The sequence below is a fragment of the Notolepis coatsorum genome (assembly GCF_963971535.1).
Source record: "Notolepis coatsorum genome assembly, chromosome: 6".
NCBI classification, from domain to species: Eukaryota; Metazoa; Chordata; class Actinopteri; order Aulopiformes; family Paralepididae; genus Notolepis; species Notolepis coatsorum.
The window spans coordinates 90,620,531-90,686,960 of record NC_140170.1 but is presented as its reverse complement, the minus strand read 5'-3'; the positions used below and the strand labels follow the sequence as shown (position 1 = coordinate 90,686,960).

Below are 66,430 nucleotides of genomic sequence, written 5' to 3'. Positions count from 1 at the left end.
TCGGGGACGCAGTCACAGCTGCATTCTCGACTGTGATTGAAAGGTCGGTTAGGGGGGAGGATTTGGCCGGCAGGTGGAGCAATTCTGTTTTGCTTAGGTTCAGTTTGAGGTGGTTGGTCGTCATGCAGGCGGAGATGTCGGACAGACAGGCCGAGATCCGCTCAGAGACGTGGATATCTGAGGGAGGGAAGGAGAGGAAGAGTTGAGTATCGTCGGCATAACAATGATACGAGAAGCCATGAGACGTGATAATGTTACCCAGTGAGGAGGGAGAAGAGAAGGGGTCCTAAAACCGAGCCCTGGGGGACACCCGTCCGCAGGGGGCGGGTGGCCGACAGGGTCCCTCTCCATGACACTTGGTAGGAGCGGTCATTGAGGTATGATGACAGCCATGTTAGCGCAGAGCCAGCCACTCCCATTCCTACGAGGGCCGCAAGGAGGATCTGGTGGTTGACTGTGTCGAAGGCTGCAGATAGATCTAGGAGAATCAGGACAGAGGAGAGGCCTTTCGCTTTTGCTAAGTGAAGTGCCTCTGTGACCGCAATGAGGGCTGTCTCTGTGGAGTGACCAGTCCTGAGGCCTGACTGATTAGGGTCTAGGAGGTCATTCTGTAAGAGATAAGCAGTAAGTTGGTTGGATACAGCACGTTCAAGTGTTTTAGAAAGGAAGGAGAGAAGAGAGACAGGACGGTAGTTGCCTATGACGGTAGGGTTCAGGGTTGGTTTTTTTATGAGCGGCGTGACTCTGGCTTGTTTTAGGGAGGTGGGGACCACTCCCTACATTGGCTGTATTTGAGGGTGGGAAAGCTGGCGGGGTGGGTCCGGGTCGTTGTAAACAGCGACTCCTACAGTTCGGTCGGGGCGCCTGCTCAGCGCGGATAGGATCTAAGGGGGGTAGTGTGATCCTTCCACACGTTACACCCTCTCAGTGAGAGTCCGCGCTGCCAGGTGAAAAGAAGCGGTTGATTGGCTAGACGTGTGTCGGAGGAAGCATGTGATAGCCTCCACTCTCCCAGACCGACTGTGGGGGGTAAGTGCGCAGCGACCAGGAAGGGGATTGGGAATTGGCATAACGACTAACATTGGGATGGTAGAAAATCGGAGGAAAAAGGAGAAGAAAAAAAAAGAAAAAAAAAACGACAGTTTGCCATACAATGAAAATCTTACTTTTCGAGTCCACCCTTCACAAAAAAATCACACAGTACTTAACGTAAACATATTTAAATACAAGCGAGCGCTAGAAAATAAGATATGGTAAAAATAGATACAATATATATACAATACAACAAGGCACAGTGAGTTACATTGAGTTACATTGCACGTTCCATGGAGGTGACAGTGGGTCATAGCAGCAGTTAAAAGTGTCTTTAGTGATTCATAGTTCATAGTATAAGGTGTGTGTGGGCGGGGGGGGGGGGGCTAGGCATTCAAGAGTCTGATGGCCTGTGGGTAGAAACTGTTTGTCAGTCTCGTGGTTCTGGCTTTCAGACTCCTATATCGCCTGCCTGATGGCAGGAGGTTGAAGAGTCTGTGTTGGGGGGGGTGCACTGTCCTTAATGATGTTGTGTGCTCTCCTTGTGGCCCTGGTAGAGTGAAGCAGACGTGTTACTGCCGAAGAGAGTGGTAGATATTGTACACGTTGCGTTTTAGTTAAAGTATAGGCGCCAGGACAGGGGGTGGCTTGATCCACAGCTTAGCTTCAGTTAGGCCTAGGGCCACAGTTTAGCCCGCGTGTCGCAACAGCGGACTCCCCAAACGGACGTCGCCCGGACTACAACCACCTCCAGCCGTCGCTTGCCTAACGTCAACCCAGCCCGCCCCTGCCTGTCGCAGGTGACAAACACGGGACCGTCCGACGGCCATCTCGCAACGCGGACATTCGTTGCGGGAGCAGGCCCGCCTGGGTTAAGTACACACAAGCCAGTTACAGTGAGCACTCCGAGTGCTGGAGCCTGGGACTGGGGTAAACATTCTCTTCGTGTGGCGCGAGCCCTTAAAGAGGCGAAGAGGATCAGTACTTTGAACTGGCCCGTGTACCATTGTTTAGGGGCGCCGCAACGTTTGTTATTTTGGGGAACTGCCGGCTTAGGTAGGACTTTTGTTTTCAATGTGGGCCCACTGTCTTTTGGTTAACTGTGTAGTGAAATGTGTTGTGTGATAGCCCAGCATTTCAACCCTTAAAGGGGAGCTAACAGGGTAGCTAAAGAGGCTAACAGGGGAGCTAACAGGGTAGCTAAAGAGGCTAACAGGGGAGCTAACAGGGGAGCTAACAGGGTAGCTAAAGAGGCTAACAGCGGAGCTAACAGGGGAGCTAACAGCAGCAGCTAAAGAGGCTAACAGGGGAGCTAAAGAGGCTAACAGAGGAGCGGGATGAGCTGTATTGAAATGTGTTGTGTGATAGCCCAGCATTTCAACCCTTAAAGGGACGGGTAAATGTGTTGTGTGATAGCCCAGCATTTCAACCCTTAAAGCAGTGTTTCTCAAAGTGGGGGGCGCAGAGGCATGACAGGGGGGGCCTTGAGATGTTTATAAAAAAAAATATATATATATATTTGGATTAGAGAAAATTATCACTAAAGTGCAGCTGCACTGTTCTCCATGAAAATACCATTTCTCAAAATCTGAAAATCATTATTTAATAAAACACAGAAAAGGATCACCAAGTTACTCTGGATAAAAAATACCTTTACAGACAACATTGAGACAAAGCTTCCTGACACATCTCCATCCAAACTCTTGGAAGAACTCTTTGAAATCTCATCTGATACCACCTGGAAAATATTTTGGTCCGCCAAAGGGGGGCCTGACAGAAAAAGTTTGAGAAGCACTGCCTTAAAGGGACGGGTAAATGTGTTGTGTGATAGCCCAGCATTTCCACCCATAAAGGGACGGGGTCCATGACTGTGTATTGACCGGTGTGGAAAGAGAGTTAGGCATTGTGTTGGGTAAGCGGGAAGCGCTTTATTCATTGGGTTGCGTAAGCGGGAAGGGCTTTAATCATGGTGCCTCGTGTAAGCGGGAAGAGCTTTGGGTCATTGTGCCTCATGTAAGCGGGAAGAGCTTTGGGTCATTGTGCCTCGTGTAAGCGGGAAGAGCTTTGGTCATTGTGCCTTGTGTTAACCATATACCATGTTTCAGTAAAGAGAACTGAAAGGGATCACTGTGTGCGTGTCTGTTAATGTGTTATTGTTTAACCCCTTCTTACCCACGGCCTATACATCATTAGGACAGGTCTCTGCTCATCTGCAAGGAAAGGTACTGCTTTGGGGAGAAAGTATCCATCACTACTGCCACCGGGTGTGGGAGGGTGCGGGAGGTATTAGGAGAAGTGTGGGTGTGTGGGGAATTACTGCGAGTCGTTCTGGAGGGCAAGAAGGACCAGCGCACCACCCCTAGGTTAGTAAATCCTAGGCCCCATCCACTCCCTCTGCTAAAGCTCCACTCCAATACCCCTGCACTACAGTCGGGGATGCAGCCGGACTCAGATCTGCTGCGTTCCCACTACCTGGTGACAGTGTACATCTACTCTCATAAAGTAGGGATAATCCACCCTGCTACACTTGCATGGATTAGTTGTGGATATCACACTCAAATACCCATGGTATCACAGCTGTCCCCCATTTCTCAAACAGACTGATGGTAGTTAGCTGTGGGGTTGTTTGTTTATATTCTGTCATATTTAGTGTGACAGTGAACAGATTAGTAGGGGATGGCAAGGGAATGCAAGAACCATGACATCGACCACGTGTGCATGAATGTCTGACACATTTAATAATAATAATAATCTGTACATAGTGCATGAATTAGAGTGCATGTTGTGTGCCAGAAGATACCTTCCTTTATCATTAAGTATATATATTATAAGAAAGTATTTCTTTAGTGCGGCTGGGTGGCGCAGCGGACATTGTGCTCGTCACCAATGTAAGAGACACCGGGTTCGACTCTGGCTGTCGGCGTTGCCTCCGGCTTGGGCCGACCGTCATACTAACTCAATTGGCAGAGTTAGAGGGTGGAAGTCGATGGGTGGTAATCTGGACGTTGTGGACAGCGAATCCTACAGGTCGGTTGGGGACACCTGCACAGCAGAGACAGGAAATGGCGGGGGTAGTGTGAGCCTCCCACACGTTACACCTCGCCAATGAGAGTCCACGCTGGCAGGTGAAAAGATGTGACAGGCTGCCTCCTTGTGTACCGGAGGGGACACGTGATGCAAGGCTTCTATCCTCCCTACAACCGGCCAGTGGGGGGCATATGTGAGCAACGTTCAAGACAGGGGAGGGAAGAATTGGCACAATGGAATTGGGATGGGAGAAACATAGAAAAAGAGGAGAAAAAAGTTAAAAAAAAGTTAAGAAAATAAATAAAAATAAAGCAAGCTCTCCGCCTGCTTGCTCCCGCCGTTAAGAGCGGTGGTGAGCGAGCAGGGCGGGTGGTTGGTAGAAGGAGGAAGCGTACGCGGGCCGCGGGGGGGATATAAACCCCTTCGGTTCTGCGGAAGGGCTGGTGCCAGAGAGGGCCTTGCGCTCTCCTACCATCACATCCCAGAGTGTTACATGGAGGGGGCGGGGGTTTCATCTTTGATGCCTCGCTGGCAAAAGTCGGGGTTCAATTCCCAGACGCCAAATGGCGAGAGGCCTGAGACGCGAGATGTAAACACGGAGAGAGAGGCGGCAGATGGAGCGCACCTCAAGGAGAATGCACCGCACCCGGCAGCAGGTGCACCTCTCTCTTCCTCTGTTTTTCTCTTTTACAACCTAAACCCCCATATTCCCCAGCAAAAAACTAAGTTTCCTTCAATAAAGAGAGCCTCTTAGGAGGGGCAGATGTTTATTGAAGCAGCGTGTAAACATTCACTGAATGTGTTTTGTGTATGCCTCGAACGTAGAGTATGAGTGTAACAGGGCAATTCTTGCTTGTGAATGGAGCTGCAGGTGCTCGTGTGGCCAAGTTTTAGACAAACGTGGACCTAGGGCTTGCGGTTGGTAGCTAGCTTCGTGTTGTGGTTTTTGTAAGCGATGACGCGTGCATATGGCCATATGCTCGCGTATGTGTTCACTTGGAAAAACAACACGCGGCTGGAAACACTCCTTTTCACCTTGTATGTCTCTTCATTTTACGTGAGGTTGGTTGGGGGGGGGGGTATAAACCACTCCTTGGATGTGTTATATCAATTTGGTGAAGTTCTGCCTGTGCGTGTGGCGAGGATCGCTTCCGTCGCTTCCGTCACTAGGGATTCCCTTACGCACCAGCGTCAGCGTCGAGCAGGCATTAGAGGTGACGGGCGAGGGACTAGATCTTGGCTGTGTTCCCCCTCCCTCTACCCCTCTTCCCCGTTCTCCTGGTTTTCACCTAACCCTCAAAGTACTACGTTTTAAAATAAAAAGTCCCTCTATGAGTGGCAAGTTTTATTGGAACAAACGTGTGATCTTTTCACTATGTATTTTGTGTATGCCTCGTACGAAATAACAATGGGGGGCCCACTACCTTTTTCTGGTACAGTTAAAATGTGGCGGGCGGCATTTCTTGTTTGTAAAGAGAGTCACAGGGATTCATATGGACGCGTTTTTTGAACAAACGTAGACCCTGAATTCACGATTAGTGGCTTACTATTGTGTGTTTGGCTTTTCAAAGCAATGTACATCAGCACATGGCTAAGGGCACTGCTCCTCTTTCACCTCATATATGTTTTTACTTTACGTGGTAAGGTAAAATATGGCGGGTCTCTTGCTTATGAGACGGAGCCGTAGGGACCTAGGTGGACGCGTCTTTTAAACAGACGTAGTCCCAGTTCCCACGGTTTGTTGGTTAGCTGTTGTGTTTGGCTTCTTCAAAGTGTAGCAGTCTGGAAAATATGGTATATTATTCAGAACTGCTGACTGTGTTTATATCCCTTTTTGTACACAAAGACATTCTAACTAGTGTCATTGATTCACACGAACAATGACACAAAACTCCCCGTCCAAAGAGCATGTGAATACGGATCATAAATGACAGTATTGATTCATATTTTACAGTGCGTCTCCCCTTGTGACTGGCAGGCGGGACCAGCAGGGGGCAGTAGCAGGCAGAGAGTGGCGGAGAGAGCTGAGAGATGATAAAGGGAGGAGCCGAGCGGAAGTCGTTCTCTTCGGCAGTGAACTTGACAACGAGAAGTCACGTCTAACGGGGGGGCTCTGGATAGCCCCGTTGCTGACTTTATGCCGGAGTGCCCCGTGGAACAGTGACGGGTGATAGGAAGTACTGGCTAGTGGATACGATATCCTAGCAGTACCAGTGTTATGATATTATGAACATTAAGTGCAGAGTCAGGCACCAAGAGTCGAGTTATACCTAGTTACAGTGAGCGGTATAGGTAGCGTGCGGCTAAGGATCACAGTAGCATTGCTCGTGTTATACCTAGTTACAGTGACGGTATAGTCTGCGTGCCAGAGACGTACGGGACATCCAAGCAGTCTGCCCGGGCGTCAACAGTTGTCTGCACCGGAGAGCAGCAGCACACCTGCTCCAGGCTGCCTGCAGGACACGGGGAGTTCTTTACCACCAGCAGAGTTCGCCCAGCACCAGCTCAGCCAGCACTGCCTCTCTGCTATAGCTCCGCCTGCTAGCACCTGCGGCGCGAGTGTTCGACGCCATCTTGCCACCAGGACGGTGGTGGAGCGGCGCAGCCGCCATTTTGGTAGAGTAAACATTAGGGCTTCGGCGCCCAGGATCTATTGCACCTTACACAGTGTGGAGCGGCCTGCGGGTGAAGTTAACGTTGCTAACTGCAGACCCCAAACATTACATTACATGCCGGCATTAGCATAGGGCTTTTGTTTTGGTAATTGTGGGCCCACACTTTGGTTTTATTTCCTTTTCTTTGAGCGTGATACAATGTGTGTGTATTAATATTTTCCCATTCAATTAACCCTTCCCTGGGGGGGGAAGTTACAGACCTGGTGCATTATAATTAAAGCCTTTTGAGGTATTATTCTGGCCGTATAATTAAAGCCTGTTGAGGTATTATACAGGGTGAAGACCCAGACGTGGGTGATGAGTCAAACACAGTGAAGTATATTATCCCGGATAGTAACCCAGAGGTGGGTGCATAATATACGTGTTTATGAGGTATAGAGTTGAACAGCAGGGGCTATAGTAGGACTTCAGCCCAATTGGCCAGTAGTATTAAATAATTGTAACTGAACAGTACAATTAACATAAAGACTTGAATGGGGTTCTGTGTGCGTGTCCATTCCTGTGCCCTGCATTAACTCTTTTGGTGTGGGTAACGTATATATATGGTTAACCCCTTCCTACCCAACTCTCCCCTTTTCATTGTCAGGTTTCTAGGGTCGTTGAGGGAGGGTACTGCTTGCGGGGGGAACTCAGAGTATTTGATTACAATTCAGTCACGAGGTGTGGGAGGGTCTAAGGAGCGACTGGGAGGAGTGGGAGCGTGTTGGGGAGTACTGCTGACCGCCCTGCGACAGGGAAGGAAGACCAGAGTACCAGACCAGGTTGGTAAATCCCGGGCCCCATCCACTCACACTACCAGCCTCCAGTCGACGCCCCAGGCCCAAAGACGAGGGTGCAGCCAGACAGAGTTCTGCTGTGTCCAGCTACCTCCTGACTGCCAGCAACCGTTCCCACGAAGCAGGGATAATCCACCCTGCTACAAAAGCAATGAAGAGAGCATGTGCTTGCATATGCCTTTCGTTTGTAAATCAACGCACCGCTCCTTGTTTTCGCCTCATATGTTTTTCGCTTTACATGAGCTTGGTTGGGGGTGGGGATAAACCCTCCCCCTTGGGTATGTTATATCCTTGGTAAAATGCTGACGACGGGTGATGGGGACGTGGCTTAAAAACGAGCGCTCCCATCACTCGGGTATCCCTTGTACACATTAGTGTCATGACGCACGTACGTGGGATTCCGCTCTGTCAGCTCTCTTGACGTCAGGGCAAGTATTTGCATATTCTGCTGTCACGGGGAAGGGGGGAGGCGGGCGGGGGTTCCCCATACCCACCAGCTTAGAGAGTGGGGCTGGGGTTCCCGGCCATAGTAAACGTCACAGGTTTTCGTGTTTTCTTATTGGCCCGAGGGATATGTCTGTGAGTTGGGGTCTGCGTGGCAGATCCCAACTCGCGTTGTCAAAAAAGAAGAGGTCCCCCCATGGGTGCAATTGCCCCAACTCCAGCCTTGTTGGCGAAACCCCGACCCCACGAGATACCTTACTGGCGGATTGATTGATTGATTGAAAACTTTATTAACAGATTGCAGAATGGGTACAGTACAGTACAGCTCAATACATACAATTGTTAAGGGGATGCAGACCAGAGAAAGACTTTCGTCTTGTTTACATCAGGGTTCCCCATTTTCAATTCATCGTAACATATATGACATACATGACATACAGATAGACAGTACTGCTACATCTATACATTTATGACATACCAGATTTGCAATTACAGTACTGTTTGTGATACAAAAAGAGTCCAGAAAAAAAGAGTATATACATTTGACGTAGAAACTGTACATTGGATTGGGTAGGTGGGGGTGGGGGGGGACTGTACATTGGAGGTGGTTGGGTGGGTGGGGGGGGGGAGGTTGGGTAGGAGTGGGGGGGGGGGGGGTTGGGTAGGAGGGGTGGGTGGGGGACACTGTACAACTGTACAAACAAAACTGTACATTGGATTATTGACAAGACCATACTTGGTAATTTACTGTACATTGGAGGGGGTTGTGTTCGGACATTTACAGGGGCCAGTTTCGAGTTGCAGTCTCCCTTAGGTGTTTTTTGAGAGTGTTTTTGAAAGTGGGTAGTGATTCACATTCCTTTACAGCTTTGGGTAGGGCGTTTCACATTGATGTGGCATAATTGCGAAACGTGTTTAGTCCCTTGTTTGAGCCGAATCTGGGTTTAACATGATTTGTGGAGCTCCCTCTGGTGTTGTGATCGTGGTATTCACTGACCTTTGGGAAGTATTTTGACATGTACATGGGTACCTTGGTCGTGTAGTGTATCTTGTAGACCAGGCCCATTGCAAGTTGCTGTACTCTGTCGTCTACTCTAAGCCATCCTAGGTTGTCAAAGTGGGCAGGGGTGAGGTGGGTTCTAGGAGTAAGGTCAAGCAGTAGTCTGACCAGTTTGTTTTGAGATGTTTGTAATTTTGTTTTTAGCGCCTTTGAGGTGCTTTGGTACCATGAGGTGCAAGCATAGTCGTAGTACCCTTGAATGAGTGCTCCTGCTAGAGTCTTCAGGGTATTCTTGTTTACCAGTGAGGAGATCCGGTACAAGAATCGAGTTCGTTGGTTGACTTTTTTTATTACATTGGATGCCATTTTGTCACTGGAAAGATTTGCCTCTAGGATGGAACCCAGGTAGGTAATATCTTCTTTCCTTGTGACAATATTGTCACCCACTGTAACTGAGAAGCCGTCGGTCTTGCTGAGTTTGTTATTTGAACCGAAGAGAATGGACTCTGTTCTGCCCATGTGTAATGATAGTTTGTTATCAGCGAGCCTGTTACGACCCTGGCTCATGGGCACGCAACCTATGTGCAAACCAACACCAAACCCTGTGCTCTAACTCAAAGTGCTACTATCTCAAGGAACTATTAATGTAAATGTAAACTAAAGTACCAATATAAACCCAACGGACAAGGACTGGAAGAACCTGACAGCTCTTCCCCTAAGCACAGACCGTGCTTAGTGCATGTGTGTTACTAGGTCTGCCTTTAAAGCTCCCAGCAGGTAACCAATCAGCACTAATTGGCTAATTGGCAGCCCTCACCTGCATGCACAGTGACACAGAGGTGATCAGCTCCTGGTACATAACACCTCCCCCACCAAACTGGTTGCCCCAGAGGCAACCACCACACAACAACCCATAAACAAAACAAAAAAAAAACCACTGTGACCCATTAGTTGTCAGAGCCACTACCACAACAGCGATAGTGGGTCGGCCCCTGTCGAACACGACCACCGATACCGATCCGTCAAAACTAGACTGCAAACCAAAATCAACCCGAGAACTGCGCTCAACAGAACAGAACACAGCACCACAAAAACCACAGATCACTGATACCACCACCGCACCCATATCCATCCCACCTGGCACTGGCAGTTCAGGATACTGCAAACCGTGAACATCCAGAGTAGGATGTACCGCCTCAGGTACAGCCCCAGTGTACCGGGAACATGGCAGTACGACAGTCACAATAACGTCTGGAACACCATCTAAAATGGCGTCACCCAAAATAACCTTGTCCTGATCAAAATCAAAATGGCTGCCACTCAACAGACCAGGTCGCGAAGGCGGCTCCTGCTCCACAGGACACAGGTACTTAGGTTGACCATCACACCTAGTGCATGGCAGAGAATCAGTGTGGACATGTGGATCAATGTCAGAATCATCAACTGACATACTGGGACCATCCCTGCCCACAAGTGAAACATTAGGGACAATAGAGCTACTGTGGGAAGGCTGGCAGCCTAAGTCAGGCTTAGTAGCCTCTCCAACTAGAACGGTGTCACATGAAACAACAGCACCTCTCATAGCATCCTTCCCACACTCATCCTCCAATTCGTTCGTGGCCTCAGCCACCGTACAGGCTGGGAAGACCTTGAGACACTGCGCTGCCATATCATCTCCTGTCACATGCTTCTTCTCCGGCACACATGTCAACTCTGGTTTCACCACCGGGCCTAACACAAAGCCACAATCAAGAGAATCATTATGCAGAGGTACATCCACAGTGTGCTTTCCAAAATTCTCAACAGGTACACATTTTAATTCAACAAAGAATGTGTCACTAAGTGTAATGTCCCAAGTCGAAGTATCAACAACATCACTTTTGTCCTTTGACATTTCTCGTGCCACAGCACACACAGGAAACACTCCTGGATGTTTCTGTGCCAGCTCATTAGAGACCTCAGAAACCACAGGAATGGGAGTTACAACCGGAGTAGCCAACACTTTGTCACCAGCCAAATCATTCCCTAGAATGAAGGACACCCCCTTTATGGGAATGTGAGAACATACCCCCAAAAACAACATTGCCTGATACTAAGGGAGAATTGAGCGTGACCTCATGCAAAGGTGCATCCACAAATCCACCCCCAAAGCCCCGAACAACGACACCGGAATGCAAAGAAGAGTTTTCTGAAAAAGGCAAAACCCCCTCCAGAATGAGGGACTGAAAAGCACCGGTATCTCTCCAAATTGTTATAGCCTGTTTGGACTCTTGGACTCTAGTGCATTAGTCAGGGAAACAAATCCATTCATCATAAACCTTGAGGAACCCTCAAGCTCTTTGTCCACACGTTTGATACTTCCCCCATCCCCATCTAACGTTGGCATAGGCGTTCTGCATATGGTTTCTACCAGAGCCACGGTTCTGACATTTTTCTGCTCAAGCACCGGGCACCCAGCAACGATATGACCAGGTTCTTTACAGTAGAAACAGATAATCCCTTCTGGGAATGCACCAGCAGAACCACCCCGCCTAGGAGGTGAAGTTAACTGACCAGCAGACACAGGTTTTGGGAAACGGCCCCCCTGAACAGGACGCCTATCCCCGGACTCAACACGGTAGTCCTCCAAAAACACGGACTTGTGTGTCAACACAAACTCATCAGCGAAGACAGCGGCGTCGCCTATCTTCGATACCTTATGCTCATTTAGATGTGTGGAAACGGTATCAGGAACACATCTTTTAAATTCCTCTAGGAGAATCAACTGCCTAAGCTGCTCTCTTGACTCTGCCTTCTGAGAAGTGCACCACCTGTCAAACAGGTTCTCCTTCTCCCTTCCAAATTCAACATAAGACTGCCCCTCCGACCTGCGATAACCTCTAAAACGCTGACGATAGGCCTCGGGGACCAACTCATAAGCCCTCAAAATGGAAGCTTTAACCAGCTCATAATCAGCGCTTTGTTCAAGGGACAGAGCAGTGTAGGCTTCTTGTGCCCTACCAACTAAAACACATTGCAGCAGCAGTGTCCAGGCGGTATCAGGCCACTTCAATGTGGTTGCCACCCGTTCAAAGAGGGGAAAATATCTTTCCACGTCTTTCTCAAAAAATGGTGGCACTAATATTCCTGCCTACATCAAACCCGGAACGTGACTCTGGATGCAGAGCCCCCGCCTGTAAGGCAGCATGCTTATATTCAAGCTCCTTCTGTGCACGCTCGTGCTCCAGCAACATTTGTTTCTCCTTAAACTCACGCTCCTCACGCTTAAACTCACGCTCCTCACGCCTCTCCTTAAGCTCACGCTCCTCTCTCCTCTCCTCACGCTCTCGCTCTAGCTGCCTTTCCTTAAACTCCAACTCCCTAATCCTCCACTCACCCTCTACACCAGGTAATAGCGGAGACGCGCCAGACGAAGGAGGCTCCTCCACCCTCGCCCCAAGCACCTGCTCTCTAATGAGTAACACCCTCAAAGCACTCAAGGCAGTTGGCTTCAACCGTTTCTCACTGGGAGAAAGCTCCACCTTGTAGTGTACAGCAAGCTCCAGAAGCTGTTCTTTGGAAAACCTCTCCAACATGTCATGCGAAGGGAGATCAACAAAATCCCTAATGGAAGCCATCTTTCCTGCACCAGCGCCACAACCCGTTCACTTTAGAGTCACAAAAGCTGCCAAAAGCACCCTAGCACACACACAACCTACCTAAAGAGCCACTAAAGAAACACTAAAGAACCACTGAAGAACGACTAAAGAACCACAACGAACCACTGAAGAACCATAAAGAATGCCAAAGCCACTAATAATAACCATAAAGGGACGCGGTGGCAATGTGTGCTATGGAGCGCACATTTCTAGGACGCAAAAAAAAACATAAAAATAAAACACACCCACCCCAAATAGACGTGTCATACACGCAGGGTGTTAGGTGCTACCAGGTATGCTCACCAAACACTCAAACAAACAAAATAAATCCAACAAAAAAATCCAAACAGGTGCGCCTTCTAACCTGATATGACTACATATGCTTCTACGTCTAAACTGCAGTCAAAACCGGCCCACCACATGTCTACCCTAAGAAACACTAAAACAAGCCCTACCACACTACCTGTGTTTTCTGGCCGCCCTAATCTACCTACCCTTAAACTAATGCCCTGTAGACTTAACTTTCTTCAACCACACCTGCTACCAGTCAAAGATCATATACCAATCATTTCATTGACCGCCTCAGGAGTACGTGGTGCACAGGACGCTAACCAACAACCAGAAAATAATGTCCCTATCTACATGTGGTGCCCACTAAACTATATATTTTAACAGCATAAGTAGTCACATCAAATTACAAACAAATACGGCATACTCACCTGTTTGATGAAATGGCTCAGCCCCCACGTTACACCATACAGTATGTAACGAACACCACCCAAACCATAATACCATGACACCCTGTGTAACACAAAAAAAAACCACCAAACAAAGTTCTAGGGGTAAAAGATCCCGGACGAGCGCCCAACTGTTACGACCCTGGCTCATGGGCACGCAACCTATGTGCAAACCAACACCAAACCCCGTGCTCTAACTCAAAGTGCTACTATCTCAAGGAACTATTAATGTAAATGTAAACTAAAGTACCAATATAAACCCAACGGACAAGGACTGGAAGAACCTGACAGCTCTTCCCCTAAGCACAGACCGTGCATGTGTGTTACTAGGTCTGCCTTTAAAGCTCCCAGCAGGTAACCAATCAGCACTAATTGGCTAATTGGCAGCCCTCACCTGCATGCACAGTGACACAGAGGTGATCAGCTCCTGGTACATAACAGAGCCATATGCAGATTTTGCCTAGTTCTGAGCTGAGGGTTTTTTCAACCTGTAACTTGTTCTTGTCAGAGACCAGCAGGGCTGAGTCATCCGCAAACAGGAACAAGTTGCAGTCACAAGCTGACGACATGTCATTTGCATAAATTAGGAACAGTAGCGGACCTAGTATGCTTCCTTGTGGAACACCACAGCTTACTGTGAGGGGGGGGGATAGGGTACCGTTTACCTCCACCATCTGCTCTCTCCCCTCCAGGTAGGATTGCATCCAGCTCACTGATAGACTATCAAAACCAATTGCTTTTAGCTTGTCAATCAGAATGGTGTGATTGACAGTGTCGAAGGCCTTTTGTAGGTCCAGCATGACCATGCCGCAGTATTTGCCCGCGTCTCACCTCTTGTTTGATGTGGTCGTTTAAATAGAGAAGGCATGTGTCAGTGGAGTGGGATGTTCTGAAGCCAGATTGGAATTCGAAGATTCTATTTTTTTCCGCAAGGTATTTTTCGACCTGTTCGTATACAATTTTTTCCATGACTTTCGAGATGGAGGTAAGGATAGAAACAGGGCGGTAGTTGCCTGGGTCTAATTTACTGCCTTTTTTGTGCAGAGGGGTCACTCTCGCAATTTTGAAGTCCTTGGGGACGTGTCCCTGTTTTATGGAGAGGTTTATTATGTGTGTGATGACTGGGGTGATGGCGGCTGCTGAGTCTCTGAGGAATTTGGAGGGGATGTTGTCATGGCCAGTGGCCTTGTTGGGTTGGAGGGCGCTCAGTTTTTTGAGTACCTCATCTGTTGTTACCATTTCCAGTTTGAAGTCGTCTTTGTGGACCCCTAGGTTCTTGTAGTATGCTACTATGTGTTCTACCCCATAATGCCCTGAGTGGGAGGGTAGTTTGTTTACCAGTGTTGTGGCTATGTTTGTGAAGAAACTATTTAAGTAATTGGCTACATCCAGCTTTTCTGTGATGAGCGTGTTGTCCGTCTTTATGTTTATGTTTGAGAATCTGGTTTTAAGTTTTTTACTGCAGCCTAGTTGGTTATTGAGTAATTTCCAAAGTTCACGTGGTTTGTTTTTGTTTTCCTCGGTTTTGTCATTGATGAATTTTTTTTTTGCTGTTTTGATCATGGAGTTTACATCATTTCTTAGTCTGTTTCTTTCCAGTTTGAGTTCAGTCACGTGGGCTTGGAGTTCATTGCTCGTGCTTATGGTAAGCTTTGACTGACTTTTACGAAACTCAGAGCATTTTTTGTCTCTGGTTTTCATAGCGGTCAGTATTTCAGCGTGCATCCACGGCTCCGCGCGATCTTTTACCCTGGTGGTTCTTAGGGGGGCCATGTTGTTTAGTATCGTTGAAAATTTGGTTTTGAAGCCAAGCCATGTTTCTTCAACCAGTGTACCATTGAGCTCATCTGACCAGTCCAGACCCTCCAGTTCAAGGTTAAAGGCCTCGCTAGAGTAGGTTTTGAGGTCTCTAGATGTGACTGTTTTGTGACAGCCAGCCTTTTGTTTTCGCTTTTTGCGCATACAGAATATCATATAATGATCACTTAACCCGCATGCTATAACCCCTTTATTGGCGATCTTGGACTGGTCAGAGTCATGAGAAACCCCGACCCCACGGGACCCCTCATTGGCAGAGTCAGGGTTCGCAATGCACACTCGGAGGGACCGGGTTTCCTATCCACAATTCTTAGCGGGTCAGCGCCAGTTGGCTGCGAGGCCGCTTTGCGATTTTTACCACATGTGGCTACAGAAGTGCCACATGTCGGTATGGATGGAGAGAACGTTGAGAACGGGGCTCGTGCTGCAATTTGCACGCCCCCAAAAGAGATGAGAGGTCTCTACGGGATAAACCTGGCGTCTTCCCCTCTCGTGAGAGCAGAATTTGTGACGGATGGTTTTTTCCCAGGCTCTGTATATAAACCCTGTGTCTGTGTCCTTGCGAGGACCGGTCTTCCCCCGGTTTACCCAAATAGGGGGGAGAGACGATGGGTTGGGGGCCCTTTCTTATTAGAATTTGCCCAACACCGTTCTCAGGTTTTACGAGCCTAACGCTGTTCGATATCAGCGCTTCGTCCTAAGGGACCGATGTCAGTGCCTGGCCCTGGGCATGTTCTCAAGTGTTTATTTGAAACAGCCTTTTTAGGGACCAGCGCACCCTGGTCTGTCCGAACAGCATAACGGCATTTATGCATTCGGCCGGGAAGGAGTTTACCTCTGCCGAGTGTCAGGCGTGCGCTGCTCGTGAAAATGTATCTGCCAGCTCGAGGGCTCGCATGCATTTCCGCGGCGAAATGGCGGGGCAGATCAAGCGTCAACAGGGGGGCTTCACGCCCGATGGGTGGGCCACCGTGAGCTGTGCTTTTACGTATACAGACCATCTCGGTGGCGCCTCCTGTGGTGTTTTGATCTAAACGTGTACCTTTCCCCCTCTCCTTTGAAGAGGTGCAGCAGCGTTGAAGGACCGGATCGGTTCAACCCAGTGTCCGCCGGGTCGCAGGCGAGCATTGCTCGTACAATATATTCTGTTAACCCGAAGGGCCCTGTGCATTTCCGGGGGGAAATGCCAGGGCGGATCGGATGCCACAGGGGCTCCTCCCCTCCCTCCCTGTGGCGGGGGGGGGGGCATCAGGGTGCTGTTTATTAGCAGTCAGCCCCTCTAGGCACTCCTGTGTTTATGTTTATGTTTATTTAGGATCCCCATTAGCTTTTGCACTTGACAAAAGCTATTCTTCCTGGGGTCCGGCACACACAACGATACAACAATATTCAATACATTACATCATTATCAACATCAACATCAATTACATCATCAATTACATCATTATCAATATCAGTTAGAATGATATTGTACAAGATATTTATTAGTAAAAACAAAGTATTAAAATAAAATTATTAAAATCAAATAAATAGTGCTTCCTGAGCAGCACTCACTGCCATCAACATAAATACAACTAACAGTCAATTGGTTTTCACCGCTATGCCATAAGGGCATGCTCGTTAGTAGATGGCACTTTAACTTCCTCTTGAAGGTGGCCTTGGATTCTATTTCAGCTAAGTAGCTTGGCAATGAGTTCTGTCGTAAATAATGCTAATTATAGCTCATAAAATGTGTTGAGAAATGTCCCTAGAGACAACTATGGGCAAAATGAATGCAATACACTTTTAGTCTATAAAAGTTAATGATTAATAATTGAGACAGTAAGCATACTGGGAACATGATGTGATTAAAGACTCTGTTCTCAGAATAGAGTGTGTGGGTGAGGGGGCTTGGAATGTGACCACTGAGTAAATTTACATACAAAGTGTTGGCCACAGTTAGAACAATAGAGCTGGGCACATCACGTAGCTGTTATCTAGCTGGGGTCTCTGGTGACACACAGAGATAGACAGCTGTAAGGAGGAGGGAATTTAAGTTTCAAATCAAATCAAATCAAATCTGACTGTTATATTGTACAAAGGCTGCTGAACGGAATAAGATGAAACATGTTGTATTTATGAAGAGAGTCATTGAAGGTTTACAATCAAGCCTTGTTTGAACCCAGTTGGACATATTTAAAATGATAACTAAGACAAACTGTTAGCATAGAAGATTGAATAAAGTTAAAAGAAATAATTAGAACACTATAAAACTGGGCTTGATGGTAAAAGAGTGACTCTCATCTGAAACCTATCGCTTTTGAGTCAAGAATAAAATGTCTGTGTTTAAGGAATCAAGCAGAATTCAACCATAAATATCTTGAGGCTTAATACCAAAAGTATTAAGCCTAATTTCGACTAATTCTATTACTCTGATTTGAAAGAATGAAAAACGGAGTAGTTGGACAAAGTCCAACCCCCTTTGAGATTCAAACTGTGAACACTTGTAATTGGTGGGAAAACGTCTAGGGGACGGCCTTTGATGACGTCACACAGACGTGTCTTGCCCATTGATAAAAGGGGGCCACACAGCACACAGAACAAACACCCCCGACCCCAGCGGCAGGACGGCAGAACGAGAACAGACAAAGAAACTCATCGCCATAGCAACGAAGCAAAACGACAACAAAGGACATTAAAGCGGAAACTTCCTGGTTTTCAGCAGACAAAGAACTTGAGTCAGCTAGATAGATTCAACGCTGTTCTGAACATCATTGATTTGAATATAGACTCTTTTCAACAAAGACTCATGCTTGAGTTTTGTTGGATTTCAACCTTTTAGTATAGAATTACCTTGTGTTTTATATGCAATAAAATGCAACCCTTTTGAAGAGAGCACCGCATCCTGCTTTATGATTCTTCCATAACCTCACTATTCTCCTATGGGTAACGTAACCAGCAACTTAGATCAGAACAACAGCAGAGTACTGAACTGTTAAGATAATACTATACTTCACAAGACAAGTCCAATAGAAGAGACGACAGTTCCATTCCATGATAGCTCTGTAAGTCACAGAAGATTTTAGTAGATTTGTTCTCGGTTTAGGTGCCATTAGATGGCCTGATGTAGCTTGTCTGGTCATATGTTCATGTTCTTCTCTTATGTAAACTATATGATCATAAAAATACTGTGGTTTTTTGACAACTTTAACATTTCTGAGAAAAGTAATGAGACGGGATTGCAGACGTTTCTCAACCGGAAGCCATGATAATTGTCTGTGCATAACTCCAATGTTAGTGTGCTTTGAACAGTGGAGAGCTAGTCTGGCAGCCTTATTTTGAGCTATTTGTAGTTTCTGTATATGTGTTTTTGCTGCTGATGACCATATGACGGGACAGTACTCAAGATGTGACAAAACCAGAGCCTGGATGACTTCTTTCAAAGTGGTTGGTGTTAAATACTTTGTGCATTTTCTTGTCACAGCTATGCTCCTTCCTATTTTTGTTATGATACTGTCAATTTGCTTTGTCCACTTTAAACCAGAATCAAGAACCATGCCAAGCAACTTAGCCTCTTTTACCTGTTCCACTGGCTGACCAGCCAGAGTCAGGCTTAATTGTGGATCGCTGCTTAATATGTGCCTGGATCCGAACACCATTGCTTTTGTTTTTGCAATGTTGAGTACCAGTTGTGTAGTTCACAGTCCTCCAGGCGCAGGTCGAGCTTTGCTCTTGTTACCTGTCGGCCTGGGTTAAGGGATCAACCCCCTCTTTTGAAGTGGTTGTCTCCCCGGTATGCCAGCTGACCCCACGGTATTATGGGGGAGAGCCTCCTCAGAGAGCTTCGGAGCCTCCTCCTCAGGGAGTTTCAGAGCCTCCTCAGGGTTTCTTCTGAGCCTCCCCCTCGGCGAGAGAGCCTCCTCTGGGAGTTTTTCAGAGCCTCCTCCTCAGAGAGTTTTCAGAGCCTCCTCCTCAGAGAGAGAGCCTCCTCACAGAGCCTCCTCCTCCGGGAGTTTTCAGAGCCTCTTCCTCAGGGGGTCCTCGCGGCATGCCAGGCGGAGAAGGGCCTTCACCTGTTGTGTCCTGTCCGATGCGCTGGTGGTGTAAAGGGTGGTGTCACAAGTAAACGCCTGGGGAGGTCTCGATGCCACGGCCTCGTTGACCTCACCAGGCCCCGCTGCTAAGGCTTCGCCTGCGGGGTCGGGGTTTGCCTCGCAGGCAGCATCAGGGTTTAACAACCCCAACCCCACGAGGTGTGGGAGCGGTAACACAAGCTTATGCTTCGCGTACGTTTCCCTGGTAGCGAGCGGGGCGTGCGGTGGGGTAGTCGCGGGTCCTTCTGTCCCGCGGTCTACTCACCTTGTGCGTTTTTTGGGTGCTGTCCCCTTTTTCGCACAGTCAGGGTCCTGTCCCCCCCCCACCCCTCACTAGGAAGGGTGGGGGGGGCCCGGACACTCCCCAGTGTTCTGATGGTTGTAAGGGGACCTCAGTGGGACATTGGTCAGGCTCTCCGCGTCCTGCTCCTCTCCTGTGTCCCACAGAGCAGAATGAGATACAAGAACGAAATGTAACGAAGGTTATCCTATAACCCTAGTTACATGAGTTCTTGTGAGCATTCTGCTCTCACTCACTGAGGACCCCTGATTGTCTTCCGAATGAAGGTCAATTAAGACTCGGGAAGGAAGAAGCATGGTCGCTTATATGCATAGGCGGAAATGGGCGTGGCCGGACAAGTGAATGTGCATGTAGCGGAAGCTTTCAAGGTAACAATAGGTAACGATGAGGGTATCATCCCTATGTTCCCCGGGTCCTATGTTCCCCGGGTCCTATGTTCCCCGCTTGATTGATTAATAGATTGAAAATTTTATAAATTTTTATTATTTTATTACTTATTAATGTCCGCCTTGTTTCGAACTGGTTAAGCTTAGGCCCTCTTTCGAAGTTGGTTAAGGTTAGAGTTTGGAATCAGGGCTGGTGGTCTAAAATTTTCAATCAATCAATCAATCAAGCAGGGAACATAGGACCCGGGGAACATAGGACCCGGGGAACATAGACATGCTCCCACGATGAGGTCATCCCACAGAGCAGAACGCTCACAAGAACTCATGTAACTAGGGTTATAGGATAACCTTCGTTATGGAGGGCCTTGAAGGTGAGTAGTAATACTTTGTAGTCAGTGCGTGACTAAAGGGGAGATGAAGCAGTGAACAATGTGATCCTAGTTTGTTTGTTGTGTACCTTGTGTAAGACAGGGTCCTATAATAAAATGTGAAATCCTGCTTATTTGTCTGAAAAATCAAATATAATTTCCCTGTTTTCGCCATGGGCGGCGCCATTTTGTTGCTGACGTCACGGTGTTGGTTTGGTGTATACACTGCTGGTTAGCTGCCTATAGTGAATGGGTCAGTCAGTAAATAAAATGTTGCCTACAAAACAACGGGACCGCGGTGGTTCTTTTTGTATTGCTCCTGGCTGTTCAAACTCATTTTACCGTGTGAAAGAGAGGAAAGTTGGTTAATTTCCACAAACTACCAGTGAAAAAAACAGTGTTGTTGGCACGTTGGCTCAGGCTGGCTGCACTCAGGCGGCGCGACCAGCCTGTTGGACAGGGAAGGAGGATCTGCAGCGAACACTTCATTGCCTCGGATTATGTTGTTGGGGGTGGGAGGTTTGTCCAGAAGACCACTAATCAGCTGAAGCCGGACGCGGTTCCCTCGGTCTTCGACAGACAGACCGGCCCAGGCAGTTCAGCGTCGCGGAGCATTCAGCCTGCTGGCTACCTAGCTCCACTTCAACCAGCGTCGCGGAGCATTCAGCCTGCTGGCTACCTAGCTCCACTTCAACCAGCGTCGCGGAGCATTCAGCCTGCTGGCTACCTAGCTCCACTTCAACCAGCCGAGCGGAGCATTCAGCCTGCTGGCTACCTAGCTCCACTTCAACCAGCCGAGCGTCGGGAGCTCCAGCAGCTTGTCGATGTGCTAATAGCCTGGAGCTAGCTACCGTTAGCTTGCCGAGGCTCCAGCACACCGACAAGCTGCTGGAGCCAGCTACCGTTAGCTTGCCGAGGCTCCAGCACACCGACAAGCTGCTGGAGCCAGCTACCGTTAGCTTGCCGAGGCTATTAGCACACCGACAAGCTGCTGGAGCCAGCTACCGTTAGCTTGCCGAGGCTATTAGCACACCGACAAGCTGCTGGAGCCAGCTACCGTTAGCTTGCCGAGGCTATTAGCACACCGACAAGCTGCTGGAGCCAGCTACCGTTAGCTTGCCGAGGCTATTAGCACACCGACAAGCTGCTGGAGCCAGCTACCGTTAGCTTGCCCAGGCTATTAGCACACCGACAAGCTGCTGGAGCCAGCTACCGTTAGCTTGCCGAGGCTATTAGCACACCGACAAGCTGCTGGAGCTCCCGACGCTCGGCTGGTTGAAGTGGAGCTAGGTAGCCAGCAGGCTGAATGCTCCGCGACGCTGGTTGAAGTGGAGCTAGGTAGCCAGCAGGCTGAATGCTCTGCGACGCTGGTTGAAGTGGAGCTAGGTAGCCAGCAGGCTGAATGCTCCGCGACGCTGGTTGAAGTGGAGCTAGGTAGCCAGCAGGCTGAATGCTCCGCGACGCTGGTTGAAGTGGAGCTAGGTAGCCAGCAGGCTAAATGCTCCGCGACGCTGGTTGAAGTGGAGCTAGGTAGCCAGCAGGCTGAATGCTCCGCGACGCTGAACTGCCTGGGCCGGTCTGTCTGTCGAAGACCGAGGGAACCGCGTCCGGCTTCAGCTGATTAGTGGTCTTCTGGACAAACATCCCACCCCAACAACATAATCCGAGGCAATGAAGTGTTCGCTGCAGATCCTCCTTCCCTGTCCAACAGGCTGGTCGCGCCGCCTGAGTGCAGCCAGCCTGAGTGCAGCCAGCCTGAGCCAACGTGCCAACAACACTGTTTTTTTCACTGGTAGTTTGTGGAAATTAACCAACTTTCCTCTCTTTCACACGGTAAGATTAGTTTGAACAGCCAGGAGCAATACAAAAAGAACCACCGCGGTCCCGTTGTTTTGTAGGCAACATTTTATTTACTGACTGACCCATTCACTATAGGCAGCTAACCAGCAGTGTATACACCAAACCAACACTGTGACGTCAGCAACAAAATGGCGCCGCCCATGTTCATAAATGCTACATAAATGGACATTACAAATAGTTTTTTCTTAGAAACGCCTTATTTTTATAACGTGATTTTTTCTGTGGTTTATCTAAATACGAATTTGATGCTATGACTATGTGTTTATCGCTATGCTTCATCTCCACTTTAACAGGCAGCCAGTGAAGTTGGTGGAGAACAGGAGTGATGTGGTTGGTGGAGGGAGTTCTAGTGATTTATGTATTTATTGTGGGGATTGGGAGGTGGGCGTTTGATGTTCCATGTTGATGTCCCAGTGCTTAAATAACATGCTGTACCGCAAACGATTACCACCAACCATAGTTGTGTGGCATTAAAGTATCTTGTATCTTGTATCCTGTAATGCGGGCGGCTGAGTTTGCACCTGGGATGCCCTTTGACGGTTTTCTTCTTTTGCTGCATGTGCAAATGTGATCTCCACCCACTGTGTGTCGACTTGTAACTGTCTTAGCTGATTTCCTGTTGTTTATTCTTATTTATTGTGTGTGTCTATATGTATGAAATGGCTGATAAACTGTGTTTTGTTTTGTAAGCTTGGCAGAAAATGAGGGTCTTGCTAGTTGAAATAAAGGTTTGAAATTCAATTGAAATTAAATACATTATATTATATACTTATATTATTATTAACAGCCATAATAGACGTTGGAACTTTTATTTAGAAAAATCAAGTAAATTTACTCCCGGAAGTAGAATTCCTTTTTTACTTACTTTTGTTGCCCCGCCCACTTTCAAGAGAACTCGTGACGTAGCTAACAAGTAACATTATCAGCAGTGCTGTTTGCATGTCTGTCATATTTTAAATGCCATATCTAAATGAGATGATATTTAGTTTAACATAACAGCGACCACTAACGCAAAAATGCTGTCTCGTTTATTGAAGGAACACCAAGCAAAGCAAAACGAGCGAAAGGAGCTCCAAGGTGAGTTTCAGAAGGTAACTTAACAGGGACTGTAGCGCTAACGGTAGCTAGCTAATGCTTGCTAGGTGATGCTAAAAACAAAGGTTGGAGTCGGTGATCATTTCAAAGTAGTTGGCGTGACTGTGCTGCATTGTGCCAATTGTCCTGTTTATAATATGCGTATTTTCTGTTTCTGAATAAGAGAGACGCAGGCGTGACGCTATTACTGCAGCCACCAGCTTGACAGAAGCCCTGGTGGACCACCTCAACGTTGGGTATGAATAACGATGATGTTCCTGCTAACATTACTGCTCACAAGCTGTCTTGTCTTTTTCATATCTTCATTGGGGTAGTTGTAGTCGAGTAAGTGGACAAAAATTATATTCTCTCCCCGCCGTATGTATATTTATTTCCCACCCACCCCCTCCTAATGTACAGTCCCCTCCCCATCATATGTATACCTCCCCATCATATGTATACTCTATCAGGATCTATGGGTAACAGTACTGTATATTTGAATATTGTATATGTCACAAATGTAACAGTATTAAATACCTGTATGTCATGTATGTCCCTATGCCATAAATGTCATGCATGTTGTGTATGTCATAAATGTCACTATGAATTGAAAATGGGGGACCCTGATGTAAACAAGACAACGTCTTTCTCTGGTCTGCATCCCCTTAACAATTGTGTGTATTGAGCCGTACTGTATTGTGTACCCATTCTGCAATCTGTTAAATAAAGTTCATTCATTCATTCATTCATTCATTCATTCATTCATTCATTCATTCATTCATTCATGGAAATGTGTATAATACTGTGACCCCATCACAGTCTTTAGGAGGGAAAAGGTTAACGTTATAGGAACCTTGACCCCCATTCAATAATGTCTATATACACCGTAAATTAGGTAGAATAATGTATGCCCCACATACATACACTCTTGGCCAGATCGCTTTTGAAAAAGAGATTTTAATCTCAATGATGCTTATCTGGTTAAATAAAGGATTTGATTGATTGATTTAGTCTCTTGTGTGTGTATATATATATATATATAATTTTTCTTTTTAAATATAATTCTTTACCTGCAGTCAGTGAATGCCATTTGTAATGTCATACCACATAATTGGTCCATCTGATGTGAATTTACTGGTATAATAATGTAAAAAAAAATAAAAACTGCCATGGCTTAGGAGAGGACACTCTAAAATACCCTATTGTGCATGACCAGACACCCCCATGGCATATCCAGCTGTGCTGCACAACCTAACAGCTGCTCAAAACCCAATGAATCATTCTCGTGGTATTTAATTTTGGCTGCCTTGAATGGTACAGATGGATAGAGAAATCCAGTTGGTTCTATACCCAGCCTCTCCATGCAGCCATATTATGCACAACATCCAGTTGAGCCCAACTCATAAACAATCCATACTTTCACTTAAAACCCCAAATCTCTGATTGCTGGAGCATAAAACGGATAACAACAGCACTTGCTACAGAATGTCAACACGGGTGTTGTGACAGATTTCTACCAGGGGAGGAACTGGCTAATTTATTATTGTTAATATACTCTGTAGTAGCAAACATGTTTTTGTTGCTATTATCACAGATGGTTAGCTTAGCTCTAGCCACCATTTGCTACATTCACCTTGCTAGCATGTTGTTTCACTGTCCGGAAGAAAGCTGAGTCCAGTAGCTCCTCCAGCCATCAATGTGTAGAAGGGTATAGGGGGCGCTGTTTCCCCACAAATCACACATTGGTGCTTTAAGCTGTAACCATGAAATAGTCTCAAGTATGTCACTGATTGATAGATAGGCCTATTTGCAACATGCTGCATACTAATCATAGCACGAAGGAAAATGCCACTGACACTATACTCTGGTATTATCAAGTGTCTGTGTGGAATCGGTGAGAAAAGTTCTGAGATCATTAGGGCTGCATAATAACGACAATTTATCATAATACGGTATTATCTTATTACGATATAATTATCTTGACTGATATTCCAATTACAATATGAGCTGCCTGTTATATCCTTTTTATATATATTTATTAGGGGTGTAACGGTACACAAAAACCACGGTTCGGTACGTACCTATGTTTTGAAGTCAAGGTTTGGTTTGGTACGGGTTTTCGGTACAGTGGGGGAAAGTTTGGCTTTCCATGTTCCACTCAGGGGTGATGTAGTGTGCAGTAACTAATTGTACTTGTAGGGCTGTCAACAAATATTCTATATTGAAATTAATAATCGACTTGTAATTTTTTTTTAAATAATAATTATATTAGATTGCGGAAAAAAACAGCCCCCGGTGGGCGGTCGTTAGTGGTTAACATACCGTTGTATTCGTTCGGTACACAGCCGTTCGGTACGGTGCGGTACACACTGAAACGGTTCGGTACGGATTAGGGCTGGGCGATTCTTGCTAAAATGTGAATCACGATTTTTCTCTCTAAGAATTGAAATCACGATTCTCTCACGATTTACATTTAAAAAGTAAAGTAAAAAGTGAGAATATCTCATTTCTCAACACTACAACACAACTCTACAACACTCAATGTTGGGAATATATGTCATTTCATTTGACTTATGACTGATGATCAACCTCCTTAGCTTGACCTTACTCCTAGAACCCACCTCACCCCTGCCCACTTTGACAAACTAGGATGGCTTAGAGTAGACGACAGAGTACAGCAACTTGCAATGGGCCTGGTCTACAAGATACACTACACGACCAAGGTACCCATGTACCATGGGTGCGGCACGGTGGTGTAGTGGTTAACACTGTCGCCTCACAGCAAGAAGGTCCAGGGTTCGATTCCCGCTTGGGGACCAGGTTTCCATGATGCCAGTTACCCAGGTGGGGTATCTCCCAGGCCTTTCTGTGTGGAGTTTGCATGTTCTCCCCGTGCTCGCAAGGGTTTCCCCCCCGATAAGATAAACCCAATGGAAAAACATGCACAACAACAGATCGCTAACGCTGTGGCGTCCTTGACGAAGACGGACAGGAGCACTTGGATTGGTCCCCTGGCGCGGCTCACGTTGACGCCTGTCTGCTCCCGGCTGCCCTTGGGGGGGAAGGACAACGGGATGGGTTAATCGCAGATACGAATTGCATGCATGCACCGCATGTGTGCCGATTGATGACCTCTGAGCTCTCTCTCTCTCTCTCTACATGTCAAAATACTTCTCAAAGGTCAGTGAATAACACGATCACAACACCAGAGGGAGCTCCACAAATCATGTTAAACCCAGATTCGGCTCAAACAAGGGACTAAACACGTTTCACAATTATGCCACATCAATGTGGAACGCCCTACCCAAAGCTGTAAAGGAATGTGAATCACTACCCACTTTCAAAACCACTCTCAAGGAACACCTACAGGAGACTGCAATTTGAAACTGGCCCCTGTAAATGTCCTAACCCAACCCCCTCCAATGTACAGTAATTTACATAGTATGGTTTTGTCAATATTCCAATGTACAGTTTTGTTTGTTTGTACAGTGTCCCCCCCCCCCCCCATCAATGTAAATTACCTAGTATGGTTGTCAATATCCCAATGTACAGTTTTGCTTGTACAGTGTTTCCCCCTACCCAACCCCCCCCACACAACCCCACCCAACCCCCTCCAATGTACAGTAATTTACATAGTATGGTTTTGTCAATATTCCAATGTACAGTTTTGTTTGTTTGTACAGTGTCCCCCCCCCCCATCAATGTAAATTACCTAGTATGGTTGTCAATATCCCAATGTACAGTTTTGCTTGTACAGTGTTTCCCCCTACCCAACCCCCCCCCCACACAACCCCACCCAACCTCCTCCAATGTACAGTTTTTACGTCAAATGTATATACTCCCTTTTCTGGACTCTTTTTGTATCACAAACAGTACTGTACAGTATTTGCACATCTGGTATGTCATAAATGTATAGATGTAGCAGTACTGTCTCTGTATGTCATGTATGTCATATATGTCCTGATGAATTGAAAATGGGGGACCCTGATGTAAACAAGACGAAAGTCTTTCTCTGGTCTGCATCCCCTTAACAATTGTGTGTATTGAGCTGTACTGTATTGTACCCATTCTGCAATCTGTTAATAAAGTTTTCAATCAATCAGCGTATATCTTTCTGGGCTTGTGAGAGGTGTGTTTGTCAGACACTTCAAATTGTCACTACTTTACTTATTGACTGACTTATTGAATATTATTTTTAAGTATCCAAATGGCAGCCTCCATAGTATTTATATTGTAGTCGGTAGTAATGTTGTTCAGCCCAGGGCACTGTACAGGCAGACCAGGGTGTGTGGACCCAAGTTAGATTAGGGTGTTCTCACTTACCTCAAATGAACCAAACCAAGGAGGTAAATGCTCCAGACTAAATAAGGCAGGTGTGAAAGAAGGCTTAAAAATGAACGAATCAAACTCCTGGCACAGCAGACTAGGCTCAACATGTGACATAACTGTAAGTGTTACTTTTGGAATGTTAAATCATTGTGAATGTTATGAGGAAACCCAAGACAAGCAGATTAAAGTGCAACAGTTGGATGCAGAGACCGGTGTTGTGCCGCACCAGACCTTTTCCTTTTATAGAAAAAGGATCATAGCCAGAAACCTTTCCCTTTTATGGAAAGAGGATCATGGTCAAAACCCTTGGAGAATGCGTTTGAGGCTAGCTCGAATTTAATTAGGCCAGAGGTCACTATTGAATCACCATGAGACAATGAGCTAGCAATACTTAGAGCCATGGTTACAATTGGTAATTGTGAATGATTGAATGACATTATTCCATTGAATAATGTAATTAATGGCTTAATTAGGTTCTACAGACTGATGGATCTCAATGTCTGCTCGTTGTTGTTTTCCATTTTGTTCCAGGGTTGCCCAGGCGTACGTCAATCAACGTAAGCTGGACCATGAAGTGAAGACCCTCCAGGTGCAGGCCGGCCAGTTTTCAAAGCAGACGGCTCAGTGGATCAGTATGGTAGAGGGCTTCAATCAGGCGCTGAAGGTAGGCTAATGCTCTGTCTACCAGTCACTATATCTTATGTAGGACGGGCTAATTGAAATGCTGATTAACATCTATCTCCTCCTTTGACATTCATACAGGAACTCGTCTTTAATAGGACCAACCTTTGTGTCTGTTTAATTATTATGTTAATGAAGTGTAGAGCATTATCCTTTACATTTGATAGGCGTCAGGAAGACCGTGACGTCACAGGGTTTTCTATTTCCGAGTTCAAAAGGGCAGCATGCTGCAAGTAATAATAATAATAATAATAATAATAATAATAATAATAATAATAATAACTTTATTTGTATAGCACTTTTCATACAGAGGTTGCAGTTCAAAGTGCTTCACAACAGTCAAAAATACAGGCATAAGCGAGCATAAAAAATATAGACAGGTAGCAAGGTATGGTAAATCACAGTGTTTCACATTAGGAAATAAGTAAAGGGTCATCACATCTAACACCAGCATTCTATGCGCTGCTTGGTGCCAGTTCTATTGAAGCCTATGGGAGATGCATGGAGATACAAGCTATTTGAGGAAAAATAACCAATATATCAAACGTTGGCTAGTTAACAACGCAACAAATTGCAGGTAATAACCTGTTTAAATGACAGGTCATAAACAAGGAGATGGCAGATCACATTCAACTCAGCCCCTGTCCACGCGAACGCTGGGTTTTATGTAACCGTGATTGTATGTGCGCAGTTGCACTGTTCGCCCACACACAACCGGGGTTTTGCTACACTGCAACCGCGGTCTTTGAAAACCGGAGTCCAGGGTGAAGTTTTGCGCGCAATGTCGGCCAAACTGAAAGTTTCCACACTTGGCACCAATGTGTGTTCATGCACTACACAGTGACGTGGTGACCCTTCCTTCTTTCATAGTTTCCTTGGCATGCTGCAATGTAAATGCCTTCTAGTCATTACTCTGGTAACACCATACCATTGCCCTAGCATCTCAATATTCAATCATTTTCAGAGGGGAAACATATAAATTACACATCGGCGAAGAAAATGCTGATGTAAGGACTACCACATCGCTTTGATGTTGCTAGTTAGCTAGCTAACGTTAGCTGGTGTGGTAGTACTGACGTTAGTGTTGCCAAAATCTGAATGGTAATGGTCAGAGGGCATCCACATTACAGCCGGCTGCCTCTGACTGCGGAAGAACAATGCTCTCATGCTCGTCACGGCACCGCCATTAACCATGTACCCGATAAATCGGCAGACAGTTGGTACCCGGCCGACATCACCGGTTGGGTGCTACCAGTGGTTGTGAAGGAGGCAATTTCCACCCTACATTGTAAAGTAGTGTCTAGAAAAGCGCTATATAAATGCAATTTTCATTATTCTTATCAGTCCAATTGTATTGTTACAACCGATATTTGGTAGACATTAGAATTGGCAATTGGTGTCTGTAAATGAGGGACTTAAAAAGAGATAATTCGTGTTGGAATGTTTAGATGGTAAGGGCAGTGAGTCGTCCTAGACAATTTGTCTAGTCTCTGTAGTCAATTTACTGCAAGCGGCTTAATTACTATCAGGGGTCTTGTCCTAAGTCGACCACTACGTGATTGAATTGGTAGGAGCAAGGAACTGAGTAATGGATTTCCACATGCTTTGATTTGATGCATACAGCTTGCACTTACCAAGTCCTCCAAGGTATACATGTGTATGTATGGGCTGGAGGAAAAGAGTTGATAGTAGGGATGCTCGATATTGGCTTTTTTACCTATACCGATATTGTCCAACTCTTAATTACCGATATCAACCGATACCGATATATGCAGGGTCCCCCCCCCCCCCCCCCCCCCCCTCCGAAAACGGAATAATTTCAGGTAAAATTAACATTACATATCTCTTGTTGTGGAATTAACACAACATTATGCATACTTTTGACAATAAATACAATCAGAATTTGTTCTTACTTGCTTGCCTGGGTAAATAAAGTTTATAGAAATGTAAAAAAAATATATATATATATTTGAAAACCGATACCGATATTTTCCGATATCACATTTTAATGCCAATATCGGTAGGCCGATAATATCGGACATCCCTAGTTGATAGTGATATTTTATTTCTTTCCACCGATTTTTGTACATAATAACATATGCTTGGTGCCTAAGACATTTTGATAACCCTCGTCATTATCACTCAACCCTCTGTGGAACAGGAAATCGGGGATGTGGAGAACTGGGCGCGCAGCATTGAGATGGACATGAGAACCATCGCCACAGCCCTGGAGTACGTACACAAGGGTCAGCCTCAGTCGGCCTCCTCATAGACATTCTGGAAAGACACATGAAGGACTGCTGGCTGACAGAGACTACTGTAGCAACACTGGAGTACACCAGATTTCAACAGATATCTGGCTGGAATGTACCCTAACCAGCAATATTATAACTGTTTGTTGGCAGAAATCACTTTCCCATAGTGGGCTCAAACAGTACTGGCTTGGCTATTGTGGAAAAGCTACCATATTTAACAATGTACATATAGAATTTTTTTTTAATGTCACCACTGACATTGTTTACGAGAAACCATGGCAACCACACACAGCGGTGGTCAAGTTGTATTACGTTTATTAGTCGTGTGTGTGAAATGGGCCTACCGTTTATGGCTTCATGTTGATAGAAATTAAAGATTTGATAGCAAATAAAAACCCATGGTAACTGAACAAATGATGCGGTGTGTAAGCATGGAGACATTTGATTAATTTATAATGGTCTGCTTTGCGTGGCACCCTTTTTACTGTGACCAGCAGCTCTATCACCCCGTCGGTTCACGAAAATGTCCCCACCGTCTAGCGGCCACAGTTTTTGCCCTAGGAGTCTGAAATCTGGCAGGGAGGTCAAGTGATTGTGTATGAAGGTATGTGTGTTCATGCCAATTTGCTAAAAGGGGGCCTGTCAGTGGGAGTGGCCTATTGCAAAAAGGTCACAGCTATTGCAAATAATTGTTATTTGTTCTCATCCCCAATTTTTGTCCGTTATGCCAATTCCCTTCCTGGCCATTGTGCTGCCCTACTGTCAGTCTCGGGAGGGTGTAGACTACCAAATGCCTCCTCCGATACACGTGGAGTCGCCAAGCCGGAGGCACCATTGCCGGCAATCGAAACCCGGGTCTCTGCGGTGGTAAGAGTGCTTACTGTAGACCTCAACACTACTCAGCAGCCCCATTCGTGCCTGGTCTAATATTTGTAAAGGCAGCCCCATTGTCAGCATTTAATCCCTTTTATGAAGTATGTTTTGCTTACAGTAATTTTGCCTATTTGTGTTTATGGGACAATTTTGAACTGTTACCTTTTTGTGATGCAGCATCGTTCATATTAAAGTCATGATAAACTTGCACTTTTTGTGTTGTTCTTGAGCAGGTGGAAATATAATTAATCCATCAAAGGAATGTGTGATGCTGTTAGTGAAAGCTACGTCACAAGGCAGCTGAGTTGACTCACCACATTGTTTCTGTTTGGTAACTAGCATTGGAGCTTACTATGATGTTGATGTCAAGACACAATTTACCATATACCATACAGCATATGAATATCATTACAAAAACCAACCCTATGTCATTCATATGCATTTAAACAAATGGATTCCCCCTTACCCGGAATGCTATCTATCCATCCAGATCGTTTTGCCGTGATTCGCCTAGTTTTGGAGATATCTGCTGTAAAGATGTCTGCTGTCACTCTAATACAATGGACCTGAATGGCACTTGGTTTGTGGTGCTCAAATTGGCGAAAAACTCAATGTCTCTTTCCAGAAATCATGACCCCGTTACTCAAGATAATCCACAGACCTTGTTGTGAGCAGTTTCATGTAGAAACTGCTCACGACAAGGTCTGTGCTTTGTCTTGAGTAACTGGGTCATGATTTCTTTAAAAAGTAGCTTTTGAATTTTTCAAATGTATATTTTTGCTACTTTGAGAGCCACAAAACGAGTGCCATTCAGGTACATTGTATTGGAGTGGTGACATCTTTACAGCAGACATCTCCAAAACTATCTGGATGGATGGTGTAGTAGATAGTAAATATTATGAATAACTTACTCAGTCAAGTGGATCCGCTTAATAACAATTTATTAACCAGAGAATATCAAATGTTACAACAAAGTAGAGAATATGGCTGGAGACCTTTCTGGAAACCGATCAGCTGAGAAAAAAGGCCTCAAACCCCCCCCCCCACTCGGGGATCGATTATATACAGAGGGGGAGGGGATGAAGACGATGCCCTTGTGAGAAAGCAAGTCTTATGTCCCACAATGGATAGCACTCCGGGTAAGAGGAAACATATGTTTATCTTTATTTTTTATTTTGGGTGAACTGCCCCTTTAATGCAGTGGTCTCAAGATGGGGTCCAGGGGAATAGTTAAAAATAATATTACTATTACTATATTCACCAGCAAGTGCAATGAGAGAATGTATAAATGATTATTCTGATCATAGGCTTCACTCTCACCTGTTACCTGCACCAAGAGTATAGACGGTTATAGAATTTTTTACATGAAATCATATCTTCAAACAAATAGCTTATCAAATGAGTGTCCATGGCCTGTTACATATAAATTGTGAGTCCTTGACATGAAAAGGTTTGTGAACCACTGCTTTCACAAGGTACTTTTATTTTCATTATATAGTATCACTATGAATTGATTTGTTTGGTTCTTGTTGAGGAATGAATCACCTATAATAACCGTAGTGTAGGTGGCTTCTAGTATTCCAAAATGATTGTGTTTAAGATTGACAGGCTGAATACTATTTTTTAGCTTCAAACCTTTTATATAGCACTAGGATAATTCTATGGCACATTTCATTGTTGTTGACTTGACCCTATCATTGTTTTTTGTAACCTTGGCTATTGACTTGGCTAGTCACTAACAAGTCATAGTATTCTATCACATACATATTTGGTCGGAAAACAGCAGGTGATTGTAATCAATGAACAGGTGGTTATCATTAACCATGGCCAACAATTGCCATATTGGTTTATATGAAATGTTATGAATACTGAATACTATGAATACCTATAGCTTTATACCTTTCCTTAAAATACTGTGACTGCATTAGGATATTGATATGTGTATACACTTGACGATATTGTTGTTACTTTGACCCTGTACACTATTGACCTTGAATAACGTGTATATTGTTGCTTATGTTGTGCTTGGATAGGTCTGTCCTCATCTGGTGGTGGTTTTTCTAGTGTCTGTACAGCTTTGTCAGCTCCCACAGGTTAATTTGCACACCTGTTGCCGTTTGACTGTTTACAATTGCATGCATTGTGGACGGTCACGCTCTGACCATGGTTGTGGTTTTTATGAATGAAGATTGAGGTGTAGCCTTTTGTGACACAAATGAATCAATACGATTATATACACGTTTCAGGCACACACAAGCTCTATACATGAGGGATTAGTGTACATTTGTTTTAATCCTCTGAGAACTCCAGTTCTATAATATAATAATATAACGTTGCTTACCATGTGGGTTTGAACATTCAAATAAATAGTAAGATCTATCTTGTAAAGACATTGGCAAGAAATGTTGGATAATAAATACAAGAGCAAATGATATATTTTTTAAAGGCAATGGGTGTGTGTTGTACAATGCATTATTTATTCTGCAATTCCAACATGCACACATACTCACGTGCACACACACACCAAAAGGCTCACAGATTTCAGATTACCAATTGCGACTTGTCTTAAAGGATAAACCGTGAGGATGAAGCCATTTCTTAGCCAGTCTCACACTGGAGTAAGAGAGGCCAGCTGTACAACAGAGGGACTGAAGGGGAGGGAGAACCTCCGGACATCCATTCATTTGAAAAGGGGGGAAAGGTAGGATACATCTTTTGAACAGAATCCTGTCATGTAATGTCTTTCCATCATGACCGTTTCATTGTAGTTCAAAAATATGATTCATCAGGGCTTCATCACCAATCACATTCTTTTAAATTGCCTTTTTTATTTACTTTTACCCAGGGACAGTGCACATTAATCAACATCTTCAGTTTCCACATCAATGTAAATGTGCCAGAGTTAGCAGAGTTATCACTGGTCAATACTTTATATTGAAAATGGTCACAGTTTAATTTGTTGTGCTTATTCAGCTAAACAATTTAATCTGAAAATGTATCAAAAAGTTAAGCATGTTATGCGAAGCATCAAGCAACTAGAATCTATGGTGGTTATCAGGGGTGTAAAGTACTTGAGTAATTGTACTTTGTTACAATACTTAAGTACTGTTTTTGGGCATTTGTACTTTACTCAAGTATTATTAGGTTTGTACTTTTACTCAATTACATTTCAGAGAAAAAAAACATACTTTTTACTCCTTACATTTAAAATGCAGACCTACAAAGTGCAAATCTTGCAGGTCCAACTATTTAAATTCGTATATTTGCTTCTCTGGTCGAACTAACGTTAACGTTATTAAACCTGTGGCCGCACTTTATTTAAAAACAGCCAATCAAATCCCTATCAATGGAAAATGAACCCGCCCATACCCATGCTGATTGGTCCTTGTGCAAGACTAGAAAGCGGGGATATTTGATTAAACACCTGCTATCAGAAGAATAGACAGTCAGGAAAAAAGTTTTTACTTTTTAGTACTTAAGTACATTTAAAAGTAGAAACTTTTTTACTTATATTCAAGTGTGTTTTTAGCCAGATACTCTGACTTTTACTTGAGTACGATTTTGAGACGGTACCCATACTTTCACTTAAGTATAATTTCTGGGTACTTTTTACACCCCTGATGGTTATACTGTTCATTGCTTTGTGATAAATATGGCCTAATAATGTATACAAACTTGTCATAACATAACACCTATGTGTACAATATGTGGATGATGAGGGCTACTATTTATATTAGCAGTCTTGTCCTTCTATAATACAAGTCATTCAGTATTATATCAAAATATCCAAGTTTCCCACACTAAGCTTGGAAACGTAATAGGTTTAGAGCAACGAGAAGGAATTAAGTCTTTTCTACAAAACAATCCCACCCTCCCTCCTTCATTCCCTATCCTCTCGCCAATGGTTCTCTTTGTTTCATAAGAGCATTAGCCAAAGATCTTGCATGTGTCTTCACAACTGTTGCATTACATGAAAGTCTTCCAACGGAGATCCTCAGTAGACAGCTGTGTACAAGCATGCTGAGACAAGTTATCAGGTTAGTTGAATGCTGCTATTATCAAAATGGTTAGGGAAGCCTCCATCAATGCATTTCAGTAGAACACTTCAGTAAATGTATTGTCAAATGGGCGAATGGATTTGAGATATTTCTGATATTAGCCAAGCTAATCCAGATCCACATCCACATCTGTTTTCTCAGACTTTCTTTGTCATTTCTTTATGAGTCTAATGGGTCTGTTGAAGTTGGCAATGCTGTTTGTGTACCGTTATGGGCCATATAATACCTCCATAGTGTGTAGTTTCCTAGTATAAGTAGGCATGTTATACTTTCTTTTAGCAATGTGATTGGGTTTCTTCATTGAGTGCTTATCCTTTTATTTATTTATTTTTTGATAATTCTTTAAACATTTATTTTCTTTTTCTTTTACATGAAACAAGACAACACAAAGACAGTAATAACAACAATAAACAGGACTTCACAGGACATAGTAACAACAATAACAATAACGACAATGGAAATAACCAAACAATAAAACAACATAAAAATAAAATTGTGTTACTACAGACAATATATATATATATATATATATATATATATATATATATATATATATATATATATATATATATATATATATATATATATATATATTAAGGCTAATGCTTTAACTTTGGAGATTAATTTAAATTATTTAAAGCATTAAAATAAATTAATCTAGATTAATCTATGGAGTGAAAAATCTTCAACGTTCTGAACTTTCAGCAGTATTTGCTTGTTCTTTTTTTGCATTGACTCATGCACCTTTTTGAAAATCATCTGACATGAAGATGGAATACATTTTTGTTGTTAATATGATTTATATTACTGGTAATTCATACAAGACATTATCGTCCTCTAAGGCAAACAACCCAGGCCTATGTTAAAGTGCAGTATGGCTTAGAGTCTAAGCCATACTGCACTTTAACATAGGCCTGGGTTGTTTTTATTTCTGTTAGTGCCACGGATATAAGAAAGAGGTCTAGCTGAGTCAATGTTTATGGTTTAGTTGAACATTTGTATTTCACAGGAGAGAAACTCTATTCAAAGAAAGCTATTAAAATAGTCTTTGAATCTAAATACTTTCTTTGTGTTGATTTGACATGAATTCCATGATTTTACTCAAGTAAATATCTGTTACACGCTTCGGTTTTAAGTAGAAAAATGCTATTTTTAATCTAGATTAATTACAGAAAATTGTGAGATTAATTAGTAAAAAAAAAAAAATCTATTGACAGCACTAATATATATATACATAAAAATATATATTTATTTCCTCCCCCACTACCACCCCCGGACCCCCCAGGGTCAGCGCCCGACTCCGCTTTGTCGCTAAAACATGGCCTTCACTCTCTCAGCCACACTCGCTTAGGGCACAAGTATGTTTTTAATCCAAATTAATTAATTTTGACATTAATCTTTTCTGCTTTTTTAGCAACTACAAAAAATCTCCATAAAACCACCTCTCCTGGGTCTGGACACAGTATGGATACAGAGTATATCTATGAACTTTTAGGGTAAGATATACTGCTCATCACTATCCTGCACTTAATGTAATGAATGAACTCTAAAAGGCCTACAAATCTACACATTGCTGTAAATTATTTGTATGCCTTGGTCTACTTGGTTCTAAATGAGGTTGTGCATCTTGTTACATATAAAGGACATTCTTGAAAAATGTAATGGCTAACAGGAATTCATCTAAACAAGTTGTTCTTCGTTTTAAAATCTGTGACAGGGAGAGGGCGTGGTCGTATATCACTGGCACCTTCGTGGTCCTATGGTTGCTCGTGTGGCTGTACCGGGACAGCCTGCAGATTGCGAACATCAAGGACAAGCATGTGTTCATCACCGGCTGTGACTCCGGCTTCGGGAACCTGCTGTGCAGGAAGCTGGACCGCAGAGGTTTCCACGTCTTGGCCGGCTGTCTAACAGAAAAGGGAGCTGATGACCTGAAGAGGGTGTCTGGGCAGAACCTTAAGACTGTGCTGCTGGATGTGACCAATCAGGACAGCATTCAGAAAGCCATGGAGTGGACCAAGAAGGAGGTCGGCAATAAGGGTGAGGGATAAGATGACATAAGATGTTTTTATATTGATCCCCTTGGGAAAATGTAGGCATTATAGCAGTAATGGGAGGGGGTGGGGGGTGGGGTACAGGTATGGGCAGGGTTATAGTAGAAGACATAAATACAGGCAATACAATTATAGTACAGTAGAAAAGAAAAAATAATAGGCAGTGTAAACAATCTAATGAACGCAGAACAGAATATACACATTTGAGCAAGTAGGCAGTGTGATCAAAGGTGCAGATGAGGGTCTGTATGCCTTATCAGTTATATTATACATTACAATAAATATGGTTACAATAAACACTGGAATCGAAATATATACTATGAGTAAGTAAATATTGTCCAGCAATATTAAACTGTCCCGCGAATAGGCTACAAGTGGACCAAATTGATCTAGAGCAGATTCATGTCACGGAACAGGCGCCTCGTGCCGAGATCAAGAAGGTAGTACTCGAGATGAGGGGGGATGGCATCCCCCCTGAAATAAAAACAGTCAATATCATCCCCCTTCTAAAACAGCCATCCCCCCTTCCCATCCCTTATGTCATTTTTATCTATGAACATGGTATTACTGCTATTTTAGGGAGACCAAACGTCCTCTTTTGCCCGGACATGTCCTCTTTTCACGCCTTGTCCGGGGCGTCCGTTTTCTTTTTTATAAATTCATGAAAATGTCCGGGTTTCAAAGACCTGCGGTGCGTAAAAAGATGCTCGCCTGACATATCGTCATGTAACTCGAGAACTGAGGCATGGAATTGGTCGAGTGAGGTGGCAATCGAACGGCAACAAATGGATCTTTCGAACGGTATAATTATATGTTTGGCGAAGAATGCACCCCCGAGCTGCTAGACGCTCGCAAACTGCCGTGACTTGCGTGCATTCCGCGCACGGACGGCCCGATTTGGTACCCCACCTGTTAAGATTAAAACGCACATGGACACGGAAAAACGTTTGATGCCCTGTTAAAAAAACTAACTTTGGGAATGGTAAGATCAAATATTTGTATTTGAACTGCAATTAAATTATGATGGATCAATATTTTTCTCATTCTTTTCCTCCTTTTTTTCAGAAGTGGTTATTGTTTAATTTACATAATGATTTAATTAATCACAATTGAAAATCAACCATTTAGATACCAGTTTTGATCATATACCAGTAACTGCTTTTTTAAATACACTATAATTCAATATTCTAGAAACACATTTGACTTTGTTGGATTGTACAAAATGCTAAATTGGGACTGTTAACCTACAAGACCATAGACTTCCATTACAACCACTTTTGACCCTAACTGTAAGAGCAGTGGTGCCATGATTGATTGATTGATTGAAAACTTTATTAACAGATTGCAGAATGGGTACAATACAGTACAGCTCAATACACACAATTGTTAAGGGGATGCAGACCAGAGAAAGACTTTCGCCTTGTTTACATCAGGGTCCCCTGGCAGCCAGGGCGGAGACTGACTCCAATTAATAACATAATTAATGTTGTTTTAGAAGTTTATTATCTTTGTGCTTACAATAATCAAAAGGTACAGTACACAGTTGGTCTCACCCTCTGTGCCATTATCAGCACAAATGATGTCCCCATATGATAAAATCCACCATCCCCATGGCTGCAGATCCTGGGGGGGGGGGGCCATGTCCCCCCCAAATTTGAAAAAATATGAATTGTCCCCCCCGAATAATATGTGCTATCAAGAGTAGTGTATCTACTCCCGCTCTGTAATTCTAGTTTCAAAATACTCCTAAAAGCTTCATTTGCATATTCAAATCATTAAAATTTTCAACCGGGGGACAATGCCCCTGGACCCCCCTACTCTGCGTCCCCCCTCAAACTTGTCATCAGATCTGCAGCCCTGACCAATGACATCCCCCCTGTTTTTCTTTTTTATTCCGTTTCTTAGGGCTGTGGGGCATAGTGAACAATGCCGGACGCTCACTACCCATGGGCCCTTCAGAGTGGATGAAGGTGGAGGACTACCACAGCACATTAAAGGTCAACATGAACGGAGTAATTGCCATGACCATGACCTTCATGCCACTCATCAAGCAGGGGCGCGGCCGAATCGTGAATGTGGCCTCGGTGCTCGGTAGGGTTGCTGCTAATGGCGGTGGATACTGCATCTCCAAGTTTGCCGTGGAGTCCTTCTCTGACTGCCTCAGGTAGACCAACATTATCTCTCAAACACCACAAAAGACCATACCAAGACATCTATCTACTATATTATAGTAGTCCGCTTAACCATTTCTCCCAGAGACAGATTTACATTTTGAGCATAATAAGCAAACAATCTGTAATCTAAATCAATTTCAAGCTTCTGTTGTAGATGGCATGGAACGTATAGGCATTGCATAGTAGTTATGCTACAGACATCTCTTGACACCTTCCATATTTCAGGAGAGATATCTGCTACTTTGGCATCAAGGTGTGCATCATTGAGCCAGGGTTCTTCAAGACTGCTGTCACCAGCCTGGAGCCCATTGAGAGGGAGCTCCATCGCCTGTGGAACCAGCTCACCCCGGAAGTACAAGACAGCTATGGTGACAAGTACCTTGAGAAGTGTAAGTACATCACACAGTACACTGTTAATATACTGTATACTTAATTCTGAACTTCGATACAATGGCTTCAAGTGCAGTGAAATGCAACACAAATCCTGTAGATTTGGCTGCGATGCGTCACCTCTCTGTATCTGCCTTTCTTCTGACTCACTCTGATTGTATCCAGTTTCTGCTTTCTGCTATCAGAGAACAACATTCACTCACCAAAAAGGCAGTTATGTATTAAGAAAAGCAGGCTTATTCTATGATTGATGATTTTTTTTTTTAAATGATAGGTCCCATCTTGGAAAATGTGTTTAGCCTAGTCTTGGTGTGGATTGTCTGAAATGTTATTTGGGCACTGGGGGGAAATGACATGCCGGTAGTCCTTGCCATTTGGCCAGAGTTGTTACCTGAAAAAGGTCTTTTAACAACAAGCTGTTTAAAAGTACTACTACCCTATACAATGTCATACCAAGGACACAATCAATCAATTAGCTTTATTCGATTTGCTGTCCTTAATGTGCTGCCTAGTTTGTAAAGGTTCTTAGGCAGGGAAGGGAATAATGCATTTTGAATCCGGTGTTTAATTTAATTGTAAACCAAAAGAGGTGATGGAATATAAATAATTAAACTTACATTTAGACTAAAACATAACGATCAGATGCCCAGAGATTATTTGTGTCATCTCACTAATGTCACTTGGGTTATGTGCCCATGCAAGCATGACTTTATTTGAAAGGAATATATTGCATATAACAGTATATTGTTTTAAGTACAGGGGCACCAATTTATTCAGATATCCTTTATCAAATGGCCCTAGAAATGTGTATTCCAGAGCAGTATTCCAGAGGCCTAGTCTCTCCCACGTGATTTTTTTCTGTGTCCTCTGTTTGCGAAGACGCTCTCTGATTGGCTAGCCCGCGTACAGCGAAGAAGAAAATACGCTCTCTGATTGGTCTCTTCCGCTTGTTCATATATATATTCTCTGCTTCGAACTGGTTATGCTTTGGCCCTAACCATAACTCTAAGCATAACCCACTTCGAAAGAGGGCCAACGCATCCTAACCATAACTCTAAGCATAACCCACTTCGAAAGAGGGCCAAAGCATAACCACTTCGAAGCAGAGAATATATATGTACAAGGCGGACATTTCTATCCCAGAGCCCTTCGGAGCTAAACCAATCAGAGAGGGTCTTCGCTGTACACGGGCTAGCCAATCAGAGAGCGTCTTTGCAAACAGAGGCTACGGGGAAAAAATCACGGGGCCCCCTAGTGGCACAATACAGTCATGCATGTTCCCCAGATTCAAGGAAGCTTTATTCATTATTATTATTATTATTATTATTATTATTATTATTATTATTATTATTATTATTATTATTATTATTATTATTATTATTATTATTATTATTATTATTATTATTATTATTATTATTATTATTATTATTATTATTATTATTATTATTATTATTATATTATTTATTGAAAAATATATAAATAAAATAAATACAAAATATTATAATATTTCAATTAGTTCTGTTGGCATTATGGGCATGAAAGAAGATGACAAAAAGGGAATTAGGGGATTTGTACGAGAACAGCAGCAATATGCACATAAATGCAAGAACATCTTTTTCTTGCCTCATTTGCAGACATCAAGATCCAGCGTCTGATCATGAACGCCGTGTGCGACTCGGACCTGGCCAAAGTGACTAACTGCATGGAGCACGCGCTGACCGCCGCCCACCCTCGTACGAGATACAGCGCCGGCTGGGACGCCAAGCTCCTCTGGATCCCCCTCTCCTATATGCCTTCCTGTGTCGTCGATATTGGACTGAAGTTGGTGATGCCACGTCCTTCAAAGAGTGTGTAAGCGGGAGTTTGGAGGATGCATGATAATAAATAGCTTGAATTGATGTCTTCAAGATTATTATTGTTATTACTACTGTGGAGCATGACTTACAAAGGCTTACAAGGCGTCTTGTGTGTGGTCTGTGTTCTATCTAATGAAGTTGTGGTTCTATCGGTGTGTACACAATCTGATATGTAAAGGTAAATTCCCTTTCCTTCTGTATGTCTACTTGAACCAGTTAGACCACAGGAAAGGAAACAATGGAATCCTGTACATTTGAATTGTTGTGTTTATTTGTTAACGATGCCAAGTTGTGCTTTTTGTCACCATTATTTATGCTCCTTAGGTTGGAGCAATGTACAAAAAGTAAAAGGTTACATCAGGAAAAAGTGTTTGTCAGAACTGAATGCACTGATCAACTTATTGTTGGACACAAATTAGAGAAAAATAAAGCTGTTGGAATTCTGTTAGCTGTAGATGAATATCTCTATATCAGGGGTGGGCAACTTTGTATATGGTGAGAGCCACTACATTTCCTCACTCAATCTGGGGGGCCGCATTGTTTATCGGCAGTCCCGCCAGTAGTACCCCATCACTCAAATAGCCCATAATAGTCACAGATGTGATAAATAAGGCATATAAACAATTATAATTTGTTGTAACTTGTTTTTATTCCATTTCAAACGCATTTAGTAATGCTTAATTTCAACTTCATGAATTTATAAATACAGCTGAATTTGAAAGTATTGCTGTGTAACCCAAATATATACAAAAATGACAAATTATAATTAAGGCTTCTATTAAATAAATAAATGTATGAACTTAAAGCCCACTGCTCAGCAAACACAGCAGCATTCCTGCTGCATTTCACTACAACAGTAAATCAAAAGTGCAATAATAAATGATTTTGTTAAATGTATAAACTTGTATCCTGCTACTAAACAAAACATTCCTGAGTGCTTCATATCCATAACATGCATTTCAGTGTTATCTGAACACTACAAAAGTAAACAAGTAGCCAAGTGCAATACTCATCAGAATAATGAATTCCTTTTTGTGCAATTCTACATGCCTCCCATTGACCCTTTATCAAACTGGCATGACATTCACCCTCCCCCACAGTGGGTCAATAATGGTTCTGTCTTTAATGAGTCACTTGTGGTCTCTCCTGTTGGCACACAATAGAAGGAATGTCAACTTCAATGTTTGTGCATGCGATCTGCATCAGATGAAATAACGTTTCATTTTTGTGTGCGTGCGCGTGCACATCCGTGCGCGTACTTCTGCTCAGAAAAGTGCTGGGACGGCATGGTACCGTGTGGCAGGACCACTGCACCCCTGATTATTAGTGACCCACAATAGATGGAAATTATGTTAGCGAACTTATCTGATGTATAATGCAGTGCAGCATTGGACACTCAACGCCACTCTGCCTTAGAAGCCCGGCGAATCCTGTGTGTTTTCCTTTCATTGCGGGTGCTCCATCGGTAACAACAGCGGACAGTTTATCAAACCCCCCATATTGCTGCACGGCACTTTCAACAGCGTTGAATATGTCCACACTAGGGCTGACCCCTATTAGTCGAATAGTCGACTAATCGATCGAAAGGAGCCGTAGTCGACTGCCAACCTCTTAGTCGAATGCAATAATTTTTTTAATTATTATTATTTTCTTTTAATGTTATTTTATTTTTGTATATTGGCCTGGGGCCGCAGTTGCCCCTCCCTGCTCTATATCTATTACTGAAAGTGCAACAATACAATAATCAACCAGGCTGACAATGGACATTGCCACATGGATGCTTTTATTTTATTGGTCATATGTATGTTAACACAAGGTCAACGGTACAATGAAATGTGTTGGACGAGAGAACAGCTCAGCTCAGAAGTAGGAGCACTAGATGCATTTGAGCACTAGTTATATAAAGGTAAAAAAAAAAAAAAAGGTAAACATGGAGTCAAATATATTATATACATAAATGAAAATGTGGATTTGTGTGAAAAAGTAACGGTGATGAGTGTATACGACAGCATTGCACATTAGGTATGTAGCAGTCCAGGTTCAATAGTAGCAGTCATAGTTGATGTTGTATTTCTATGTAAACGGTGCAGACAGCAGGTAAGCAGATATGCAAAGTGGTATATTTAGGTTTTTGTTGAGAAGCCTGATGGCCACACCACGATCATCTATTTGATTTTACTGATGTTGAGAGGGAGGTTGTTGTCCTGGCACCATCTGGTTAGTGTCTTCACCTCCTCTCTGTAGGCCGTCTCATCATTGTCCATAATCGTGCCCCAGGATGGTTGTCATCAGCAAAGTTGATGACATTGGAGCTGTGCTATAGCAGCACAGTCGCAGATGAAGAGTTGAGTACAGGAGGGTGCTGAGTACACAGCCCTGTGGTGTGCCTGTGTTACAGTGTCCTATGCCACGTTGATTTTAATTCAACTCGTGTTCAGAAATGTAGATGAAAAATTTGATGTGAAGTAGCACCCACTGACCTATCATGAGAGAAGCACCTTATTATAGATGTGAAGCAGCACCCACTGACCTATCATGAGACAATCACCTTCTATAGAAGGAAATTTGTCTTGGGCTTACACCCACACTGTAGCCACAAACACATACATACAGACATGACGCAACTGACTCCAAACAAAGAAGATAAACAATATAAAAGATACACAAAAGTACCTGCACAGGAGGATGTCTGGCAACACCACATAGTATGACCAAATATCGATTATCGAATATCCATAATATTACAACCAAATATTGATTATTCGATAATTGCCGGCCATTTATCTGGCGCTATTTAAAAGTTGAACTGAAAACGGAATAAAGGAATTTTAAAACCTGTTTAGTCTAGAGCGTGGAACTCTAAACATCCTCCAAGAGGGCAGTAGCTCATACTCGGCATGTAAAACATGGGAGTGGTCCGAGACAATTCTATTAGCTTGCTTTAGAGTAGCCTGTTAAAAAATAGACTGCAGGGAATGACCTTTTTCCCCTATGATCTTCCATGCAGTCTGGATCAGACGGACCAGTTTGGACTTTAGTTGTACAGACAGATTACCAAACCAAGCTGTAATACCGTATATCTTATGAGACTCTCTAATACAGACTGGTAAAAAAGTAACATACATTTTTGATCTACACCATGATCAAAAAAGTCGTTGTAGTCTGTAGTCTGCAACACAGGCTATCTACATGGGTGTTCCAGGTTAATGAGTTATCAACAAAAATCCCAAGATATTTATATGAAGAGACCTGCTGCGAGATGGACTGTTTGTGGATGACCACAGACATGTGGTCCTCAACACCTCTGGGGTCAAACACCATCTCCTCAGTCTTCTTAACATTTAAAACAGTTATTGTTATTGTCGCAACAATCTACATTTACGGGGTGAGGTGGGTTTTAGGAGTACGGTCAAGCAGTAGACTGACTTTGTTTTGTGATGTTTGTAATCTTGTTTTTAGTGCCTTTGAGGTGCTTAGGTACCATGAGGTGCAAGCATAGTCCTAGTACCCTTGAATGAGTGCTCCTGCTAGAGTCTTCAGGGTATTCTTGTTTACCAGAGAGGAGATCTGGTACAAGAATCTTGTTCGTTGGTTGACTTTTTTGATTACATTGGTTGCCATTTTGTCACAGAGATGCTTCTGCACTCGTTCGTATATAAGATAAAAAGCACAGGGGAACTTACTATACACCCTGGGGAGCTCCAGTGCTCAGGGCTCTAGATTCTGAAAGAGTGCCATTAACGTACGGTTATGTCTAGACATGCTGCTAGCACCTCAGTCTCGTCTGCTAGAGCCCCTGCTGCTAGCACCTCAGTCTCGTCCGCTAGAGCCCCTGCTGCTAGCCTCTTAGTCCTGTCCGCTAGAGCTCCTGCTGCTAGCGTTTCAGTCCCGTCTGCTAGGGTTCCTACGCCTAGTCCCTCAGTTCCGCACGCTAGAGTTCCTACTGCTAGCGCCTTAGCCCCGTCGGCTAGTGTAGCCCTAGCAGCTAGCACAGCTCCTGCAGCTAGCACTACCCAGGTAGCTAACCCAGTCTCCACTGCCAGTTTAGCCCCTGCTAGAGCAGCTCTAGCTGCCCCTGTTCCCCCTCCGGCTCCCGGGGAGACCCCGACGTCTAGTCCGGGTTGTGCTCCTGCTCCTGTCCTCGGGGAGTCGCCTGCCTCCGGCTTCTCGCCTGGTCCCGTCTCAACATCCGGCCCGGCCTCCGCGCCCGGCCCTTCCTCCTCGTCTGGTCCCGGCTCCTTGTCTGGTCCCGGCTCCTCGTCCGGTCCCGGCTCCTCGTCCAGTTCCGACTCCTCGTCTGGTCCCGGCTCCTTGTCTGGTCCCGGCTCCTCGTCTGGTCCCGGCTCCTCGTCTGGTCCCGGCTCCTCGTCTGGCCCAGCCCTGCGCCGTGGTCTACGCCGTGGTCAACGCCGAGGTCTGCACTGAGGTCTACGCCGGGAGGGACCCCCGTCCGGGGTCCTGCGCCCGGTCCCGAGATCTGCACCTGGAGTGTCCCCCGTCCGGGGTCCTACTCCGGGGTCGTCGCCTTCGCTCCTCTTCTCCGGGCCCCCTGGTTCGGTCCCGAGGTCTGCGCCTGGAGCGGCCCCGTCCGGGGTCCTACTCCGGGGTTGTCGCCTTCGCCCCTCTTCTCCGGGCCCCCTGGTTCGATCCCGAGGTCTGCACCTGGGGTGGCCCCCGTCCGGGGTCCTGCTCCGGGGTTGTCGCCTTCGCCCCTCTTCTCCGGGCCCCCTGGTTCGATCCCGAGGTCTGCACCTGGAGTGGCCCCTGTCCGGGGGGTCTTGCTCTGGAGTTGTCGCCCTCGCCCCTTTGTTCCGGGCCCCCTCACCGGGCCTCTGTCCCCGTGTCCGGCCTCCGCCGTCGGGCCTCGGTTCCCGTCTTCAGCCCCCCTCACCGGTCCTCTGTCCCCGTCTCCAGCCCCCCTCACCGGGCCCCTGTCCCCGTCTCCAGCCCCCCTCACCGGGCCTCTGTCCCCGTCTCCGGCCCCCCTCACTGGGCCCCTGTCCCCGTCTCCAGCCCCCCTCACCGGGCCTCTGTCCCCATCTCCAGCCCCCTTCACCGGGCCTCTGTCCCCATCTCCAGCCCCCCTCACCGGTCCTGTGTCCCCATCTCCAGCCCCCCTCTCCGGGCCTCTGTCCCTGTCTCCAGCCCCCCTCTCCGGGCCTCTGTACCCCTCTCCAGTGCCCCTGGTCCTGTGCCCCGTGCGCCCTTCTCCGGGCTCCCCACTGGTCCTATTCCCCGGCCCCCCTGCTACTGTGCCCCTCCTGCGTTATTTTCTCCGCCCCCCGGCTCCAGTTTTCCGTGTCCTCGGCCCCAGTTTTTTCCGGGGTCTCCGCCCTTCGCCCTGCCTGTCCCTGGTCAGTCTTATGGGTCATCTGGGAGCCGCCCCTTCGGCACTCCTACTGCAGGAGTGCCTATTCTTTGTCTGGAGATTATTGGATGTCTGTATTAATGTGTTCCCTTGTATTTGTTATTGGTCCTGTGTGCTCCCCAGTATGTTCAGATGTCTGCCTATTAGTCTAGTGTCCTTGTATTCATTGTATTATTTCTGTCCCTGTAATATGGTTCTAGTCTAGTCCCCTTGTATTCTTTGTGTTAGTGTTCTGTGTCCTAGCCTGTCAGCACCAGCTGTTTCTTGTTATTCTAATTAGCATCGGTATATATACGTGCCGCCCCCTGTTTACCAGCGTCGCGCCACTGTTTGTTTCCTGTTCCAGTACCTTTCCGTGCTGTGATCTGTTTTCCCTGTATCCTGTCGTATCCCTGCTATTCCTGCCGTTCGCGGAATAGCCCTTTATCTCTTGTTTCCCTTTGAGTCCGTTCCCGCTTCCTAGTGCCGTTTTCCAGCACAGCTGAGGTTTTGTTTCCATGTTTTACAGTTTGCTTTTGTTGTACCGTGTAACATGTTCCTTTGTTTACTTCTGCTCAAGTAAAGTCTTCGATTATACTTTTCGCCGTCGACTCTGCCTCCTCTCTCTGGTTCAGAACTGTTCAGCATTTGGGTTCTACACACCTTCCCTCGCCACCCACCGTAACAACATATTATTTATATTATTCAAATGGACCTCAAACATGTTCCGTTGTGATGTCACAGTATGATGTTCCATTGTGATGTCACAGTATGATGTTCCATTGTGATGTCACAGTATGATGTTCCATTGTGATGTCACAGTATGATGTTCCATTGTGATGTCACAGTATGATGTTCCATTGTGATGTCACAGTATGATGTTCCGTTGTGATGTCACATGATGTCATAATCAAACATTCTAGAATATTTGTGTATCTATTCAACAATTCTCTCAGAAGATCTCAGAAGACAAGTAAATATCTCACTTGTTGTGTCCGGCTACTTGTCTGTAAGCTTGAATATATTCTGATACCATTTTAAAATCACCACACGGAAAAGGAAATGTGGTAAATATTGAGTTGAATTTCATAAATAATATGTGTGAATAGTTAAAGAAGTCATCACAGCTACTCTGCCAACTAGCAGAGTGGGATTTCAGTGCTAATTATGGATGGAACAGGGGTGACAGAAGAGCCATTCTCCACCCCCACTATGTGGCCAGATTAGTACTGTATGGTAATAAGGCCCAAAGGGTCAAAGCGTATTCACACCCCCCCACCAGAGGACATCAGGCCAGCCCCCACCCGTGAGACAACACACAGAGAAACCCGGAGGTGGGGGCTGCCATCGCCCACAGGAGACCCCCCACAGGAGATCGCCCACAGGAGACGCATGATTGGATCAACTGTAATAGTGAACTGAATTCTATTATTGGCTAGAAATTATAATATATAGGAGGGCCCTAAATGGTAGTTCGGGAGCTCTCAGACCAGACACAACCCCAGGGGGTCTGTAGGGCTCCACCGCTCCTCCCGACCAGAGAAACTACTGCTTTTTGATGTAAGTAAGCCGGATGGAACCCGTATGTTTGATTAGACTAGAATGTAACTTAGCTTAGAAACCAGGCTTACTTATATGCAAAAAAGGGCTTACAGTAAACTATGTATGTTCAAATTATGTTAACGAGTGACTGTTTTATGTACATTATTGATTATTGAGGTTTGAGATGCAAACCTGATTGTGATATTTCTGTACAACAGACAGCCCTGTTAATGTTTTCTGATAATCTTTTGTATGTGAAAGGCAACCTTCTATTCACTCTTGGCCCTGGCTCAAATAAATCAGTTGAGTTGAACTACAGTTCTGGTTTGTCTGGCGTACACGTTTATTCCTCATCTGCTAAGTCAGATGAGGAGATCAACAATTCTATCAAGTATGATCCCTTCCTCCTCCTTCCAGATAATCAATCTCATTGTATTGTACTACAATAACCTCAAATTATTGTAGGAAGTCTGTGGGAATTTACCACAGAAACAAGCGCCATGTCCTGTACAATCCTTAACACATTGGGCACCATGCATTGTGCCCATCATTATGCCCTCTCTGCCACCGCTGTAAGCCTATGGAGATGTTTACCTTCTTTGCAGGGCTATAACTTTAAATATTATAGCTATATCTGCATTACTATGGCCCATTCAACATCGGGTATCTATCATTCCGGATGTGGGAACGTTATATTTTTTCATTTATACATTGTTGTGTTAATACCGGCGAGAATATAAGTATGTTTTAAGCTTTTCTGCTGTAATTCCAAAAACGCTAGTTATAGGCCCTGAAGCATATGATAGATTATCGATTGGCGTTTCTTTCCTATACACGCTATATAAAAAATTAAAATGTATATGATCGGTATACATTATGCTTCATCATGCATGAAGGAAAGGGGGGGGGGTCGTTTATAATTCCTTGATCGTCAGTAACGGCTTTATTTAGTATGGGTTGATATATTGATCAGATGGTTTGCAGTGAAATGAATAAACAATTGGGCTGAAAATAACGTTAGTGTCCTCTTACCACTCGCCGATAAGACTGGAGGTAAAAGATCCCAATTATTTGACGTCGATCTGCTAGATCCATTTCCGGTTTGTATGACGCAATAAACGCCGAAATCATATCGATTATTGCGTTTCGAAAGGGATCCAAATACACTCAAGTGTGTATATTGATCCACGCCACAATATATCTCTGGCGGGAGTGTAACTCGCCCGACCATCCACCAGGCGGCGGTATTGAGGCGTTGCAATATCAGAACAGGGTGCCGCTGCAGTCCGGAGGGAGGCTGTATGAATTATGAATGCCATGGCGAAAAAATTAAATATTGATCCCAAACACGTGATACGCCGTTGTTGGCGTTCAACGCATGGCGGGCAATACCGATTTACGCCGTTTATGGCGCACAATGTGTTAATGCCTGCGTCTGGAGGGAAGGTTCTGTGATGTGGTTATTAAAGTCAACAGCACTGAGTTTAACGCCCACAAGGTCATCCTGTGTGGCTGCAGCACCTATTTCAGGTACGTTTATCTTGGTTCAGGTTAGCTTGGTTCAGGTTAGCTTGGTTCAGGTTAGCTTGGTAGGGATGGATGTTTCCGTCATCTTAGACGCTTCAATGAATTAATTTGATTTGAATAATTTACTTTGACTGTGCTATAAGGCTGAGCCCGAATGTTCGAACGTTCGTCCGTTATGTTGGCATTCGAATTCTAAATCAAAATTTGAATTTTAAATGTTTTATTATTTTTATTTTTATTTATTTATTTAATTTTTTTTTCTTTATGTGTCTATTCATTCTGTTTAAACCAATGGAGTTTTTCTTCACAGTTGCAGATAAAGAGTAGGCTATACTAATATTATAGTATTAAAAAATATTATATTATATTATATTCATTAAAGAAAGTTGATTTAATAAAAAAGAGACTCATTTAATCAGATTAATCACTTTATTCAAATTGAGGATTTAGTTTGAGGGTATTTATATATAAAAAAATAAAAAAAATTAAAAACGTTATAAGCCGCTACGCCCAATCCGGCTTCTACGCCCGGCCCGGCCTCCACGCCCGGTCCAGCTCACACGCCTGGCCCAGCCGCTATGCCCGGTCCGGCTTCTACACCCGGGTCTGCTTCCTTGTCTGGTCCCGTCTCTATGTCCGGGTCTGCTTCCTCGTCTGGTCCCGCCTCTACGTCCGGGTCTGCTTCCTCGTCTGGTCCCGCCTCTACGTCCGGGTCTGCTTCGTCGTCTGGTCCCGCCTCTACGTCCGGGTCTGCTTCCTCGTCTGGCCCCGCCTCTACGTCCGGGTCTGCTTCCTCGTCTGGTCCTGCCTCTACGTCCAGGTCTGCTTCCTCGTCTGGTCCGGTCCTACGCCCTGGTCTTCGCCGTGGCCTGCGCCGTGGCCTGCGCCGTGGCCTGCGCCGTAGTCTGCACCGAGGTCTACACCAGGAGAAAACCCCATCCGGGGTCCTGCGCCCGGTCCCGAGGAATATGTGATGTCCACTAGAATCTGCTGTGGTGTATAAGGTAGAAGGAAAAAAAATACGTATTTTGTACTTGTAGTTGTAAGTGAGTGTACTAGAAATCACGGGTGGTGTGTGACAGGTGTGGTGTAGTGTTACAATCCCTGCAGGAGCTACAGTATCATGATACTGGTAGTTCAGTGTCTGTTTGCTACTCTCCATACAGTCTCATGAGGTCATCCAGAGTACATGTGCGTAGTGTGTAGTAGTAAGTCATATTCTTGTTGTAATTAAAGGGGACCACCCCTCAAATAAAGCATTCTGATGAAAATCCAATAAATATTTGTGAACATGAGCTACTCTCTCCCAAAGTCAGAAACCAGAGAAGGAAACATTTAACTTGTGATGTCATCAAGTATAAAGTTTATACTTTAGAATGTATATTCATTCATTCTATTGTAGTGTTATCCTTTCTGGAACAGAATATGTACACATGAACTCTCAGCGTCATCTATTCAATCTTTCTCAATTCATTGTCAATGGAGCAGCTTCAGACTTTATACTAGATGTATCACAAGTTTGAGTTTTAGCACTCCATCTTTGGATTTGGAGAGTTGCTAATTTTCACTAATATTTCTGTAGTGTCTTAGACCAGAGGAATAACATGTATGAATTCTGAAATGTGACCACATTACACCAGTCCTGGCTTCACTCCACTGGCTCCCCGTCCGTTTCCGCATCGATTTTAAATGATTGCTGACTGTTTTTAAAGCACTACATGGGCTGGATCCACTGTACCTGAGCTCCTGCACCACCAGAGCCCTAAGGTCCGCTGACCATACTGCTGGAGGTGCCCAGGACCAGGCTAGAAACCAGGGAAGACAGAGCCTTCGCTGCTGCTGCCCCCCGGCTCTGGAACAGCCTCCCCCACATAAGATTTGCCCAGAACCTAGAGGCTTTTAAATCACTGCTTAAAACACACCACTTTTCCCTGGCCTTTGACCAGAGTTAGCCTGCCATTGTACACTACGTTTGCTGTTACTCTGGACTTTTTATTTAATTTCTTGTCTCTTTTATATTGCACTTTGCTCTTGTGTTCTTAAATGTACAATACCCTTTTCTGTCATTTTAGTGTATTTTTACTTGTTCTGCATTGTACAGTATGTGTTTGTATCATGTCCTACCTGTGAAGCACTTTGGTTGATAGTCATTTGTAAATGTGCTATAAAAATAACTTGACTTGACTTGACTAATAGATCATCTGAATTTAGGGTATTTTAATAGATTAAAGGTAGATGTAATGGCAAGAAAATGCTTGTGTCTGCCCTGTGAATACTTTTTTTTAGGGTGGAGCAAGTCTAGGTAAATGGAGTGAATGTAGAGCAGAGTTACTGAATCAACCCCCCGGCCTCTGCTGATTATAGCGATAAGGCAAGAGCAGCAACCTGCATGGACCATGTTCACACGGTGGCCATTTTTCTCTTACGTCATGTGCTCAGGTTGGGATTTATTTCCACCCTGTGGCTGCCGTGTGAATATGGTCAATTGTGTCAAAATTGTTTTGTTTTTGTCTCATGTTGCAGGTTTTACAGTTAAGTGTCAAGTTCTCTGTTAAAGGAACCTACTAACATTATGGGAATGTGCATATCGTGTTCTCCAGAGTCAGACAAGAAGATGGATACCAATTTCCTCTGTGCGTTCAGTAGAAACCCATCCAGCTGCAAGCTAGCCTAGCTTAGCATAAACTAATGGAAGCCGATTCGGACCTAGCCAAAAACACCTGTCCTGGAGTTCTAAGCTAGGTTAGTGGTCCATATCCGCTTCCATTAATTTGTGCTAAGCTAGGCTAGCTTGCAAGCTAAATGGGGGGGGGGGGGGTACAGTGTGGGGGATACATAGCTTCACAGTCCTATACAGTCCAGTATCTATATACACTATAGATACACTTAAAGTATAGATAGGCTACAAATACAATATAATATAAGAAAAAAGTACAAACACAAGACACCCTCTTCTTGGTATATCTTTCAAGTTTGTTTATTATTTGTCACATATAAAATACATGTACTTTACGGTGAAATGCTTGGTTCTGTATGAGGTATGAGCCCCTGAGAGTGTCAGACCAGGCTGCAGAAACAAATTAGTGGGGGGGCATAACATTTTCTCGGGGGGGCACAATGGTTTTTCAACACAGGTTCCCTTTTATACGTTTCAGCTGGGACAACGGCGCTGTGGCTTGCTTGGCGCTGCCCACGGTGCTGAACTAAACAGCAGAGAGGCAATTGAAAAATCTAATTTCTCTCTATCTTAAGAACATTCACTTATACAAAAACAGACTGAACGGATATATATAACAGACCTGCTGGGGCAGCGGACTGAGAGCAGGGGACACAAACAGGCTGGATAAGATGGTCAGGACTGGTGGTCAGACTATACAATGCATCACTGTGCCTCACTGCATCACTGAGCACAGAGTGACAGTTACCATCTTCCTGGACTCTTACTTTTTTTTTTTTCTCTCTGATTTTCTCCCCGTCCCAATTAGTCGTTGTGCCAATTCCCCCCCCCCCCCCCCTCCCCTACCTGGCTGCTGTATGCATGTTCTCCTACGAGTCGGTACAAGGGTGTCCCGAGTCAATCGCACGCTTCCTCCGAGACGTGCGCCGACAACCACTAATACTGCCAATTGTATTAGTATGAACGACCAGCCAAGCTGGTGGCAACGCAGAGAGCTGGGCTCTAACCCAGCGTCTCCTGCATTGGTGACGAGCGCAATCTCCGCTACGCCACCTGACCGCCCTGGACTCTTACTTTTTAAACAGCACTGTGCAATATTACACCTACTGTATAGACTTCAGTATTTTTTTACTGTATTTATTTACTGTATCTTTTATTCTATTTCATTTTATTCTATTCTTAGGCCATTTGTTTTGTTATTCTTATTCGTGACTTGTTCTGTCTAAATGTTTAATGTTGAGTGATTTGCAGTGTAAAATTTCCCTCAGGATAATACATTTCTATTCTATTCTATTCTATTCTATATCTTTGAAAAGTCTCCATTTATTCAACACTTGTGAGTTCACTGACAAACTGAACTGACACAAATAAGGTGCATAAAAAAGCAAACAAAATTCCTCCACAGGCTACTCACCATCATTAGTAGAGCGGCAAGCAGCGTTTGGGGACAGAGTGAAATCTTCTTAAAACACTGCCCCTCCACTCATTCCTGAACTTTTTTGTTAAGTCCTTCTCAAATGCCAACTGAATTAAATTGGCCTTGCGTCGATGAAGCATACTAAGGCGATGTTCTGTAAAGACGTTCTTGAGGGTAGAAAACGAATTCTCACAGAGTGCCGCGCTAGCTTCAGTAGTGTTGTTGTTGACATCAGTGCCCACTAGGGCTGTCCCCGACTAAGGATTTGGATAGTCGACTTTGATTAAAAAAATAAATAATTTTTTTTTTTTTTACCAGGGTGGGCACAGCTGACTCAGTGGGCGGGCCCGGCCCCCTAATGCCCGCCCATGGCGCCGGGCCTGGAGTGTGCTTCATACAGTAAAAAAGTAAGTAAAAAGTAAGTAAAAGAGGAATATACAATATACAATACAATATACAATATACAATCTAAAGTACAACCTAAGTACAATCTAAGTACAATGAGTAAAAATGCAGACAATGAGGTACAAAACTTTAAGATAAGGTGTAAATGCAAATGAGGTATGAATGTAGTCCACCCGTGGTGAAAATCCGCCTAAAATATATACCTAGGTAAATGGCATATTGCTCCACTTCTACAAGGTTCATTTGCATATTCTTGGTATCTAGGTACATCTATGGACCTCAGGGAATGTATTCACAGTGTCAGAAATATTGTGTCTATTACTAGGCTTGCTTAAATTGTGATGAAACAAAGGAGAATATGAATTATGATTTTTCTTTGCATCACAGTGAATAACACCATGCTAATAATGACCAAACATAAAGAACTGCCACTGATCTCGTTCAGTACCTTCTTGAGATCATGTGTAAAAGAAATCTAAGGAAATTAATAAAGGGAAGATGATTAAACAGACGGTTCTGTAGATACAGTACTAAATTCTCATCTGGACCAATGCAATTTGAAATATTATTATAGAATATAGAATATAGAATAGGAGGCTTATAAATTACCTTATTATAGCCAATTCGCACATTTATATATATACATATATTATCTTTCAAATGCCCGAGTTCAATTTGGATTTAGTATCACCAGGCATGCATAAGAACAGATAATGATATCTACTGTAATTTACTGTACTTTTTTATTTTCACCACAGTGCAACCATTTTGAAACTAATTTCAGATCTAATTGTTGCTACATGCTAACAATAGGGAGGAGAAAATAACTGAGTTTCAATATTTGTAAAAAATGTTACCTTTTGTGGCTTATTATCCCGAATAATAACAGTTATTGATATAATTCATTCAGACCGCTGAACTTTGAACCCCCACAGAATCTGCCAGGAAGTGTAGTTCGGAAAAATTCCAACGCTGATCGGCAGCTATAGATGCCCTCCACAAAATGGCAGGGGTGTAAAAAGTACCCAGAAATTATACTTAAGTGAAAGTATGGGTACTGTCTCAAAATCTGACTCAAGTAAAAGTCAAAGTATCTGGCTAAAAACACACTTGAGTAAAAGTAAAAAAGTCCTACTTTTAAATGTACTTAAGTACTAAAAAGTAAAAGTAATTTTTTTTTTTTGGAAAGGGATAGACCAGGGGTCTCAAACTCATTCCATCATTGGCCAAGTTTTCATTTTAACTATACATTGCACCAGGTGAGTTAGTTGAAGAGGTGAGCCAATTAGTGAAATCATCAGCTGGTGTTTAGGCAAGGCTGGAATGAAACCAAGCATACACTCTGCCCACAATGGAATGTGTTCTTTGATAGACCATGCTGAAATGAAAGAACAGAGGACACTTTTTTGCATTAAAATTATTTAATGCACTTCTCCATTGAAGGTAAACTAACATGGACGGCATTCACATCACAGCATGAATAATATCACAATATTAAAGACAGAATACTGTAGTATCCTGAATAATATGACAATATTAAAAACAGAATGGTGTATCCTGAATAATATCACAATATTAACCACAGCATACTGGATTATCCTGAATAATATCACAATATTAAAGGCAGAATACTGGAGTACCCTGAATAATATCACAATATTCACAATACTGGAGTAACCTGAATAATATCACAATATTAAAGACAGAATACTGGAGCACCCTGAATAATATCACAATATTAAAGGCAGAATACTGGAGTACCCTGAATAATATCACAATATTAACCACAGCATACTGGATTATCCTGAATAATATCACAATATTAAAGGCAGAATACTGGAGTATACCCTGAATAATATCATAATATTAAAGACAGAATATTGGAGTACCCTGAATAATATCACAATATTAACCACATAATACTGGAGTATACCCTGAATAATATCACAATATTAAAGACAGAATACTGGAGTATACCCTGAATAATATCACAATATTAACCACAGCATAATGCAGATTTTGTACTCCAAGTGAATGTCGTTTAAGGCACTGGCCAAAACATTGAAAGTATGGGAGCCCTTCAGTCTTCTGCAGCAGAACGCCTTTCAAAGCTTTCAGTGTCGATCCAGTGAGCGGTTACCCCAATGAAACTTCTTCGTCGGGCTGTCCAGCAATCTGTTGTTGTCGCGATCCATTCAACTTCACTCATAGCAGCAGTGACTTTCTCTTTCATGGTTTGAGCAGCTTTGCTGATCTTCGAGCGGACAGTGGGCCTCGTAATGACGTTAGTGCTTGGTCACAAACCATTTATCAGGTTTTTGAATGATGGCAACTCAACTACACTATAAGGTTGGAGTCCTTGAACTATGTATTTTTTATGTAGATAGGGCCATGGATGCTCGTCTTGTCCATCCACACCGTCGCCGACCGTTTTCGTCCTCTTCATCACTCATTGTGGCAATCTTCTATGGCTTGTCACTCTGACTGTCTATTCTTCTGATAGCAGGTGTTTAATCAAAGATCCCCGCTTTCTAGTCTTGCACAAGGACCAATCAGCATGCTGGGCGGGTTCATTTTCCATTGATGGGGATTTGATTGGCTGTTTACCTGTGGTCGCAAGATTAATAACGTTAACGTTAGTTTGGCCAGATAAACAATTCAAATATACTAATTAAAATGGTTGGACCTGCAAGATTTGTACTTTGTACTTTGTAGGTCTGCATTTTAAATGTAAGGAGTAAAAACTATGTTTTTTTCTCTCTGAAATGTAATGGAGTAAAAGTACAAAGTATACAAACCTAATAATACTTGAGTAAAGTACAAATCCCCCAAAACAGTACTTAAGTATTGTAACAAAGTACAATTACTAAAGTACTTTACACCCCTGCAAAATGGCCACAAAAAAACTACAATTCCCATGGTTAAAAATTTTCAAAATGGTCGCCGTCTCGCAATAGACTTAAGTAAATCGAAAACTTAAAACTATCTAATGGCACTTTTAACCTATTGCTAAACTAACGTATTGATGATAATATACATTCTACATGCTTTTGTGACATGTTAGTGATGTTAATACTTGAATACGTTTGATTTTAAAATCGCAAATTTTTTGCATCACTCTGAAAAATATTGATTTATGACCAGATGCCATTTTGGGACCGGATCCGGTCCCGTCGGGTGGAACAGGTTGATAAATATAATGTAGTGTTAAAGTGTCTAAATTCTAAAGTGAGTGTCAAGGTGAGTGTTTGTTTAAAGTGAGTGTGCATGTGGATGTGTGTGCAATGAGTGTAGATGATGGGTTGTTACATAGAGTCATTGAGTATCCTGATGGCCTGGGGATAGAAGCATAGGCGGGTGAGCTTGACATTAGGGTAGGTTATAGATGGGATGGGACTCGCGCAAAAATTTTCCTTTTTCTTTTTTGCTTGCACGCAAACGGTGCACGCAAACGGTGCTGTCCAGGTTCTGATTTCATACAATACACACACCCACTAGGCTACTGTAGTATCTTAATAGAAGAGACCGTGGTAGTGCTCAGTTGTGCTTTATTCACAGTTGGTATTCATACAGGTAAACAGTGAAACCGCAGCCAGTCCCTCTGGCTGCTACCTTATTCTGACACAGAGCGCTCCGAGGCGCCTCTGGTTCACGTAACAGTAACCAATCATAAGCAAGACACGTGACACATTAACATTGGGAGTTGTAGTCCTACACTACACTATACTCCTCCCCTACCCTGATTCCTGAGATTACAGATCTAATTTGTCTGGGGGTTTTGCATTTCGTTTTGGTCTACTACTTCCCCTGACCTGAGGACCATCCGGCCCTAGTATTACTCGCTCTTCTGTTTCAGGCTGTGGTAACTTAGTTGACACCATTTGATTCACATGTCTTTTACATACTTTGTTCTGAACCTCAACCATGTATGTAACCGGGCCTAATGGCCTCACAATCCTCCCATGAACCCACTTTTCTCCTTCCCCTCCCCCATAGTTTTTCACCAACACCCGCTGGTGAGGTTGAAATGATCAGACCCTCTTCTGCGGTCCCTCCGGGCTCCGCTGTGTGCTCTGTTGTCCCGTCTCTGCACCGCTGGGCTGTATCAGCGACAGTCTCGTTCTCAGTTTCCGTCCCAAGAACAGTTCTGCCGGTGTTTTACCCGTCACACAATGGGGGGTGCTCCTGTAACACAACAAAAAGTCTTGAATAGAGTGCTGCGTTGTGATACTCTGACTCTTTGCTTTTTCCAGCGCCTTTTTCAGATTCTGCACCAGGCGCTCTGCAGCCCCATTAGAGGCAGGGTGGTACGGCGGCGACCGTGTGTGTTTCACCCCATTGTTCCTGAGAAAGTCCTGAAATGTCCTTGACTGAAATGGGGGGCCATTGTCTGACACCAGTTCCTCTGGCAGTCCATAGTTTGCGAAGAACCCCCTCAGAACCTCCACTGTTTTCTCCGCTGTCGTTGTCATCATCAATGACACTTCTGGCCACTTAGAGAAACTGTCTGTTAACACCATGAACTTATGTTTGCCTTTGTCTGCAAAATCCACATGAACCCTCTGCCACGGTCTCACTGCACCAGTCCATGCATGCACCGGAGCCGTCGGTGGTGTGTTTCTAGTCAGTTGACAAGGGTTACATGTGGCCACCAGGTTTTCAATGTCTCTGTCCAGGTTTGGCCACCAAAAATGGCTACGTGCTCTAGTCTTCATTCTCACTATACCCAGGTGATTGTCATGTAACTCTTTTAACATTTGTGACCTCAGTACGGGAGGAATGACCACTCTAAAACCCCACATCACACAATCACTTTCTACAGACAGTTCTGTACGTCTCACCCAGTATGGTTTTAGTTCCTCCTCTGTGACATGTTTAGGCCACCCTTTCTGTGTGAAATCTTTCACTGTTCTCATTACTGCATCACTCTTGGTGTGCTCTACGATCTCTCTAGCAGAGATAGGGATCTCATCTAAGAACGAGACTCTGAAGTCCGGGCTACACTCTTGTGCCTCTGCCTGCATCGGTAACCTAGATAATGCATCCGCATTCCCATGTGTCAGGGCGGCCTTATACTGAATATCGTACTGGTAGGCTGCTAGAATTAGGGCCCATCTCTGCAGTCTTGCTGCTGCTAATGTGGGAACACCTGTCTTTGGTCCTAAGATCTTGACCAGTGGCTGATGGTCTGTACAGAGGGTACATTTTCGACCATACAAATATTCATGGAACCTTTTTACTCCAAAAATGATACTGAGGGCCTCCTTCTCTATTTGCGCATAATTTACCTCTGCCTTGGACAGGGTCTGTGAGGCATATGCTATTGGCTGCTCACTGCCATCTGGTAGCTTGTGTGATATCACCGCCCCTATCCCGTATGGGGAAGCGTCACAGGCCATTATCACTGGTAACTGGGGGTCAAAATGCGCTAGCACTAGTGCTGCTGTCAGCATCTTCTTGGTTCTCTCAAAAGCCTCTTGATGCTGCTTTGACCAGACCCATTCCTGTCCTTTCTGTAGTAGTTCTGTCATAGGTTTTATCTGAGTAGATAAAGAAGGCATGAATTTCCCATAGTAGGTTAACAAAGACAGAACCGCCCTCAACTCTGTGGTGTTTTTGGGCACAGGGGCCTTTTCGATGGCCTCCGTTTTCTCCTGAAGGGGGTGTAACCCCTGTGCATCTATGCAATGGCCCAAATAGCACACACTGTCCTGAAAGAAAGCACACTTTCCCTTGTTTACTCTCAGCCCATATTGATCCAACCTCTGCAGTACCCTTTCTAGGTTTTTCATATGACTGTCTGTGTCATTGCCTGTCACCAATATGTCGTCTAGAAAACAGACTACCCCATCTAACCTTTGCAGAACTTGATACATTGTTCGTTGAAATATGGCTGGAGCGCTGGCTACCCCATAAGGCAAGCGATTGTATCTGTACAACCCTTTTGGTGTGTTGATTGTTAAGTATTTCTTGCTCTCCTCTTCTAATTCCATCTGCTGATATGCCTGTGTCAAATCTAGCTTTGTAAAGTGTTTCCCTCCTGCTAACTTGGCAAATAGGTCTTGTGTTCTGGGAAGAGGATATTGATCTACATCCAGAAATGGATTTACTGTTTCTTTGTAGTCCCCACATATGCGAACTGTGTTGTCTCTCTTTGGTATATTCACTATGGGCGCTGCCCACTCACTGTGTGGCACTGGAGAAATAACCCCTTGCTTCTCCAAGTCATCTAGCTGTTTGTTTACAGCTTCCCTCAAAGCATAAGGAACAGTATGCCAGACATTATAGATGAAGATCAAACTGGATTTATTAAAGGGAGACAGACACAGGACAACGTGAAAAAGACATTACACATAGTAGAGGAGATACAAAAACAAGGTGGTAGCGCGGTACTGATTAGCCTGGATGCAGAAAAAGCATTCGACAGTGTGAGCTGGACATTTTTATACAGAACATTGATGAGGTTCGGACTGAATGGGAGGGCAATGAAGATGATCAAGGCACTATATCAAGAACCGACAGCGAGGGTTAAGGTGAATGGCAGCCTGACGGATAGAATCAGATTAGAGAGGGCTACAGTACATTTACATTTACATTTAGTCATTTAGCTGACGCTTTTATCCAAAGCGACTTACAAGGTCTGTACGACAAGCCATCAGGAAGGGCACAACTCTATCAGCTGAGTAACAATGTTCATCAAAGTGTTGAGTGCTACAGTGTAGATTCGTTTATTAGGACAAGTGCATGACAGTATGGTTAGTTAGGGTTAGATACTTTTTTTCTTTTTTTAATTCAGATAATGGTTGAAGAAGTGCGTCTTTAGTCGACGGCGGAAGATTGGACGTGTTTCGGCTGTCGTAACTGGGGTGGGTAGTTCATTCCACCATTGTGGGGCAAGGATTGAGAATAGGCGACTTCTCTTTGATGACCCTCCCGGAGCTTGGATAGGAGTAGGTCTGAGGCGGCCAGAAGATGCAGAGCGTAGGGGTCTTGAGGGTGTGTAGTTAGAGACCATTGACCGGAGGTAGGCGGGAGCAGTTCCCTTTGCCGCACGGTATGCTAGGTCGAGGGCCTTGAAGCGGATTCGTGCAGCAATGGGGAGCCAGTGCAGGTCCCTAAGAAGTGGGGTGACATGGGCCGACTTCGGTAGGTTTGAGATCAGGCGGGCCGCTGCGTTCTGAATGAGTTGAAGAGGCTTAGTGGCAGTGGCCGGGAGGCCAGCGAGCAGTGCGTTGCAGTAGTCGAGGCGGGAGATGATTGTTGATTGGACGAGGAGTTGGGTGGCTTCTTTTGTCAGGAAGGGGCGGATCCTTCTGACGTTGCTCAGGGGGAATCGGCAGGTTCTGGTTGTCGCTGCGATGTGAGCAGAGAAGTTCAACTGGTCGTCGAGGACAACACCAAGGTTCTTGGCGGTCGGGGACGCGGTCACAGCTGCATTCTCGACTGTGATGGAAAGGTCGGTCAGGGGGGAGGATTTGGCCGGCAGGTGGAGCAATTCTGTTTTGCTTAGGTTCAGTTTGAGGTGGTTGGTCGTCATCCAGGCGGAGATGTCGGACAGACAGGCCGAGATCCGCTCAGAGACGTGGATATCTGAGGGAGGGAAGGAGAGGAAGAGTTGAGTATCGTCGGCATAACAGTGGTAGGAGAAGCCATGAGACATGATAATGTTACCCAGTGATTAAGTGTAGAGGGAGAAGAGAAGGGGTCCTAAAACCGAGCCCTGGGGGACACCCGTCCGCAGGGGGCGGGTGGCCGACAGGGTCCCTCTCCATGACACTTGGTAGGAGCGGTCATTGAGGTATGATGACAACCATGTCAGCGCAGAGCCAGCCACTCCCATTCCTGCGAGGGCCGCGAGGAGGATCTGGTGATTGACTGTGTCGAAGGCTGCAGATAGATCTAGGAGAATCAGGACAGAGGAGAGGCCTTTCGCTTTTGCTAAGTGAAGTGCCTCTGTGACCGCAATGAGGGCTGTCTCTGTGGAGTGACCAGTTCTGAAGCCTGACTGATTAGGGTCTAGGAGGTCATTCTGTAAGAGATAAGCAGTAAGTTGGTTGGATACAGCACGTTCAAGTGTTTTAGAAAGGAAGGAGAGAAGAGAGACAGGACGGTAGTTGCCTATGACGGTAGGGTTCAGGGATGGTTTTTTTATGAGGGGCGTGACTCTGGCTTGTTTTAGGGAGGTGGGGACCACCCCCGAGTTGAGTGAGGAGTTGATGGTTGCAGTTAGGAATGGGAGGATGTCTGGTGCTATGGTCTGGAGGAGTGGGGAAGGTAGCCGGTCCAGCTGGCATGTAGTCGGACGGTTCGACGTTACCAGTGTCAGGGTCTCGGCTTCTGTAATGGGAGAGAAAGATGACAGAGTGAAGGATGAGGTTCTCGATTCAGCATTTGGAATGGGTGGGGGTTGGGAGAAGGAGCTGCGGATGTTCTCCACTTTTTCCTCAAAGAAGATCGCAAAGTCTTCGGCAGAGAAAGATGAGGGAGGGGGGGGTGGGGGGGGAGTGAGGAGGGAGGACATGGTAGCATGCAGTTTGCGAAGATTCTTGGCAGAGGCCTCGATCCTATGGTGAAAGAAAGAAGCTTTGGCATTAGTAATGGTTTTGGAGAATGTTAACAAGAGGTTGTGATATGTGTCGATGTCAGCAGTGAGGCGTGACTTTCTATACTTCCTTTCAGCTGCTCTCAGGACCTGTCTTTGTTCTCTCACTGGATCTGTCAGCCATGGACTGGGTGGGGAACGGTGGGCAGGTTTCTCAACGAGGGGACAGAGCTTGTCGAAGGAGGTTGCAAGGGCTGAGAGGAGGGTGGAGGTTGCCATCTCTGTGGAGAGAGCAGAGAAGGTGTCACTCAAAGGTAGAGCGGACAGTATGTCAGAGGAGAGGGTGGAGGGGGATAGGGAGGGCAGGTTGCGTCTTAGTGAGACGGTTTGAGTTGGGGTGAAGACCTTTCGGTTAAGCATGAGAGTTAGTGAGAAGGATATGAAGGAATGGTCAGATACATGTAGGGGAGTTACCGTGGTGTTAATGATGCTGGAGTTACGGGAAAATATGAGATCCAAGGAGTTGCCTGCTTTGTGGGTGGGAGGCATGGCAGTGGGAGTCAGGTCAAATGATTGTAGGAGGGAGACTACTATGACTGACTGAGATGAGTCAGGCAGGTTGAAGTCGCCCAATAGAAGGAGAGGGGTACCATCTTCCGGTAAGGAGCTTAGAAGCATGTCCAGCTCATCTGTGAAGTGATCGAGCGGACCTGGAGGGCGGTAGAGTGTAACAATGGTGAGATTGAAAGGATTAGAGACAGATACTGCATGATATTCAAAAGAGGAGAGTGACAGTGCTGGGAGGGGTGTTAAGTTTGTAGTCCATGAAGGAGATGTCATGAGGCCAGTGCCTCCACCCCGTCTGGAAGGTCGAGGTGTGTGAGTGAAGTTATAGTTTGTAGATAATGCTGCAGGTGTTGATGAGTTATTGGGGGTTATCCAGGTCTCAGTTAGAGCCAGGAGCTGCAGATTTTGACTATGGGCGTAGGCAGTAATGAAGTCAGCTTTCTTGACTGCTGATTGACAATTCCATAAGCCTCCCCGTACTGTGACAGGTGTATTAGTGGCTGTAGGAGGGTAGGATAGATTAGCCGGGTTGCTAGCAAACTGCCGTGGGTGGGTTGAATCTGTTCTGGAGGAGCAGATTGTGGATATGAGACACATTGTGGTGTCAAGAGTGGCAGGGAGGAAGTAGAGAAATAGCAGAGTGGGAGGGAAAGGGAGATTTTTCAGAGTGAAGTGAAAGATAGGACTAGGGTGTACTTAGCACTAGGTGGATCGGTGGATCCCTCTGCGGATAACTCCAGGAAAACTCCTCTTTGTCCCTCTTTGTTTCTCGACGCTTCGCTGACGCTAAGCCAGCAGGACTTTAAATCCCTATCACTAATCAGTGCTGTCTAACACCTGGCCCTTAATGGGTCACTTAAGGAAACAAAATGGCCGCTTTAAACACGCCCCTTAATCAAGTCAGCTGGTCAGGTCAGCAATCAAGTCTCAGTTTAAAGATATTACTAAATTACTTAAAATGTCTTACCCTGATGCAGTGTAAGTCTCTCAGTGAATGAGCTGTCCTTCCACAACAGAATGTAGTACAGAGTGATTCCAGGAGAGGCTGAGGTTCTGCTTTTAAGCAGTGACAGGGCTCTGAGATCACACTCAGTACACAAGTGGTCTTTAAGCAGGAAGCAGCTTTTAATGGGTCACTTAAGGAAACAAAATGGCCACTTTAAACACGCCCCTTAATCAAGTCAGCTGGTCAGGTCAGCAATCAAGTCTCAGTTTAAAGATATTACTAAATTACTTAAAATGTCTTACCCTGATGCAGTGTAAGTCTCTCAGTGAATGAGCTGTCCTTCCACAACAGAATGTAGTACAGAGGATGTTGGGCTACCAGACAGGGATGTTGTCTCTCACCAACGCTCTTCGCCGTTTTCATAGAACCACTGGCACAACTGATCAGACAGACCGAGGACATCAAGGGAGTAAGGATAAAGGGAACGGAATATAAACTAGGCCTATTTGCGGATGACGTGATAGTATACATGAGACAACCAGACAAGAGCTTCCCGGCACTGATGGATCTACTGAAGGAATATGGCCACTACTCAGGATACAAACTAAACGTGACAAAGACACAGACCTTAGCATGGAACTATACCCCAACGACGGAAATTAGGGAACAGTACAGGATAAGATGGGACATGGACAAGATTAAATACTTAGGGGTGAACATCACGAGAGGGGTGGGGAAACTGTTTGAGGCGAACTATACACAGATAAATCAGAACATCAAGAGAGACTTAGAGAGATGGACAGTAATGCCCTTGGACTTCAATTCAAGAATAGATGTCATTAAAATGAACATACTATCAAGGTTACTGTACCTGTTCCAGTCACTACCGATACAAATACCAAAGAATCAATTCAGGGAGTGGGACAGACTGATATCGAGGTTCATATGGGCGGGGAGAAGACCACGGGTCAGATATAAAACACTACAACTACCAAAGGAAGAGGGAGGGATGGCAGTACCCAGCCTACAAGATTACTATTATGCAGCACAACTGAGAGCAGTGACATGCTGGTGTAACGACAAGTATGAGGCAAGATGGAAAGACATTGAAAAAGAAGGGGAGGGATACAAGGTACAAGCTCTGGTGGGAGATAGGGAACTATTCAAAGAGAAAGAGGGACTGTTAGATCCAATCACCAAATGCACCTTGACCATATGGAACAGAGTAGTAAAAACACACAAATTGGAGAAGCAGACAGGGGTTCTGAGATGGATAGCACATGACAAGAGACTCAAACCAGGGAGGTTGGACCATGGATTCAGACGATGGGAGGGGGGGGGGGCAACAGCGATATGCAAATTGATAGAGAAGGGGGAAATGCAAACATTACAAAAATTAAAGGAGAAATTTGGACTAGAAAACAGGGACCACTTCAGATATCTACAGATTAGAGATTACTATAATAAAGAAATAAGAGGGGACAAGGACGAAGAACAGAATGGAATAATTAGGATGATAGTAAGGGCATACGAAGGAGGGAAAGGAAGGGTAATATCAGCACTGTACCGGGCTATAATGAC

General features: G+C 44.5%; 2 protein-coding genes across 2 annotated transcripts; both read left to right on the top strand.

Moving 5' to 3' along the window:
• The first annotated feature begins 23,047 nt into the window (after positions 1-23,047).
• Positions 23,048-31,550, top strand: bloc1s1 (biogenesis of lysosomal organelles complex-1, subunit 1). Its single transcript, XM_084316690.1, has 4 exons — positions 23,048-23,212; positions 23,394-23,466; positions 28,070-28,202; positions 30,381-31,550. Exons 1-4 carry the CDS (start codon positions 23,152-23,154, stop codon positions 30,489-30,491), a joined length of 378 nt encoding a protein of 125 aa, XP_084172816.1. The 5' UTR covers positions 23,048-23,151; the 3' UTR covers positions 30,492-31,550.
• Positions 31,551-34,037: 2,487 nt separating this feature from the next.
• rdh5 (retinol dehydrogenase 5 (11-cis/9-cis)) lies at positions 34,038-41,878 on the top strand (the record flags this gene model as incomplete). The annotated part of the gene is made up of 6 exons (XM_084316832.1): positions 34,038-34,048; positions 36,820-36,901; positions 37,123-37,445; positions 39,365-39,623; positions 39,859-40,022; positions 41,658-41,878. The coding sequence occupies exons 2-6, from the start codon at positions 36,870-36,872 to the stop codon at positions 41,876-41,878; spliced, it is 999 nt and encodes a 332-aa protein (XP_084172958.1). The 5' UTR covers positions 34,038-34,048; positions 36,820-36,869.
• Between the last annotated feature and the right edge of the window lie 24,552 nt (positions 41,879-66,430).

Bases quoted from the DNA above. Each gene is read 5' to 3' on its own strand.
- bloc1s1 (XM_084316690.1), top strand. From the start codon at position 23,152: ATGCTGTCTCGTTTATTGAAGGAACACCAAGCAAAGCAAAACGAGCGA. The intron at 23,213-23,393 runs GTGAGTTTCAGA...TTTCTGAATAAG, and splicing joins CGAGCGAAAGGAGCTCCAAG to AGAGACGCAGGCGTGACGCT. The intron at 23,467-28,069 runs GTATGAATAACG...ATTTTGTTCCAG, and splicing joins GTGGACCACCTCAACGTTGG to GGTTGCCCAGGCGTACGTCA.